General features: G+C 38.3%; 2 protein-coding genes across 3 annotated transcripts; both read left to right on the forward strand.

The window, feature by feature from the left end:
* Positions 1-319: 319 nt before the first annotated feature.
* On the forward strand, positions 320-34,240 carry LOC145787362 (inhibitor of growth protein 5-like). Of its 2 annotated transcripts, none has more exons than XM_082599091.1 (7): positions 320-465; positions 13,228-13,307; positions 19,099-19,257; positions 19,843-19,938; positions 21,183-21,282; positions 30,269-30,420; positions 31,903-34,240. In XM_082599091.1, exons 1-7 carry the CDS (start codon positions 411-413, stop codon positions 32,008-32,010), a joined length of 750 nt encoding a protein of 249 aa, XP_082455217.1. In that variant the 5' UTR covers positions 320-410; the 3' UTR covers positions 32,011-34,240. The 2 variants fall into 2 exon arrangements, with proteins under 2 accessions (XP_082455217.1, XP_082455218.1); XM_082599092.1 differs by lacking the exon at positions 320-465 and adding an exon at positions 10,532-10,669.
* Positions 34,241-57,883: 23,643 nt separating this feature from the next.
* LOC145787277 (uncharacterized) lies at positions 57,884-62,093 on the forward strand. Its single transcript, XM_082598988.1, has 3 exons — positions 57,884-58,184; positions 59,513-61,455; positions 61,860-62,093. Exons 1-3 carry the CDS (start codon positions 57,884-57,886, stop codon positions 62,091-62,093), a joined length of 2,478 nt encoding a protein of 825 aa, XP_082455114.1.
* Positions 62,094-64,347: the final 2,254 nt, after the last annotated feature.

The following is a 64,347-nucleotide window of genomic DNA, read 5'->3' on the forward strand; positions in this document are numbered from 1 at the left end:
ATTCAAGCAGTCAGGCAAACACTGCCGGAGCAGCAAAATCAAAGATTGAGCAAAACCCTACACATGTTGTGGGACATCACAAGCTCTGCTACTTTGCTGATATCTTCTTAGCACTCATCTAGGAACACTGGCACTAAATTTGTCACGAGAATATTTCATATGAGTTTTCCATTGGTCATTGAGTTTTATAACTTTCTCTAAATTGAGTTTTATAACTTTCTTTAAATTGTGTAAACGTAGCCTAGTGACAAAAACGACTTTACACAATTATTTCAGGTTCAATGAATGAAAGACATTTACTTACCAGGTTTTCATAAACATTGTCGTAAGTATAGCTTTGGTAGAGAGGTACTTTTTAAAAACCATAGGCCGCTCACTATCTCGTCTCATGACCACACTCCCGCATAATTATGACAGATTGCTACCACCTTTTGTGTTTGTTCGTCAGTTGTTGCTTGTACGCAGGTCAGTGCAGTTTTATTGAATTTCAGTCATTTATAATATTATTAACATTTCACGAATAATTGTTTTGTTTAGATGAATTAAGATATTTTCCTGAAGAGGGCAGAAAGTTTTGCCAAAAACGTTCGAAATTATGTATCTATTTCATTTCTGTATTAATTTTGAATTATGCAACTCAATGTTATTAAGTTGTTATCGATTGTCTGTCTATTGTCGTAAGTCATTCCTATAGTTTCATTTTGATCATTTCTAAAACTTTTTCTGCCGTAATATCTCAATTGAATTCGATTTTATATATTTTCGATGCAAGAGCGAAAATTCCTTTTAGCGCTGTTCGTTGTTCACATAAGCATTGTGCTTTCGGCTCTCCACGTAATTGTGTATTGCGCACAACCGCCATGTTTGAACAGTCGAAGTGAATCGAGTGACGTCATAATCCCTTTAGCAAAGGATTAAGTCATGGCCTTTGTCTTCCTTCATAAAAAAAAACAAGTTCTTCTGTTAAATTGCATCTCCTCGTGTTGATATAACACATCGCCGCATTCTAAAGCTTTGTTGCCTCTTTCACTTCAACGCGTCATATTGCCCAACAAAGTTTAAGTAGTGACATCATAATGGAGTTTTCACTACAATTATTGTGCCTGCAGTATTGTTCTATGCACCGCGAGAGGAGAAAAAACGATTCGCCGGATCGTTGAAAGTAAAAGTAGCGATCGTTTTGTGAAATCTCGCTTCAAGAAATTGAGGAGAGGTTTCGACGCAACATGACTGCTCCTGAAGCTGGCCTATTGTGCAAGCTTTTCTACATTTAAAGTAAAGACGCCTTTTTGTTGGCGACACGAGAATCTCATCCACGTGGTCAAAATCAGACAGTGAGCGAGACTGCTCTCACAACACAATCAATAAGTGATAGCGCATCAATCGATTTTTTTACATTGATTCAGCGTCTGCAGACAGGTCAGCAGCGCGGCGGCAGTGCAGCCGCAACTCAATGATCACCACAATCATGCTGCTGTGTCGAGCGCTACCAAACATCAACAAGTGAATTCGATTAAACTTACAAGTTGTTTTAAATTTTCTTGAACTGCACGCAAATTTTGAGGTTAGTCCTGAAAAAAATGTTTTCAAAAATATTACAACACATTTTAGTATAGTTAAACTTGAAAATTAAAAAAGCTTTTGTTGAACACAAGAGAAAAATGAAGACCTGGCAACTTGAATTAGCAACCACGTTTTTAAGTTTATCGCTTGTTAGTTACCTTACCAACGTCTGCAGGCGTTGAATCAATGTTAAAAGAACGGATTATGCTAGTTGGGAATTGGAGGCGCCAAAGCCTAAACTTTCTGTAAGTGTCCTCTGAATCACAAGACATTTATTTGGTATGGTTTAACATGTAAAACATACGGTAGCCTAACCCAAATTTATCATATTACTACTACATCCCAGCTGGCGATGCCTGTCGTTTTTGCATTGATTCAACGTTTGCTAACGTTGGATCAGTGTGGAGGTGACGAGTTTAGCTGACTGGGGTCTAAAATTATCGCTTTATCAACGCAACTTTTATCAAAGCACGCTTGATATCTTCAAGATATAACTTCCCTGGGTATAATTGAATTTCCGCAAGATGATGAAGCTGTTTTTGCTAGTTTGTTTTATTTGTTTTTGTCATTGCTTTCCTGTCGTCAAGTTATAACCTATCTATTTTGTGAGTCGTGCAAGGCCTATGGTGCGTTGCGCTTGAAATGGCTTTGCCCGTGGTAGAGTTTCTTTGTGGGGTTTTCTTTGCCTGCTTGCTCTTCTTTGCTATGAGCAAAACGCATCAAGACGTGTTCCCCTTACGACCATCAGCACTCTTGATAACGCACCATGGCCGATCTTCATAGCAACTGTCCATACAAATCTTAAATATATCAGCTAAAGCTATGTGGGCGAATAAAGCTATAGCCTAAATATTAGGGTGGCTCTTAAAATTGAGTTTTTGAATTTTGCTTGGGACACCCTTTCAAATGGTGAGGTTGTCAGAAAAAATAACTCTTGCAAATTTTTTTTTAATTTGAAGTTGATTTAGAGGTGGCCCTCCCCCCCTAAAGTTCTGTGCCCTCCCTCGAAATACCAAATCTGCGTAACTCGAAAACCACTTGAGCTAGAGATACAGTTATTGTGTTAAAAGATGCAGAAAACATGGTTTTCTATCTGCTTTCTGAACATTGAATGTATCTATCTTGAGTAGAAAAGCAGTTATTTAGAAAAAACGCATTTGACCAAATCTTGATTTTACAACCTTTTTTGTGACCACGCAACCGTCTACAAAATTTGTTTTTTTTTTGTCTTAATTTTTGCACCTTAGAGGGAACACTGGTAACGATATTCATTTCAAAATGTAATTCTGGTCAGTATCATACTGGAAGAAGCGATATTATTGACAATATTTTACATATTGCCTTGCGTATCGTGACAGGATGTCTGCGACCTACACCATCGGACAATTTCCCTGTCCTTGCAGGCAACCAACCAGCTGAGTTTCGTCGCGAAGAAGCCATCCTGTCTCTTTCTCGCCGCACTACGAACCCCAACCACTTGCTCCACTCAAATCTCTACGAATCTGTGAGCGAGCAATCGAGCATCCTCGGCAACTGAAATCGAGACACCCATTTGTATGTGACGCACAACTCCTGATGAAAACCGCTGAAGACCAATCCATCAGCGCGGCTACCTGGGAGGACAGCAAATGGAGCTCAGAGTGAAAGAAGAACTCCTCAAGACTCTAAAGTTGTATCTCCGACACCAGCCCCCATCCAACCGGAATGGATAATTTACCAAGGAAGGCCTGGGTGCGGCTCAACCGCCTGCGTACTGGGCTAGCCTACTGGAGTCAGACTATTCCGCTTCAACATGCACAAATGGGGGATGGCTCCATCCGCAATCTGTGAGTGTGGCAAAGAGGAACAAACCACAGACCACACCATCTGTAACTGCACCAAATGGTGTGCGTGGTCTGCTTGAACTGGATGACAAATCAATGGATCAATGGACGAATCAAAGGATTGCTGCTCAACACCTGCTCAAGCATCTAAACAGCATCGCCACTGCCCAAGAGTGGTAAAAGACAGAGCCCTTGACCCCTGGAGTAACAAAGAAGGTTTAAAGTTTAAACGAAGAAGAATAGACAATATTGTTCTTGTTGGAATTTGGAAACAGTTTCCTGTGTTCAGTAACAACTTGCAAAAGAAACTGAAGTTGGTACTCATCTTCAGTTAAGATTTTGTTAAAATCCTGGATTAGACTTAGAGCAACTCCTCTCTCTGCTCTGTCATTGACTACTGAAAGTCCCTTCGCCATGTGTAAAGCTTGAATAAATGCACCATCTTCAGTCCAATGAGCAGGATCCTTTGAAAGTATAATTATTGCTTCATTTTCACCCAACACCAACAGCTGAAGAAGCCATTTTGAATTAGAGGTGCAATACTGATCTAGACCCTTATTGCTAAGAAACGCATCTACTTTGATGCTTGGTCTCCTTGGTGGACGTTCTCCTGTTTCATCTAACATGGTTGCCACCATTAGCTTTTTACTTTCCACAGACAATCGAGAGTCAAACAAGGCTAGACCAACCATTTCTTCGGACAGATACCATAAATGCAGACCAAGCTTTTTGCATAAATCGCCTTCGCCATCCAACAAGTGCGATGCATAGCACCTGAAGCTTGAAAGCGGATTCCACGCTCAGGAGTTTCTCCAAGGAATATGATAAAAAACGGGCATTTTAGCTATGCATGAATGCATAAAAGTTTAGGAATACTTATTTCGTTTATTGCTTTACCAGTTTTACAGGTTAGTTTATGAACTTTGTTTATTGAATAGCTTGGGCCACAATACTTGTTTAGCACTGTTTTGTGCTAGAATACCGAAAACAGGTTTTTTCTAAATAACTGCTTTTCTACTCAAGATAGACGCAATCACTGTTCAGAAAGCAGATAGGAAATCATGCTTTCTGCATCTTTTGACACAAAAACCGTATCTCTAGCTCAAGCAGTTTTTGAGATATGCAGATTTGGTATTTTGGAGGAGGGCGCAAAACTTTAGGGGGGGAGGGCCACCTCTAAATCAATTTCAAATTCAAAAATTTTTTGCAGGAGTTATTTTTTCTGACAACCTCACCTTTTAAAAGGGTGTCCCACACAAAATTCATATTTTTTTCATTTTTTACTAAATATATGTTGTTTAATTGTTTTTTGTTTTTTTTGTAACATTTTCCTTTTTTATTTTCTCTTTATATCTTAAATTTTTCTGAAGGTGTTGCGACCGTGCCAAATTTCTTTCAAATCAATAACTTACTTCGGTCTCATGCGTGAAAACGCGAACGTTAAAACGTGCACGTTTTAACGTTCGCGTTTTTTCGCTTCTACCCTTTTCTCGACCTTTGCTATGTTGACGTGTATTGTTTTGATATGATGGTCAGAAATAAAAACAACTGAACTGAACAGCTCATTGATAGCCTATTATAAAAATGTAAAATTGTAGCAAAATCATGGTATACATTTGCATAATTTTAAAGAAAACACCGAAATTGTTATGAATTGGCACAACGCGGGCAATGCTTCTGACCGATGTTAGCCAACCACACAACTGTGTTTTGAAGCAATACCACATGAAAAGAGGTTTGTGTTAGTAATTTTAAAGATTAAAACAAATAAACCTGAAATAAAATCTTTGAGACCTTTTTGAATGCATAATAAGAAATAAGTTATTGAAACTGATGGCGTATTGTTGGCAACATGTTGGACATAATTGCCAATCTTGTGCCCTCACATCCAGCATATAGCCGACGTTGCAATTGTTTATTTGTGGAAACGTGTAGGGCTAATGGAAAGTTTAAACTGTTTGAGTATCAAGCACGTTATCGCGTTCGCGTTTTGTTGCTCCTGCTTTTTCTAGACCTCTGCTCAGTTTGGCATAAACAAACTGAAATGAAACTACTTTGTTGGCAAACTGTTGGCTACCCTTCTGACCAACGCTGGTCTTAAGTATTCATAGTATACTTGTACGGTATCAGAAAATAATAACAGCATTGATAGCCTATTATTAAAATGTAAAATTGTAGCAAAATGATGGTATACATTTGCATAATTTTGAAGAAAACACTGAAATTGTTATGAATTGGCACAACGCTGGCAATGCTTCTGACCGATGTTAGCCAATCACACAACTGTGTTTTGAAGCAATACCACATGAAAAGAGGTTTGTGTTAGTATTTTTAATGTTTAAAACAAATAAACCTGAAATAAAATCTTTAAGACCTTTTTGAACGCATAATAAGAAGTATTGAAATTGTTGGCAAAATGTTGGACAAAATTGCCAGCCTTGTGCCAACATACCCAGCATATAGCCAACGCTGGCCCAGCAATCAATGTTTGCTGGGTAGGATGAAACGTGTGTAGCGAAATCAGGTATATATAAAGAAGGGGATGCGAAGGCTCACAGCGGTTGCCTAATTCTTGTGACACTACCAATGCGGTAGTTTGTAGTGCGTGAAACATGCGGTTCTTTTCAAAATTGCAGAAAGTTTTGTAGTATAGCTGGTAGTGGTACAGTCTCCTTTTAGGTCTCCTGCAGACAGCTTGGCCAGCAGTTCAGTGTCCTCCAATTTAGTGGCACATCTTCGAACGTTCTTGTCAATTCCCATTTTAGCTTCTTAATGCAAGTCTGCTGTGCCAGCTGGCTTATTGCAGAAGGAAACAGACAGGCTCGGTTGACTGTGGAAGCCTATGGGCAGCTGCTGATCGTGTGCAGGGTTGGAGACTTGGAGTACCGGTACCAAATTGTTGTCCTGAAGCAGATTCTGCTCTGTTCTGCTGGTCAAATATTATTTGTTGAACTTTAAATGACATTTCTTGTGCCACTGAGCACTGTGTCTCCTCAAGTTAGCTTCTATGTCATCGCCATCATCCAGTCTGTTGACGTCGAGTTCCTTTGGCATAAGACGAAGTCCCTTGAACTGGACGAGGTCTTCTTTCAGTGATGCATAGCCAACACCTCTCGGTTTCATGGTAGATCTTAGTGGGCACTGCAAACTAACTAACAACCATCGCTACAACAGCAAGAGTGCAGCACTTTCATCCTTGCTGCCTGCACACTCTGCACATGCACATTAAAAAAATAACAATCACCACTATTGAAAGAATAAAAGACAAGTGTTGCCATTGTTGTTTCAATCTTACAAAAAACAGTAAGCTAAATGCAAAAAGCCAAACAGAAAATTTGGAGCCAAACCAATATGAAAAAAAGCCAAAATAAGGCCAAACCCAAATTTTTTGGCCAAACGTCTTCAAAAGGGCCAAATTTGTGAAGTTCATCTGTAAAAGGGCCAACCTGGCAATCTGATAATAATGACCAACACACTAACACAGTCAACACTCTGTGGAATGTGTAGAACACACTTAGAACACACAAGCGCGGCGGCTGCACGATTAGAAATGTAGACCTCTGCAGTCCTCGAAATTAGCGGCGGCACATGGCAATTGTCGTGGTAAATGCCGCCACAAACGTCATAATGGCCATTCTGCTACGGCAATAGCCTAAAAATTGCCGTCACAAAATGAGCACTTAATTCCGACAAAAATTGTTCAAAATTTCTTCCTGTTTGATTTACTCCCAGTGGAGTTTAATCAGCAGAAACATCGCACCAAGACGTCACCTCGGACTATTTTACTTCCTGTGAATACTCACACAGTCTTCAAAATTAGCATAATTTTACTTCGCAAAAACGTTGACGAGGCCAAACGGCAAAAGTTGAAATTGCTGTGAACGTTTATTAGGAAAAAATTGTACCAAAACATGTAAAACGAGAAGAGAAAAAAATAATCAAATAGTCAATCACGATCGCACTGTTTGATTTGTTGTGATGTAATAATACCAAAAGTAACAATAAAGCGATCAACGCGATACGCACGCTGTTACGGTAATACACGTTATAACTCATTGGGGATAGGGCAAAAGTAAGTTAATTTTGAGTTGATTCAACGAGTCAGCACAAATCGATTTGATTTTCCTGGCGAGTTTTATCGCGTAACAACCATGCCCAATAAGAAATTTACGTTTGTTTTACATTAATTCGACATCCAGCGACGTTAACATGAAATAACGTTAATTGCTCAATCAGGTAGCCTACCGATAACAAATCAATAGCTCCCTGCGAAAAGATTGCCTCGATTTACGTATACAGTACACTAACATAATTTCGGCACAGTTAGGATACTGCGAGCAACACAAAGTCTGTTGGATAAAGAACTAGTCAGAATCGGAATCATCGGAGGATGAGGTTGTCGCGTCGTCACTGGAATACTTGAAGATGCAAAACTGCCCGTTCATGAACGCGCGATGCCATATGATCGGAAGAAACACTTTTCTTTACTGCCGAAGAACCATTTATCCAATTTTGTACCACTTTTTATATTCGCAACGATACCGGTCAAAAATAAGCATTCGATGAAAAAATAACTTTTGCGTAACAATTAGGCCAGCATTTATAAGGTTGCAAACTCTTTACTGTTCACAAGAGCATTGTCAGCGCTTAAAATAGCTTGCGTGATGCTCTGGGCTACCGCCGTGTGACACACGATGAAGAAGAAGCGTATAAAATTTTGTTTGATTAAAGCATACGGCAATTGCCGCCGCAATCCAAGGTTTGTTGATTTGGCGACGGCAATGTTTTTGCCGTCTTAGATGGAAGCTAATTTCGAGATCAGAGGCTCTGAGCCCAATAGGACACAACATCCTGCCATCCCAAGTCCTTCCGAAAGTCTTCAACAAACTCCCACCCTTGAGAGAAGAGAGTGGTGCTGCCTAAATAGAGCCCGCTGCGGGGTCGGGAGAAGTAAAAGCAACCTTTTCCGATGAGAGATGACTCCTTGACCCAACATGTGATTGCGGCCTAGACAATCAGACGATGAAATACATCCTCACCAACTGCCCCCTTAGCCCTTCATGTGATGACAACGACCTCAAAAACATCTCAAACAATGCTCTTACAAGCTATGAATGAATTGAGCTCTCAAGGTCATCAGAAGTCAAATCTGACTTACCTCCCAGTCTTAAAATGATCCTTATAGTATGTGCTAACACTGGTGAAAATTTCATGCTTTAGTCATAATTTGCACAATTGATTTGATTAGGAGAGTTTATCAGCTGTACTAAATAGCCCATTGTAAGTCACTTTAACGGATTAGCCCTCATTATAGAGTCACCCATCATAAGCTCATTATATTGTCCTTGGTAATGATGTTCAAAATCCAATAGGTCCTGGTGGAAACGTTTGACATGCTTCTCTCAAATTTTCCCTCAACTCAACCAGCTGAGCATCAAGCATGTGAAGTTTGAGGGAAGTTCTGCAGCCCATTTCGCCGTAAATTTTCACTAATTTGACAACCAGCTCCACATAATTTTCAACTTTGTGACCAGCTCAGTGCCGAGTGGTTTCGCCTTCGGCTCTGGTGCTGGTAGATCTGAGATCGATTCCAGGTCGGGTCAAACCGAAGACTTTAAAAACGGTACCGATTGTGTTCTATCCTGCATAGCGCAGTGAGAATGAGTCGGGTAATAATGTGATAACATCGTAAACCTGATACAAATTAAAAATGAGCCCTGTCGCTAAAAGACCTTAGCTGTTGTAGAGCGACAATAAATAAAACCATAACATTATTATTAACTTTGTGATTGGTCAAACCAGGGGATGCAAATTGCAAAGGCTCACAGCGATTGCCTTATTCTTATTACACTACCAGGGCGGTAGTTTGTAGCACGTGGAACATGCGGTTCTTTTCAAAATTGCAGAAAGTTTTGTACAGTTTTGTAGTATAGCTAGTACAGTCAGCTACAGAAGCCAGACTTTAGGCTACTAAATGTTATATAGGCATATTTAAACAATACTTGTTTGGAAAGACAGTTGAAAAATTACCAGTAAGCTGTTTTTCTCAACAAAACCTTTGCAGTAGGCTAGATGTAAAGCAAGTATACGGGTAGTTGAATTCTAGGTTATTTTTTGCTGAGACTTTTCGGTCGTTTGTCCAAAATGACTTTAAAAAATTTGGTAATTTTTTAAATCAAATATAGTAATAACTATATTTGATTTAATTCGCTCTGCTTTGCCTTTTTGCTTGGCATTGAGCACTTTTTGTAGTATTAATAGTTTTCATTGTTTTGGTAATTTTTTATATATTTTGGTCATTTTTCTGATGAAAATATTTCCTTTCAATTAGCTGGTACAAACCAAAATTTGCACTTTCTCACCAGCTACAATGTTAAGTTTCACCGAGAAATGTTGTCGTGTTTCTCAGCGAAACTTTGAAACAGTGTTGTCGTGTCATTTTGACCGAATTGACTATATTTATTTCGGACATTTTACTAAAAAATCGGTCAATGACCGATAAATGACCGAAAAAAAAACCCAGGTTGAATTAACAAGTAATCATGAGCATAAAGTGAGTATCCAGGCCTGATGCTAATAGTGCAATGCAGGTTATCATAACAAGATTTATTAAACTACGGTACTATCGGTGCCAATTGTTATTTTACGGTGAACAGAGATTATTTACGATAAACAGAAGCCCTTCTATTTTCAGACGTATTAAAAACCTTCGTATCCTATCCCTGGGCGAAATGTTCTGATAGTAAGTTCCTCGACCTGACTTGATGTTCTCCCAAGACTTGACGTTCTCCCACAGTTTTTTTCCGTAAGGCACAACGCTTGTCAAATAGTGCAAACACTCTGTGGAATGCACAAAATATTAGTAATTTTTGTGGCGGCATAGCGTATCGTGAGGCATTGCCGCCGAAAAAGGCAAAAATTGCAGGTCCCTGACGGGTTCCGTTTTTTATTCCGTAAGGCACAGTAGTTAGCATAAAAAGATAAAGTTGTGATAACATTATTGATGAATAAACTGTTAAAGTTTTTGCCGTCAAATTATTTTCAATTGCAAAATATTTGTGAAGTAGACGCAGTTATGTCCATGGTCACAAATTTGTATGTGGACTTATTGTTGCTTAAATAACTGACCTGTATTTCATACTTTTAATTGCTATTTTAAATTTTCTCAATCTTGCGTCTTCTCAGATTGGCTGAACTGTGCATTACCTTTTATGTCATATAGCCTAATTGATCAAAACTAACCAGAATGGCTACTGCAATGTATTTGGAGCAATACCTTGACAGTAAGTGTCTCTTGGTCACTTTACTTTTAGTTTGTAACATGAATCACACACAGTAATCATCATCATCATCAATATTATTTGAAACAAGTATAATATGGGTCAAATCTTTATATTTCAACAAGAAAATTGCAATTTGTAACCCAATGTCTCAAAAACTCATGAATTTGTGATATTAGGTGCACTTGATTGAGCTAAATCTGATAAAAGAAATTTCAGTGAAATCCATCGAGAAAAGTCGGAGCTGCACTGATTTGATTATACCACTAGAGGCGCTGTGTGTGATAAGGTAAAAATACAAATATTGATAAAATTCGCAGTTCTAATGCTAGGAATGTGGCGAAAACTGGTAATGTACCATTTTTGAGAGTGTAGAATTTAAAAATGAGGTCAAATTAAGCAAAAAAGACTTGCAAATGGGTCAAAACTGGGATTTTATTTTCAAAAGTGACCCATTTCAAGCGCGTGCCTTCCGAAAAGGGGACGATGTTTCAAAAAATAAAAATAGAAAAATGACCTTCGGGAATCAAGGAATTATGTCCAATCTTCAAAATAGGTGCCCCAATGCGTTTTATAGACAAATTTTAAAATTGCAATAAAAAAAACTTTGAAATAGCACAAAATACTGTAATTTAGTGATCAAATTCAAACATGAAAAGTTTTTACAATTTTTCATACAGTTTTTGCAAGTTTTTTACACCACATTGGGGCATCTATTTTGAATATTGAACATAATTCCTTGATTCCCGAAGGTTATTTTCCTATTTTTATTTTTTCGAAACATTATCCCCTTTTCGGAGGGCACGCGCTTGAAATGGGTCATTTTTGAAAATAAAATCCCAGTTTTGACCCATTTGCAAGTCTTTTTGCTTAATTTGACCTCATTTTTGAATTCTACACCCCCAAAAATGGTACATTACCAGTTTTTGCCACATTCCTAGCATTAGAACTGTGAATTTTATCAATATTTGTATTTTTACCCTATCACGCACAGCGCCTTTAGCCCTCTAGTGGTAAAATCAAATCAGTGTAGCTCTGCCATTTCTCGATGGATTTCACTGAAATTTCTTTTATCAGATGTAGCTCATTCAAGTGCACCTTATATCAAAAATTCATGAGTTTTTGAGACATTGGGTTACACCCCTTGTTGAATTACAATAATTTGACCCGTATATATTTTTCAATTGCATTGCCTTAACCACTAACCAGGCATCGATGGCCTCAAATGAATAATTGAGATCCAGTATTCCTATTCTAATTTGTTGTATGAATGATTATGCCTTGTTATTAAATTGTTTCGCATGAGTTTGTCTTTGTTTGCCAGGTGCCTACTTTCCAAAAATTGTACCAGTTAACACTGTGCTCTAACCAAGGTTGCCAGTTTTGCGATTTTACTATGTGATTGAGATAATTTGTTTTTGAGTCACAGGAAAATTTTAGCAGTTGTATTTTTTTTCGTTTGGTTTCGTTCCATTTTCACAAAAACTTTTTCAATCTTGATTATATTTTGTGCAACTTTGTCAATCTGATGGGCTACCTTTAGCTTTGTTTTATCACTTGAATTTTGTGGCTGGAAATTTTAAAAACATCTGGCAACCTTTGATGCTAAGGTGTTATGCTGACTTACAAACCACACACTCATAGCATTTAGCTTAATAAGCTGTTAAAAGAATGTAACCCAAATAATGTTGTCCAGACAACCAAACAAAAACAAACTTGAGAACAAACCTACCGCATATTTGATTATAGGTTGAGATTTTCGCAAGTGATTTTCACCTCAAAAAGACAGGTTTGACTTTGTCACGGGACAGCTCGGCAGCCTTCAGATTTAACATACTTTTGCTGCGGTAAAATCATTTGCCGACGTAGATTACGGATTGTGAAATGGCGTCGGCCGAAGTAAAAGTTTTGAATGCATTTATTCGCAGTGATTCAAACTTAATTTTTAAATTCAATGATTTCTTGTCACTTCTAAACTTTATACATTTGTTGAGCAATATGCAAAGCTCACGAAACAAAACAGCAAAAAGAGCTGTTTTAAGCGATCAATTTTTTATTTTTGCGTGTAGAATATAATCGTTCTTATTACGTAACATTCCATGATCATTGAAGTCAATGTCAAACCATAGCGGCCGCATAAAATAATGATGTCAGGTTAACTAGGTGATAATGGCGGTAAGAGATGTCGTTTATGTAGGTAATGTCTGTGACCAAGACCATTAAATACTTACAGGAAGGCCAAGTGCTAATTTTCATGCGTTAATGAGTGGATTTCGATTCTCATGCGTCTGATAACAAAACAATGCGTTCTGTTAAATCACACTGATTGATCTCACAGCGTGAAGACCTCGTTCAAAATAGCGCGTCTAATTTGGCTGGTTTACCGTAATTATTATGGGTCCACGTCTTTAACTCTTTAGGCGCAGACGGTTAGTAGGTGCTGGTCAAATAGGCGCACACACTGTGGCGTCAGGATATTTTGGTGCGGAGCACTGTGACACCCGTTCATTTAAGTGCTATTCCCAGTGAATATTTTGTTTGCATAATTTGTTTACTTTCAGGTCTAGAGACACTTCCATCTGAACTTCAGCGCAATTTTCAACTGATGCGACAACTTGACCAGCGATCAGAGGACCTAAAAGTGAGCAGTGACATGTTGCATTGTAGATCAAATTGTATTATAACCTTTATCATTATTATTTTCCTTTGTGAAAGCAGCAGTACTTTAAATAGGAGGAGTGTTGTAAGTTTGAATTTCAACTTTAACCTTGATTTGCGGATACAGCACCAAATTCAAACACACTAAGTACCAGAAGGCTACACAACAATCAAAGTCTTGAAGTAGCTTGCTCTTAACAACTGGGCTCTTGTCATCCTCCTCCAAGAAACCCACTGCACCTCTGCAGATAGGCTCACTTTTCTTAACTACATGCTAGCCGTTTCTATGTCAAGCAGGAAATACGGCATTGGCACATTTGTGCTCGAGAACCTAAAGTTCAGAGAATTCAATTCGGAGAAAGCCCTTTTTGGAAATTTTTTTTTAAAAATCCAACGACGCCTTCTGTTTATTTAGAGAATTCTGTATTTTATTCCACAATGTCGTTTCTTTTGCATTCTGACAAAGAAAAATAAATGGAATTGAAATTTAGCGAAAAATGAAAAGCAAACTAAATTTATTTTTGAACTATTAAATTAAAATGTTTGCTCACGTAAAATAACAGTTGATGCGTCCATATGGAAATTATGGTTGATTATTATTATCAGGTAGGCTATAAAAACATCTTAATCTTAATGTTAATTAAGCAACAGAAAGCAAGCAATAAAACTAACTTTTAAATTGGTTGATCAACTGATCGTTAGGGCAAGTTTTTGCATCTTTTTTTACAGCTTCCTAAATACTCAGAATTTATGTTGTATGATGTTTTAAGCTGTTTGTAGGAATTTTATATTGCAACTTTTTGCAACTTATTTCTATTTTTCATGCAACTTTTTACTGCAACTTCTATTAAGTATTGCGCAAAATATAAAGGTGTGATTTAAAAAACATGCTATAAAACTGTTTCTAGTACGGTTCTATTCTTTTTGATTTGCATAAAAAGAGCTAGTTGGCTTGCAAGCTAGAAGTTGAGCACCACCAGCCCAGGGTCGCCAATTTGGCCTTTTTAAAGCCAGATTTTGAAAGTCTGGCTGTTTATGAGTTAAAATCAGGCTTTTTCTGGCTTTTTTCATGTTTCTTCAATTTTTTTGCAAAACAATAAAAAAGCCAACATAAATAAATGCAACTTTTTACCGTAACTTTTGTTAAAATTAAGTGCTAATTTCTCACGATTTTAATGCAATAGAAAATTGCCCTGCTGATCATTCATTTCTCTATGGTAAGCTAATTCCTTTTAATATACATATGCCGCTGTGATTTTACAATTTTTCGAAAAAGGCTGTCTCCGAATTCATCATCATCATCATCATAATCCATCGTCGGTTTGTTCCCCACTAGTGGGGGTGGCCGATTGTTTCCGCGCAGCAATTGTTTTAATCCCTTTTCTCCATTTCACCCTGTCCCTTGCATCTTCCTCCTTCAGTCCGACTTTTTTAAATTCATCCTTCACTTGTTGTTTCCACGTTCTTCTTGGACGACCGCGTTTCCTCTTCCCATCCACCTTTAGATCTAGTGCCTTTCTAAGAAAACTTCCTTCCTCCCTCCTTATCACATGTCCATACCATCTTACTCCATTTGCCCTTGCCAGTTGGTCTATGGTCTCTCTCATCTCTAGCATATCTAACAATTCTTCAGTCCTTTTTTCCCTTCTCGTTTTCACCCCACACATTGCTCTCACCATTGACCTTTCCGTTCTTCTCAGGATTGCCAGTTCACTCTCTCTCAATATCCATGTCTCGCTACCATATAGCATTGCAGGCCGCACACAGCTCCGATATACTTTCCCTTTCATCCTTAGTGAGAATTTTCTGCCATACAACATTTCCCCACATTCCCTGAACTTTGCCCAGCCCAATCTTGCCCTTGTTGTCACCGCTGCTTCACATCCACCACTTCCATTTATCCGATCACCCAGATAACAGAAGTCTGTCACTGTTTCGATGCCATGGCAGAACTCATCATCATGGCCTTCCACTTCATTCCTTCCTTTACTGCATTTCCCACAAACAAAACACTTCGCCAATCTTGTTGCGGCTCTCTTGACATTAGCACATCTTGCATGTACCCACTTTCCACATTCCTTGCATTGCATTGAATTTCTCATCACTCTCTTGCCACATATTCCACAGGGATCTACTTTGCTCTCAACAACTGTTCCTTCTGCTCCACTCACCATCACTTTTGTTTTTTCAAGATTCACCTTCATACCCTTGGTTTCAAATGCTTCTTTCCATTTCTCAAACTTTCTCTCCAGTCCCTCCATACTATTACTTGTCAAGACCAGGTCGTCTGCATACATTGGATTCTCCTAATCGGATTCTCTGAAACAGATTCTCCCAATATTAGCCCTGACAAGCCCAGCCTCATGAGCAAAACATCAATTCATTCTTGCATTCATTCAATTCTTGCCACAATCGTCTGCCGAAAAACATAACTTCAGTTGAAGATAAAATTAAAGGGAAAATGAGTGGTTGCGCCACAAAAAAGATACAAAAAGGATTCATTCAAGAAAACTGAAGTTACTGAAAGGAAAGTTTGATTGATTGAATCTTTATCCTCGGACTGGGAAAGCTTCTTGCAGAGCTTAATCCTGGCAGTTTCGCATACTTGTAGAGGCTTTAAATCACTGACGCAGGCCCGGTCACCGAGATTGACAGAGTCAAGTTTCCGATTGTTGAAGTCTTGTTGCTGGGGAACTATTCCATCCATTAGATGCCGCTGAATGGAGAGCAGTCCTTAACGTGCGTTGCTCAAGCGCACACCCCGAGAGTTGAACCAGCGCCGCTTGATCTTGAAGCTTCTTCGTTCCAGATGTGACGCGCTAACCAATTGAGCTATCGGGGCGGATATCGGGCGGAAAAGTATCCGTCATAGAAGAGTTTGTTGACAGCATGGTTAGATATATCAGAAACTGAACAATACGTAAAAGAAAAGCAGTGTTTTAGCAGTCGTGAAACAGTGTTCCAGTAGTGAAGATTTTGAGAAGACATCATTTCCTACAAAAAGAAAAGCTGAGTTTCAATGAATTTAGTGAGAACAGCCAAGTTAAGTACAAGGAAAGCCCACAAAGTCTGCAAAACCTTGTCAGAAAGTGATATTTTTATACTCACCCCAACTCAAAGTGGTAGAGTAGTATTTACAAAGCTGTAATGAAAAAGGAGAAAATAATAGTAGAAATAGCCTGTAGTAGAAAACTTAAATAAACGTACGGTAGGTTTCTGCACTTGATAGAAAATCTATACAAAAGAAAGAATAATAGCAGTTTTGAAGAATAAACACAGAGAAGTTAGACTTACTGTTGTCGAACTAATAAATAGAAAAGGTGGGACAATACTCAATGGAATGAAGACTTTGCTGAATGAATATGAACTCTGGCCATCAGTAAAAACTAAAAACTGTGTATCGGACATGACCAGCAAACATTGGAAGCTGTCTTTGTGCAGATACAAGGCCGCATAGACACTTTGAAGATGTTTTTATTGGATGCCAACACCATATTTTAGATACATTGTTGAAACATGTCATAGATGATCACTTTGTGGAACACCAGTGTTACCGAATCTCAACTATTCTTTCATTTCAAGGCTAACAGAAGAATATCAACACCTTAAGACACCATTCAACAACATTGTAAAATTACTAGAGAAAACAGAACTTGCTCGGTGGCGAGATAACATGACCTTTCTTGATCATGTAATATCACGCTACAAAACTTTCGAAGGCTCAGGAAGCTTTCCAAAGGTGAATTTTCACTCACTTCCTGCTCTCAGTAATGCAAGATAAAACTCCAGAGCAATCTATACTTTGCTTGCTTTCATTTTTATTCCAGAGTATCCGGGGACAGCTGAAGAGCCATGTGATTTTATCAGTGGTTCTTGTGCTGACATGTGGTTCTCTGCTCAGTACTTCCTGCTGACTTTGGCAATCTATGAGAAGCTTGCAAAGAGTATCAAAGGCTTTGTAGTCACTCAGAAAGTTTTGGTCTACAGAGCCAATAAATATCATCATCATCAGTCGTTATCTCCACCTGCGGCAGATTGCGCATCAACATGGCTTATTTGCTTTCAAGAGTGGCGATTTTGAGCCAACTCGCCCAGTGTCATCAAGTGGAGTCCGGTCCATGATTGAATGTTGTCTTGCCATCGTTTTGGTTGTCTGCCACGTTTTCTTTTTCCTTCTACTTTGCCTTCTGTGCAAACTTTGCTGATTCCGAATTGTGATCTTTTAGTGTGAAAATATCTATACTAATGCACTATTCAAATCAAGCAAGTAAAGAGATACAAGACTTGCTTTTGCTCTATAAATCCAATGAAAAGCTAAATATTAAGTTTCTAATAAAAGTAATTTGCGTTCTTCTGGTGACTATTTACTAGGTTACCTCCTGATGTTAAAGATGATAACTAGCTTTTGTATTTCCGACGTTTCGTCAGTCAGCACGACTGACTTTATCAAGGTGGCTAAAACAGGTTAACACAACCTGTTCAGCAACGATGGCACAACACAAAAACGTACTGATAAAATGAATAAAGTAAGCAGCAAGAATCAGAATTAAAACACGCAACAAGATACCTAGAGGTTAAACTGAATGCGTGTTTTAATTCTGATTCTTGCTGCTTACTTTATTCATTTTATCAGTACGTTTTTGTGTTGTGCCATCGTTGCTGAACAGGTTGTGTTAACCTGTTTTAGCCACCTTGATAAAGTCAGTCGTGCTGACTGACGAAACGTCGGAAATACAAAAGCTAGTTATCATCTTTAACATCAGGAGGTAACCTAGTAAATAGTCACCAGAAGAACGCAAATTACTTTTATTATAAAATGCCTGGTGAACAGTCTCTCTCTGTTTTATTAAGTTTCTGTTAACAAATGTGCATTATTGAAATATCAATTTCACCCATTTGCATGTAATGTAATTGGTATGAAATAGTAATTAGTGTACAATTGTATTAGTAATAAAATTTAGCTTAGTAATTAGATTGTGATCAGTAATGTAGTATGTAGGCTAATTGTATAACTTTTACATGTATGATTCCGTGTTATGTAGTCAGATAATAGTTTTTGTGATTTGAGGGTGAAGTTTTTTAAAGTAAAATGAAAATCTTGTACACTTTCTTGAGATGTGCAATAAAACTCTTCAAAAAATGGTAAGGAGACGTAAAGTTACAAAATTTTCATACCCCTAGTAATAGTATGCATATGTATCAGACCACAACATCATTAATAAATATTAAGATCCCAATTGAACAAAAAGGGAAGATGCCATACTTGAGTTTCACCCTTGTTTGGATCAGTGGTGCATATCCATTATCCATGTGCCTTGAGTGGGAATCAAATTTCCAACTGGATGAAAATTTTGGATGTCCTCGACTTGAATGGGAATTGACCCTCCGTAGAGATAATACGGTGTCCAGTATGTCGTTCATAACCACTTGGTCACGTCTCAAGACAATGAAGCTGAACTTGTTAATTGTGGTCTTATTTCGATCAATGCGAGAGAGGGTGTCTAGAGTTTTCTGAGTACGCAGAGCCCCATGAATCCACACTGCGGATAACCTCCATGCAAGCAACCTCACTTTCAGGATTTTGTTTTGCCAGTCATAAGCATTGTACTTACTAATATTTCTTGCAGGCGAATATAGAAGAATAATTAAGGATATATGGAGATTTGTAAAGGCTTTAAATCGAAAACTGAAATGCAACCAGTGTCTCATTGTAGCGATTTGATCAAACAAAAAAGTTTTTGTCTGTGAAATGTTTTATATTCTTTTCCAACAAGGTTGAAATTGACACAATGACCAGTGATTACGTTAACGAAGCCAAACAACTTCCTCCAACAGAGAGAGTTAAGAAAATTAAAAAAATTCAAGAATCTTATGCAAAATGTCGTGAATTTTCTGATGACAAAGTCCAACTGGCAATGCAAACCTATGAAATGGTGAGTTTGCTGTGAAGCCAATTTCATTTCTTCAGCTTGTGTTAAAAAGTAATTAGCAACAAACGTTGTCTTATTGTTTCATGTGATCTATGCCTGTGTCCATGGCTTAATTGCAATTGTGTCATACATGTCAGAGACTCATGAATATCTCACAATAACCAATTGAAATAGTATTGTACAAGTATTTAGAACTGAAAATTTTACAAGTATTTACAAGGGAAATCGTTTAGACCAGGATGCCCAAAATATAGCTTGTGAAAAAAATATCTTGTGGTTTTCCAGAACCCACTTATAATGAAAACAACTTTGCAGTTGTGGACAGATATACCAGATTTTTTGAAGATTTGTAGCTTCATTAATCCAAAGAAAAAACTTTTTTTAGCCTACAAGTCAAAAGTTACGACTTCTAACAGTTTCAATGCAACGTGTTAAAATGGTGTGACTAAATATTTAAAGTATGATTTATTGATGCAGTTGACCAAGACTCACAAATATCAACATACAGCCCAGGCCGAGGAAAATTTTAGCAGCCCTGGTTTAGACAGCCAATGTTGCACAGATATAGTCACAGCAATTGTTTTTCAGGTGGATAAGCATATCAGAAGGCTTGACTCAGATCTTGCAAGATTTGAAGCTGATCTCAAAGAAAAGTCAATTCAAGACGCCACCGGAACTCCAAAGGTAAACCTCTCAGGATGTTGTGTTCACGATTTGATCATGGCCTTGTTTTACTGAATTTTTTGGAAGGGGTAAGTTTTCCAACTGATGCAATTGTAGGCTTTTTGATATTGAGCTGTCTTTAGTGTAGACTTTTGCTCATTTGGCTGACTCTGACACTGCAAAACATCATAGATATTGTGTTCGATATTTGACTCGCTTTTTGATGTTGCTTGTTACGTTGTGCTTAACTGAAATTCACATTTTTATACTTATACCGAATCTTTCATGTGAAATGAAAAAGAGGAATTAATTTGATGACTACCAGGAGCCATTCAGTAAAATCAGAAACATTAAACATGACGTAGCCATAACGAGGTGATTGTGTAACATGTACGGTACCATGTTTTTAACTTTGAACCACACGTTGGCTGAAATCCAGTTTTGCGTTCTCTTAGCTCCATGTGAAGGGGCAGAATCATGTTGGAATGCCCAATTACATTTTTTGAAGTGTTTCTTTGCTCAAAGCAACAATGAACCCTCAAGAATATCATTTCGGTAGTTTTCTTGGTTCAATTTCACTCCTTGGTCCACAAAAATTAATGGACTCCTTCCTGATTCGTTGGCTGCGGCCCACACCATCATTGATGCCGCCCCTTGTCTCCGAGTGACTAGCCGGGGTTCCACATCACCATCTCTTGACCAAACACGATCATTCTGACTGTTAAAATAATGCTGGACATCAAATTTCTTCTCATCGCTGAACACAAGGTTTGGCAGCGTGCCTCCTCCTTCAATGCGTGAGAGCAGAATTCTGACTCTGAAGAGACGTTTCTCAATGGTATTCATTGGCATTTAGCAACTGTTTCTTCATGTGTTTGAATGGGCTCATCTTTAAATCCCTCTTGAGAACTGTGAACATGGTACCATAGGACACGTTCGCCTCCTTTGCCAGTTTTGGAATTGGATCTCTTGTAACGTTAATTTTATTGATGACCCTGTATATCAAATGGGCTCTAAAAACTTTTTTTTAAATGATTGAGCAAAAACATTATAGAGAGCCACTGGCCATGTTTTATCTTTCCTCTATCTTTCATCAGTGGTTTCCAACCTGGGGGGTTACGTTGGATGAAGCGTCACCTGCCGAGGTGGATGTGTTGATTGTTACAGCACGAACAGGTCACATATTTTCCATGTAATCACACCAGAGAGCTGACAGTGCTTTCACTAATTTTGATTCCAACTGCATCACGTTGGGTTGCTTGCAGGTGGAGATCGAGCCATCTAATGACAAAAAGAACAGAGGAAGAAAAAAAGGAAGAGTGACGTCAGATGACGAGACCAAAGCAAGCAGGAAAAAGCTGAAAAGTAAGTTAACCTGACCATGCAGTGATTCCTTTCATGTACGGGATTTTGTCGCTGCAAGCTGCTATTCCTAACATGGTGAATAACTATCATGGTATATTGTAAAGTTCCATGACCTCATTCACAAAAACCCAACAAAGTTAGTTACCACATGACAAAGCAGTGATTGCTCTACGCTGTTAATTTCGGAATGGCCCGTTTCGGCTAGTCCGATTGGGCTGATCCGATTCGGCTAGTCTGATTCGGCTATTACCCTTTTCGGCTACAGCCCGATTCGGCTAGTCCGATTTGGCTGATCCGATTCGGCTAGTTCCCTATTGGGCTACAGTCTTTAGCGGTTAGTTCCCTATTCGGCATTTTTTTGAAAATCCAACGATAATCCTTCTGTAATCCAACACAATCCAACATTGTTTCTTTCGCATTCCGACAAATTTAGCGAAAAATGTTTGAATTATTTAACTTCTTTTATAGTTGAAATTATCGAAGCTTTAGATGAGTGGGGTTTTGACTTAACCATTGAGATCTTAAAACTAAAAAGCGAATTAGATTTATTTTTGAACTATTACTGTTTGCTCAGATGAAATTGACATGTATCATGCGTCGCCGTCTGCATGCAAACTTAGAATATATTAGAATCCTCAACTATTACAAAATTCGAAATCCAACGACGCCTTCTGTTTATTTACAGTAGAGAATTTTGTATTTTGATCTCGAAGCTTTAGATGAGTGGGGTTTAGACCTAACCACTGAGATCATAAATCATATTTATCACACCGGCATAGGCGCCGACTTTTAATTTTGCACGGGGTGGCGGATAGCACAATATGGCAACCTAAAAACTTTCAAACTGCATGTTTTTGTTTTTTACTAAGCGTGTTTCGTAGATGCAATTGTCTTTTCACACCTGATTTGTAGCTCGATTATTTACAAAGCAACTTTACAACAAACCACAGGAAGTATGTCGTGAATTTTATTGTTACGTTGTCGCTCCGACATTTAACATTTGGCAAAAGTATTTTTGCGAACGGCAGCTCTGTCAATCCAACTGTTAATCAATGGTCAAGTTGTAACCGTTAAGTTTCAGCTTGATAAACATTTAAAATTAGGATGTGGTTCTATCGCTGTTGCGTCATGGTAGATCACAAGTAGGTTTTTATGCGCCTGAGTGCACTACTAAACGATCGCTCCACCTCGCAGGTGGTGGAAGGCAACGATAAGTATATTTTCACAATGCAGACCACGTTTGGAAGCATTAATGATCTTGTTTCATTGCTTGCAAATAGATCAAACAGTTGCGACAGTTGAACGCTTTTTCGGTGGCATCTTTAAGCTGAATAAAACTGGAATGTCGGGGAAAACTTTTACTGGACGACTTTTTGTAATTTTTTCTATGATGTAACAAGCAACTCCTAACTTATGTGAGACCAATAAATTCTCTCCTCAAACTTTTACAGGACAACTTTTCGTAATTTTTTCTATGATGTAACAAGCAACTCCTATGTAAGACCAATAAATTCCCGCCTCACAATTTGTCACGCATTGACACGCAATATTACATTATTACTGCATGAAGTAGATAACAAAGTAGAAATTAAAGCAAGAAGTAGATGACAGTACACTCCAATTGAAATCGGAAAATAATTCAAAATGCAAAATCTTGACTAATTGAAAAAGGTTGCTTTCATTATTGGGAATTGGCAGGGGGTGTAGCTTTCCTCGAATAGAATCATGTAAACGTGTAAATTTGCAGAACGTTAAAACTGCTACTTTACTAGGTGCACTTTTTAAATAAAACTCAAAAAGTTTCGAAAATTGCATTTTTTTTAATAAAATTTAAAAATAGATATTCATTTAGGAGGTGGAGCTATAAATTATCGAGATAATTTTATTTCCAAGTATTTTATAGCTGGCATAATTTATAGCGATATTATGAGCAGTTTAAAATTTTTCAAAAAAGATTTTTGAGGGAGGCAATGGAAAGATCGTATTTTATTGATTAATAAATCCCATTGTAAACCTAACAATTGTAACAATGACTTATGAAAAGTAACAAATAAAACGATCGCAACAACAAGGAAAAAACTCGTAGCCACGTGTTGCGTAATCTTCACGTAGCTTGCTTGATGTTACGCGAGTATCATGCTTGTGACAAAAACAATCATTTTCTTCGCAATACTGTATTGGTTCACCTCTTGCTTTACGTTGACTTGAAGCGAAAACCAATGGTCAAAAAAAGATTTAAACGTCCGTTCAAATTACATTTATTTGCAGTAAGTAATGTAACCTAAACGGGGTGGCTGCCATCATGCCATAGAGGTTATGGGGTGGCGTGGCTGGCCACCCCGTAAGTCGGCGCCAGTGGATGCATTAGACATTTGCATTTTTGTAATGATTTTCAAGCGAAACAGAAGTGTGCCAGAAGATTGCCAAAAAGTAATAAGTAATAGCACAACGTCACTATCAAAGCAGTTGTAATTATTAGGGTAGGCCAGTCCGTGGTGCATTCCCAGGTCCAACGTCAATGCAGGTGAACAATGGTTGCGATTATTACAATTCAAGTACTTGACATTTCTTGGCACATTTTCTCAAATGATCAAAATATAGTCATCATAACACACATTATTACCTGATTTGTTGCCACACAAGTGTGGATGCGAGCCTTGCATTTCTCATCACGTCGGGAACAACGCCAGTATTTCTTAAGCCCGTCTGGACTATATTGAGCTAGTTGAAACATGTAGCCATCATGTAGAAAAACCTCACCTTTGCGCTGCGTACTAATCGATTCCTCTGCCATGATCAAGTAACATCAACTGAGAGTCTAACGAAGGAACTAACCAAAGGAATTTCAGGTCATGTAACGCCGAAACCCAGGTTTACTCTAAACTGCCACTTAGGTTTTAACTTCATCTTTTATGGCAAACGCTATTTGGCAACTGTCTTTTTTTCATTGACACGTTTTGGCTGAGACTTCATCTCATTAACCCCTATTGGTAATCATGAAAACTGTTATTTTCATGTAAAACACATATTTTGAACGAACCCAGACATCAAAACTCGTCATTTTTACATTGATTCAATGTCTGCAGACGTTGAATGAATGTAAAAATGACGGATTTTGCCGTCTGGGAAGGCACTCAAAGGTAAACACTGGATAAAATGCAAGAATGCAAAAGATACCATATTGTCGAATTAAAATACAAAATCCTCTAAATAAACAGAAGAACCGGACATACATTTCTCTGTTATCATTTTTAATGTAAAAATTCCTTTTGTGGTCCCTTTGTCTGGAACAAATAAAAACTGTGCTGTTGAAATTTCCGATTGTAGTTTTGGTCTCAATCTCATCAACATGATTCGGAGTAAGCTGTTTGTTACGTAATTCACAAGGCTAATTGTTCTGTGGAGTGACCATTCTGTTGCTCCGGTTTTTTTTGGTAAAGTTATGAATATGGAACGTACCATGTAAAAACAATAAAAAAGTGTTTTTCTCAAATACCTTTTTTTCTGAAGCAGATACGACTTTAAACACTCTTAACTAGAGATAGGAAATCGTATATTCTGCATCATTTGATACAAATGCCAAAACTCCACCGTTTTTTCAATATCTTGAAAACTACTTGGGCTAGACGTATGGAATTTGTATCAAATGATGCAGAATATACGATTTCCTATCTCTACTTTTTAAAAGAGTGTTTAAAGTCGTATCTGCTTCAGAAAAAAATTTATTTGAGAAAAACACTTTTTATTGTTTTTACATCCATTCCATATCTATAATCTTCGAGCTATATGACAATACATTGTGACGTCAATTCGGTTATTGGTAATGACAATGGTAATTGTTTGTAAATCAACAATGATAATTGATTGCTGACAATACGGGTCTTAAGGGATAAAAACAATTTCCAATTTGAATTTAGTTGGTCAGTTTTAAATGCAGTATAAGCAGGGATATGGCATGGTTGAGATCTGTTGAGGTTAAGTCTCTGATAGTCTTGAAAAAGTTACTTGGAAATACATTACCAACGTGTAGAGAAGTTATAGAGCACTATCATTATATTCAGCAGCTTTTAATGGATACAGACACTAAATTTTTGAAGAAAACTCCAGGATTCAATGATATCAAAGATGTAGTTATGAATGACATCATAGTTCAACTGTGGAGAAGAGCCAGCTTGTCTGCTATCGAGTTGAGAAGTATCCATACAAAACTGAAGCAACTTATTCACAAGTTTTCTGTGGCAAGAAAACGTGCCAAGAAATTGAAACATATTTCAATCAACGATGGCTGGCTCGACCAGCTCTTCGATATAACCAAGTGCCGGTGTGAAATACCAGATATATTTCAAACGTATAAAGGTAAGCTGATTTGTAGTTGCAGTTTTGACCACAGAGTTCCAGAAAAAGAAATTATGTTTCTGAAAGATCAAAGGTCCGATAGAAGAATGATTTTATCTTCATCCAAAGATGCACTGTTTAATATACACAAGCTGCAGAGTGTAATCAAGATCAAGCGACGCAACACGGCGGAAGATGATATTGAGAACCTCACATCCAGTAAATTAAGAGCTACAATAAACGGAGGCCTATCCAATTCTAAAGTTTTATTCAATTCGTTGAGACCGCACCAGTTCGATTTAAATATAAATTCTAATGAGAGCAACGATGATGTTTTGGAAGCAGAGACGAGTGATAATGTTAGGGACACGTCAACCTATTTCGACCTGGATTACCAACCTGCTCCCAAGCATCTTGCAGGAGGAAAAGCTTACCTTAAAAAACGTTCATTTTCGATCAGTACCAGTGACTGTGTTAAAGCAGACCGTCGTTTAGTGTCGATTCGCCAACAATCCGATCTGCAGCGATCAACTGTTGGAGAAAAAAATATTTCTGCTTCGCCAACAACTGTACCTCGAAAGCGCGAGCAGTGTCGACTTGAAGCTTTAAATCAATGTGAGGAAGAGCTGAAACATGCTAAGGCAATTCAATTATGCTATGATGGAAAAATCTTAAACAAAATGGACAGGTACATCTTTTTGGGACAATTTGTGGATACAGGAGTCAAGTGTGAAAAAGTTATAGCTGTGAAAACTTTTTGGAAGGAATTTCGGTAACTTCTCAGACCATTTTTAACTGTGTTACCGAGCAAATTTGTGAGGATACTTTGAGTAAAATATATTCAGTTATGTCAGATACTACTGCATTAAACACAGGGAAAAAATCTGGTATAAATAAGCGCCTGGCCGATTTCTTCATGGAACGGCATGGTCGAGGCATCCACACATTGGATTATTTCATGTTAATGAAATATATTTCACTCATGTCATCTCAAAAATCGAAGGGCAAAAGAAGGGACCTGGAGCAATGCAAGATGGAGCACTGATGAATCACTTTAGTGAAATCAAAAAGCCTGATTTGAGTCACATTGTTGACAGTTAAACTTAGCGTTCCTATCACAGGATTAGCTGCTCTGCATTTGAGAAAGAAAGCAGAATGATACTTTAGTCAGATAGAAAATGGCAGTAACGACCATTCGTTTAGGAACGATCACGTGTGTTTACTTGCTTTGGCTTACCTTGTAATGGATGCAATTTGGGTAGAGAGGTAACTCTTTTAAACCATAAACAGACATAACTAACTAGCCGAAAACGTTCGCTTGTTGTTTTTTGTTTTTATAATGTTAAATGTAGTGTTGTTGCTTAGTTATGTCTGTTTATTGTAATGGATGTTCCAGAAAACATGAGAAATCTTTTGGTTTACAAGCAAGAGCCGACATGCCATGCCCGATGGATTACAACAGCAAGCGGATATCTTCGTCTGTTCATTTTCAACGTCTGTAAACTGGATGGTAACCAAAAAGAAAAACTTACTAGATTGGTATCTTACATAGTTTCAGTCTATCTACCTTCGTTTTTGCTTATTCACCTGATGCCTTCCGCTCCTGAATGCCTTTACCTGATGCTTTCCCCCGGGTATCATGATTGTGCAACGAAATTTTTTACTTGCATACAGAGACCTCGATTCAGAACTTGCAGATGTCGCTTTGAAGTACTTTTACGACCATGCTCTGCAATGGCTGACACCAATAAACATCTCATTAAGCGTTTTCTCTGAAGTACCACCTTATTCCGTTGAAGCTGTAAAAACAGTAGCGTTTCCGCAGTCAGTAGATGCCAGAAGTTTACTGCGAGATCGCACCGGACTTCGAAACTTTTTTACTGCAAAGAGCAAAACTGCTCCTTGTATGATGTGTTGCGATGTTCCGGAGACATTTTGGAAAAAAATTGAGAACAACAACAGAGCGACGGAAAGGATGATTGGGAAATTAAAAGGTGTCGTTAACAACAGGATTATCGATAACCCATCACAAGCAGGAAAGACAGATGCTCGCTTCCGTGCGTTTCTTTGTAATTGGCAGACGACCATCATGAACGTTGAAAATAATTTTAGTGTTATGTTAGTTTATAGTTTGTTGTTTTGGGTTAAGATACAGCTGAGTGGGATACAATTTCCTATCTATACTTACGAGAGTTTAAAGTCGTATCTGCTTCAGAAAAAAAGTAATTTGAGAAAAACACTTTTTTATTGTTTTTATATCCATATCTATAATCTTCGAGCTATATGATAATTACAATATTGTGACGTCATTTGCAGGATGGGTTCAAATTTAAAAAGCGTTTCTACTTTTAAATTTGATTTTATAACCTGTAGTCGTTCTAAGTCAATATTATACAATACCATATTAAGTAATGACATAAAACTCTAAAGTTTTTGCTCGAAGTCAATCTTTATACCATCGACGACTAGCTATCTCCCACACAGCATTACAATTTCATTTTACAATTTATTTGTTGCAGAACCGGTTTTCGTTCATAGAGAACTCATCAGTACAACTATTAATAAATTATAATAAACATTTAATCAAAGTAGAGATGAAATTATCAGTTTGATTGAAATTATCATTTATTGATTCGTTGAAGTTTAGATTTGTGATCGCCCATAGAGGAAGTGCCTTAGTGCCTGATCCTTTCTATGACTTTAGCATCTATTCACCATATTAAGTAAAATACACCGCAATATTATAAAAAAATATTAGCAACTAAAGAGCCTAGATAGATTGGCCAGGAAAAATCACACGCTAAGAAAATTCCACTGACATAAACAATCACGAGTAGTATAATCAGGAATAAAAGAGCATACAGTATATCCCACTCAGCTGTATCTTAACCAAAACAACAAACTATAAACTAACATAACACTAAAATTATTTTCAACGTTCATGATGGTTGAAAATATATCAATATATGTTAATAATGTTTCTATATGTTTATATTAATAATATATTAATATAAAATATTATATATATTATAATATAAATTGATGACATTGAATCAGCGTAACAAAGGTGAATCCTTCGCTAAGAATCGATAAGAGTACAGGTACTTCTCTACACTAATCACGCGCAATTTAGTTCAAGTTTACGTCACAATGTCTGGCTTTGATCTCCGAGTAATAATGATACGGCAAGGTTGGTTACTAAATTAGATTAAATACGAGTAGGCTATTACAGCAAGATGCAACAAAATTTGTTAAGTTTTGGTATTACAGTAAGAAAGAAAAGACCCAAGGAAAACTCACTTTCGCTCACATGACACGCAAAAATACACAGAAAAAAGCCTGTGAAACTTTGCACAGCAGAAAATAGTAGCGTTGGTGTAGAAATTTTCCAACTCCTGTTCAGAGCATTGTGACGCAATAAGCCACACGACCTCGTTCGGTGGAAGTTAATCAGTGTTGTGACGTATTGACCAGCTATACACGGCGCTTTGACTCTTCAAGCGCAAGTCATTGGTCTGATGAAAGCCTTTCAGAGTGACTTTACTGAATTTTTAAAAAGCCTTCTAAACCGTAGTTATAGTTCTGAAATGGCGAAGAATTGTCATCAAGATAAAGTGATTAAGCATGACGATCGACGGCTAAAACTGGTGTGTCAGCCGTGAGACTTAATTTGTCCGCCGAGATAGCTGCTCAGACCGGACACGTTTGTCCGCCGTCAAAAAAACGAATTTCGCCAGCCAGCCATCGTTGATTGAAATATGTTTCAATTTCTTGGCACGTTTTCTTGCCACAGCAAACTTGTGAATAAGTTGCTTCAGTTTTGTATGGATACTTCTCAACTCGATAGCAGGCAAGCTGGCTCTTCTCCACAGTTGAACTATGATGTCATTCATAACTACATCTTTGATATCATTGAATCCTGGAGTTTTCTTCAAAAATTTAGTGTCTGTATCCATTAAAAGCTGCTGAATATAATGATAGTGCTCTATAACTTCTCTACACGTTGGTAATGTATTTCCAAGTAACTTTTTCAAGACTATCAGAGACTTAACCTCAACAGATCTCAACCATGCCATATCCCTGCTTATACTGCATTTAAAACTGACCAACTAAATTCAAATTGGAAATTGTTTTTATCCCTTAAGACCCGTATTGTCAGCAATCAATTATCATTATTGATTTACAAACAATTACCATTGTTATTACCAATAACCGAATTGACGTCACAATGTATTGTCATATAGCTCGAAGATTATAGATATGGAATGGATGTAAAAACAATAAAAAAGTGTTTTTCTCAAATTACTTTTTTTCTGAAGCAGATACGACTTTAAACACTCTTTTAAAAGTAGAGATAGGAAATCGTATATTCTGCATCATTTGATACAAATTCCATACGTCTAGCCCAAGTAGTTTTCGAGATATTGAAAAAACGCGAAAAATCGCGTGGGGCACCCTCAAGATGACGTCATAATGAAAAAATAATGCCAGATTCGTAATCAGCGGCCAAAACTCCACCAGAAAAAAAGGTATATACTCGTTTTGAAATTTAAAAGTAGTGAAATTTTGAAACACCCTACTTTTCAGCCTTGATTTTCGGTATGATTATCTAGTTGGTTTGTATTATGCACTTACCCATACTTCTCTTCAGCCGCACCTGAGCCTCTGATGACTCTCCCACTCACATCGTCCTACCAGTCATGCACCGATGTACTGGACATGCCGGTCGATCCCAACGAGCCAACATACTGTCTCTGCCACCAGGTGTCCTACGGGGAGATGATCGGTTGCGACAACCAAGACGTCAGTTCTACTATTTCAATACAGGGTTTACTTTGTTATACTATAAAGAGCAAAACTAAGCCGCAACACGGAAGTTATCATAATAAAAAATAATGAACGCTTTTGCTGTGCATCCAACTGAAATGTTCATTATTTTATGACAAATGCGTGATACTGGATTTTCTTTTCTATTTTAAGTTAAGTTGTCATATTGGTCACCTACTTCTTAAATAGCCTACTGTAGAGCAGCTGAAACATTGCAGGCAAGGTATGCAGATGGAACCACCAACCTAGGTCACCGACAACCATTATTCGGTCACATTCAGGCTCTTTCTAGCATGGTTGATCTCTAAGTGGTCAAAACTAGGTTTAAACCGGTCAAAACCCAGAAAAATATTTGTATGTAGTGAATGGTCGTGGTCGGCTATCTGGGCTATGGGCTATTTAGGAAATATTAAGCAGTTGTGACCATTTTGATATGCAGGCCTCGAAATAGCTGGCGGCCATGGCCGCCTGAACTTTCATTAATGGCCACTAACTGTCAGGCAAAATTTAATGGCAAATGTTTTTCATAAAAAAAAAAAAATTGTTAGAATAAATTCTTGTACTTCAGTTGGCTGTGCAAATTGTTCATCGTTCTACCAAGCATTTTTTGGTTCATCAGAAACTTATTTTTAGAATTTGAATTTTCTCAATAATTAAAATGCCCATATTTTACGGACCATAAGGCGCAATTTAAATCCTTTTTTTTCTCTCATAAATTGATCGTGCGCGTTATAAGCCGGTGCGCCTAATGTATGGATCAAGTAGTGCTTTATTGCCTACACTCAATACCAGTACCGATACTATTATTATATAAATAAACCACCGTCTTACACAATAAACTACGGTTAAAGCAACTAGCAACTGTGATATTCACTAGGCCCATTTTTTCTTTTGTACTATTGTGACTTGCTTACATTTATTACACATTTTTGTTTAATGAGCTTTATACGGTAACCCATACTCATTAAAATACGTTGCGTTCTATAGCCCGGTGCGTCTTATGTCTGAACAAAAATTTAATCAAAGCAATTTATTGACAGTGCGCCTTATAATCGGATGCGCTTTATGGTCCGTAAAATACGGTAACCAATTGATTGAAATATCAAAAATAAACAGAGAAATTGAATATTTTTTGTTCCAAATCCAGCATTTAGGTTATTGTTGATCAAAACAAAATATAGTTGAACATCATTACTAAACATGGAGGGTAATATTTGTAATTCAATTGAAAAGCAATTTGATTCATACACTAAAGGGGTTTTGACCAGTAATAGGGGGTCAAAACTGCCCGGTTTAAACCAGGTTTTAACCGGCCAGTTTAAACTGCCCCGGTTTAAACCGATCAACTCTGCTTTCTAGCTCACCATTGAGTCGTCTTGACGTGGAAATAAGTTTGTATTACTTTTGATGTACTGTATTTTTAACCACAGCAGTGACATTTTCGTTGTTGTTTACTAGTGTCCCATTGAATGGTTTCACTTCGGATGTGTTGGCTTGACTACTAAACCAAAGGGGAAGTGGTTCTGCCCAAAGTGCCGCGAAGATAGAGACAAGAAAAAGAAATAAACTTGACCGATTGCGCTTTTTTGACGTCCATCGCTGTCACGCGATCGCCACTGGATGGCGCCGCACAAACAGTGGCTGTCAATCACAAACTATCCAATGTTTTAACACAAGTTGGCATTTCTTTTTTTATGAACTTGATTATAGCAATTTTTTCCTTGGATTGAGAGCTCAGGAAGCTCAACCCTGGCAGTTCCACAGATTTGTTGCTGCTGAGGACACTGAGCTTGTCCGTCAGCAATATACTTTGTAACTTATTTTCAGTTTTAGGAAAAGATTTCGGTAGAACCTGGGAGTAAACTTTCTTAGACCGAGGATAAAGATTCAATCAATCAATCAAATGTTCTTGCCATGATGCATCTGTTCCCAAGATGTCAACTTCTCTGGAAGACTTGTGTCGAAATGTTTTTATTCCCATTTGTGCGACTGCATGAACTGAAAGATCGTCAAATTTTTAACAATCTCGTCATAAAATGTTTTTAAGTAAATTTGTTGATTGTTTTTGGGGTATTTATTGTGCTGGAAATCCCAAAAGCGTCTGGCAGCACTAGTAATGGGGAAAGATTTGTCATTTTTAACTTAATATTAGTAGTTGGCCAGTTCCTTGTGTATAAATCGCTGTGATTGAACACTGCGGTTCCAGACAAACCAGCAACGCTACGTTTTGAAACCACATGTTTGGTCCTTACAGCTCATGCTTCTCTTAATTACCAACTTGAAACGCGGAGTTTCGCAGTGATTTGAGATCAAGTGATCACACTTTCCCAATCTGGATTCTCAATACTATCATTTCTAAGGGATGTAAAGTAAATTTATAGCTTCAGAGTTCACAATCGAGATTGCATCGGCCGCCAGTTTGCACGTTGACATGGCCTTGTAGAGGTGAGACAGACTGTTAAGGTTTTTAGTGAACTGCGTTTGATGTAATTCGCTTGGCTTTGCATTGAGCACTTTTTGTGGTATTAATAACATTTATTGTTTATATAAGATAGATCGCTATGTTTTCAACCTGTCAAGGTTTTGCCACCTTTTTCCGTTCATTGACATTTTTTATGGTCATTTTCTTGACATTTGTTAGCTACATTGTAGTAACCAAAGGTGGGCATCCGCTACTTTAAAAGTAGCGCACTACCCGCTACTCGGGCTAAAGTAACGCGCTACCGCTACTTTTCTCTTAAACGGACACAGCACTTTCCACTTTGTGACGTCAATATGACCATGAAACGAATGATATTTGTTTACACTGCCAACGTTGTTATAAAAAACACGTTTTAGGTGAAATGTGTTGTAGTGCAGGCCCTTAGGGGCAAAAATGAGCATCTTTAGGCTAAACGTGTTACACGTTGTTTTTTTGCATTTTTTTGTAGTTGATGAATCTAACTTCAATTTTAGTGGGTGCCGCAACTTTTTGGGTCACGTGATCACCCCCAAATCGGGGATTCCCCCCAAGTCAATTTTGAGCCCTTTTCACGGCATTTTTATGCAATTAGATACGTTATTTTTTTACATTTGGACTGACTGCCACTACAAAATACACGAGATAAAAATGACACAAAATTATGTTATTAATGACGTCATGTATTAATTTTTTGCTTGTTTTTTTCTTATTGTAGTCGCTTGTTTGTTGTTGGTGTTACTTTTTTGGTTACAATAAGTTACCAATGGTTTTTCAACTGATTTGATTAGTATTGAGTGTCAGTACTAACATATTCAAAATCTTAAGGAATCCAACTTCCGGAAAGTGGTTATTTTCAAGATAGCTTCCAAGATGGCCGCCAAACCATTGAACAAAACAGTAAATTGACCATAACTCGGTCATCATATGACCAAAACATGTAGTTTTGGTGTCTATATCTAGGTTTTTATACCTTGTGAAGTCAATGAGACTATTCTCAGAATTGTTGAATTATCTGATAGCCTATAAATTCAATATGGCCATTAGGGTGTTTCAAAATTTCACCACTTTTAAATTTCAAAACGAGTACTTTTTTTTCTGATAGAGTTTTGGCCGCTGATTACGAATCTGGCATTATTTTTTCATTATGACGTCATCTTGAGGGTGCCCCACGCGATTTTTCACGATTTTTCGCGTTTTTTCAATATCTCGAAAACTACTTAGGCTAGACGTATGGAATTTGTATCAAATGATGCAGAATATACGATTTCCTATCTCTAGTTAAGAGTGTTTAAAGTCGTATCTGCTTCAGAAAAAAAGGTATTTGAGAAAAACACTTTTTTATTGTTTTTACATCCATTCCATATCTATAATCTTCGAGCTATATGACAATAGGCTACATTGTGACGTCAATTCGGTAATTGGTAATAACAATGGTAATTGTTTGTAAATCAACAATGATAATTGTTTGCTGACAATACGGGTCTTAAGGGATAGAAACAATTTCCAATTTGAATTTAGTTGGTCAGTTTTAAATGCAGTATATAAGCAGGGATATGGCATGGTTGAGATCTGTTGAGGTGAAGTCTCTGATACGTGTAGAGAAGTTATAGAGCACTATCATTATATTCAGCAGCTTTTAATGGATACAGACACTAAATTGTTGAAGAAAACTCCAGGATTCAATGATATCAAAGATGTAGTTTAAGTTATGAATGACATAGTTCAACTGTGGGGAAGAGCCAGCTTGCCTGCTATCGAGTTGAGAAGTATCCATACAAAACTGAAGCAACTTATTCACAAGTTTGCTGTGGCAAGAAAACGTGCCAAGAAATTGAAACTTATTTCAATCAGCGATGGCTGGCTTGACCAGCTCTTTGATATAACCAAGTGCCGGTGTGAAATACCAGATATATTTCAAACATATAAAGGCAAGCTGATTTGTAGTTGCAGTTTTGACCACAGAGTTCCAGAAAAAGAAATTATGTTTCTGAAAGATCAAAGGTCCGATAGAAGAATGATTTTATCTTCATCCAAAGATGCACTGTTTAATATACACAAGCTGCAGAGTGTAATCAAGATCAAGCGACGCAACACGGCGGAAGATGATATTGAGAACCCCACATCCAGTAAATTAAGAGCTACAATAAACGGAGGCCTATTCAATTCGTTGAGACCGCGCCAGTTCGATTTAAATATAAATTCTAATGAGAGCAACGATGATGTTTTGGAAGCAGAGACGAGTGATAATGTTAGGGACACGTCAACCTATTTCGACCTGGATTACCAACCTGCTCCCAAGCATCTTGCAGGAGGAAAAGCTTACCTTAAAAAACGTTCATTTTCGATCAGTACCAGTGACTGTGTTAAAGCAGACCGTCGTTTAGTCTCGATTCGCCAACAATCCGATCTGCAGCGATCAACTGTTGGAGAAAAAAATATTTCTGCTTCGCCAACAACTGTACTTCGAAAGCGCGAGCAGTGTCGACTTGAAGCTTTAAATCAATGTGAGGAAGAGCTGAAACATGCTAAAGCAATTCAATGATGCTATAATGGAAAAATCATAAACAAAATGGACATGTACATCTTTTTGGGACAATTTGTGGATACAGGAGTCAAGTGTGAAAAAGTTATAGCTGTGAAAACTTTTTGGAAGGAATTTCGGTAACTTCTCAGACCATTTTTAACTGTGTTACCGAGCAAATTTGTGAGGATACTTTGAGTAAAATATATTCAGTTATGTCAGATATTACTGCATTAAACACAGGGAAAAAAATCTGGTATAAATAAGCGCCTGGCCGATTTCTTCATGGAACGGCATGGTCGAGGCATCCACACATTGGAATGCTTATTTCATGTTAATGAAATATATTTCACTCATGTCATCTCAAAAATCGAAGAGCAAAAGAAGGGACCTGGAGCAATGCAAGATGGAGCACTGATGAATCACTTTAGTGAAATCAAGAAGCCTGATTTGAGTCACATTGTTGACAGAGTTAAACTTAGCGTTCCTATCACAGGATTAGCTGCTCTGCATTTGAGAAAGAAAGCAGAATGGTTCTCTAGTCAGATAGAAAATGGCAGTAACGACCATTCGTTTAGGAACGATCACGTGTGTTTACTTGCTTTGGCTTGTTACCTTGTAATGGATGTTCCAGAAAACATGAGAAATCTTTCGGTTTACAAGCAAGAGCCGACATGCCATGCCCGATGGATTACAACAGCAAGCGGATATCTTCGTCTGTTGATTTTCAACGTCTGTAAACTGGATGGTAACCAAAAAGAAAAACTTACTAGATTGGTATCTTACATAGTTTCAGTCTATCTACCTTCGTTTTTGCTTATTCACCTGATGCCTTCCGCTGCTGAAGGCCCGGGTATCATGATTGTGCAACGAAATTTTTTACTTGCGTACAGAGACCTCGATTCAGAACTTGCAGATGTCGCTTTGAAGTACTTTTACGACCATGCTCTGCAATGGTTGACACCAATAAACATCTCATTAAGCGGTTTTCTCTAAAGTACCACCTTATTCCGTTGAAGCTGTAAAAACAGTAGCGTTTCCGCAGTCAGTAGATGCCAGAAGTTTACTGCGAGATCGCAAAGCCGGACTTCGAAACTTTTCTACTGCAAAGAGCAAAACTGCTCCTTGTATGATGTGTTGCGATGTTCCGGAGACATTTTGGAAAAAAATTGAGAACAACAACAGAGCGACGGAAAGGATGATTGGGAAATTAAAAGGTGTCGTTAACAACAGGATTATCGATAACCCATCACAAGCAGGAAAGACAGATGCTCGCTTCCGTGCGTTTCTTTGTAATTAGCAGACGACCATCATGAACGTTGAAAATAATTTTAGTGTTATGTTAGTTTATAGTTTGTTGTTTTGGTTAAGATACAGCTGAGTGGCATATACTGTATGCTCTTTTATTCCTGATTTTACTTAATATGGTATTGTATAATATTGACTTACAGTAGAACGACTACAGGTTATAAAATCAAATTTAAAAGTAGAAACGCTTTTTAAACTTGAACCCATCCTGCAAATGACGTCACAATTGTAATTGTCATATAGCTCGAAGATTATAGATATGGATATAAAAACAATAAAAAAGTGTTTTTCTCAAATTACTTTTTTTCTGAAGCAGATACGACTTTAAACTCTCGTAAGTATAGATAGGAAATCGTATATTCTGCATCATTTGATACAAATTCCATACGTCTATAGCCCAAGTAGTTTTCGAAATATTGAAAAAACGCGAAAAATTGCGTGGGGCACCCTCAAGATGACGTCATAATGAAAAAATAATGCCAGATTCGTAATCAGCGGCCAAAACTCCATCAGAAAAAAAGGTAGCCTACTCGTTTTGAAATTTAAAAGTGGTGAAATTTTAAAACACCCTAATGGCCATCCAAGTAAAATCGAATGACGAATGGTAAAATCTGCATACGACTGTGCAATAGACCCATAACTGTCTCCAGTTTCAATGGCACTCACACTGCTGGCATGTTCTGTGATGGCAGTAGCTATTTGAGGCTTACCCTCTGCAAGAAACAGGGTCTGGATGTTACGTGGCTGTCACAAGTAATACTCGTCTCAACTGGTCTGAGTTTTTGGGAAATGGCAGCAACAAAACTGCGTTATATCAACTGGTTCAACAAGCTGTGATAACTTCAGTCGATCCAAACTTGTTTACGATTGTTGTAACATCGTTAGATACAGCTCTTAACAATCAAACATTGGACATGTCTGAGGTTTCCCCGTGTGATCACGAAGAGGCAGACACCCGTATGTTTCTCCATGTGAAACATGGAAAATCTGATGCCATAGTCAAAACAGTAGATACTAATGTGGTAATTATTGCAATTTCGTGTTTTGACAAGTTAGAAATCTGTAAACTATGGGTTGAATTTGGAGTTGGAGAAAAAACTCGCTTCATTCCAATCCATGATATTGTTTCATCTTTACCTCAATCTCCGATGATTTGCGCTTCTTTACCTTTGTTTTATGCTATCACAATCTGTGATACTGTTTCGTCTTTGGAAAAAAAGGCTCGGGATTGTTGGATGCTTAATCTTACCGCAATGTGTGGCTTATTTAACTCTCTGAATTTCTCAAGCTCACCTAGTTCTATAAATGACATACAAAAGTATGTCATAGCTCTTTATGGCAATGGTCCTACTATCATGGATGTAGACGAATGCCGTTATATGATGTTTACCAATGGTTGCACTATTGAAGAGCTGCCACCAACGTCAGCTGCTCTGATGCAACATACACGCAGAGCGATCCATCAAGCTGAAATACGGAAATCAAGCCTCGTAAATGTTCAGCAACTACCTTCTCCTTTAGCTTGGGGTTGGAAACATAATGATGCAAATCGGCTTGTTCCGTTTTGTCAGTCTACTTGTGGCTCTCGATGTCCCTGTAAGAAAAAATCCATAAAATGCACAAATCTTTGTTCATGCGAGTACGAAACATGCAATTCGACCACAAAATATCCAATCCTCTCTGATGTTTCATCTTCAATCCACATTGACGTTTCATCTCCAATCCACACTGATCATTCAGGAAATGCTTTTGACTTTCTAAACTCTATCTTGTAACTTGAAAAAACTTGTCGTACACGAATTTTTTTAACATCAAATTACGTATGGTAGGAGTTTAACATCCAAAACCGCTAGTTTTTTCATCTTGAATTAACAGGGTTAAGACTCTGACATTGCATCATCTGGGGTCGTGTATTAATTTGATTTGTAGATCATAATTAGGCCTACATATTATTTTAAATTTTAAAGTGGCATGACCAAAAGGGAAATTCACCCCTGGTAGCTGCTCTTCTGGTTATTCCCTTGATGACGTCGTTATTGCGTCATACTGTACTGGAATTATTGTTATTGCTTGCAATTGTAAAATTTTAAGCATTTGCAAAACTTATAATGAGAGTATTTGATCGCTTTTTTCGGAATAAACTTACCTTTGGTTCCTGAATTTGAACTTGTCTAGTTTTAATAATGTAATGATGACGTCATAAAAGATGCAATCATGACGAAACTACTTTTAGGAATTGTGAAATAGTTTTAGTAACCGGTACTCCAACTAAAACCAACAGCAAACGACCAAAATAGGTTAAAAAAGCAAAAAAATATATGTGATGACGTCATCCATCAAATTATTTTGTGTTTATTTTGTCTCACTTATTTGTATGTGCTTTTTAAGTTAAAATATACAAAAATCAAATATGTAATTGCACAAAAATGACGTAAAAAGAGCTGAAACGTGATTTCTGGGGAAATCCCCGATTTGGGGGTGATCACGTGACCCAAAAAGTTGCGGCACCCACTAAAATCAAAGTTGGGTTGATCAACTGCAAAAATATGCAAAAAACAACGTGTAACACGTTTAGCCTAAAGATTCCCCTAAGGGCCTGAACTATTGATCGGATCTCAAAAACATGAACATTTCAAATTGTGAGTCGCTAAGTCTTGAAAAGGTACCATAAAAAAATCCCCTCTGAGCAACAAAGGAAATCGTATATTCTAGCTCAGTTTAGTCATTCGCTCCCCATCGGCTGGCTTGGCGCATTGGGTTAGGGCGGTGGTAGTAATTAATAGTTACATTGACGTGGGTTTGATTCCCACCACAGCTGTTGCTCTTTTTTCTTCTGTAATTACCAAACCAAGTTGAAAGGGGATTTTATAATGGTACCTTTTCAAAAGTTGCTGCCCGCTCTGGCTTCAGCCCGTCTATTCCAACAGAGAAAAGTCTCCCAAACGCAGCACCGGAAGGAATGGCGAATAGGGGTGTTGTATGTATTTAATGAGCAGACGGCAGCCCACATTATCAAGGATTGCCGGCTATGCAGACCACCTCATGGTATGGAAGGCATAGTTTCTATCGATGACAACACCAGGCAGTGGCTAACCAACGGATGCGCTGACATATAGCGACAACACGAGAGAAGAAGAATGAGCAGACGCTGCAAATCGGCACTGAAAAAGCTCAAGGACTTGCTTCTGTCTGAAAAATGGCATATTCTCCATGGTAGGCTTTTTACCCTAATGGCTTATGCTTTAAATTTTCGAAGTTTTACCCCATTCCGTTTTCCCTTAATCTCATGGCCCTAACAGCAAAATCAGACGTTTTAACATTAATTTAACATCGCCAGACACTAACTTAACGTTAAAATGATTATTTTGTTTTATCATGGAGGTTATGTAATTGATAAAACTGCGTAGGCCTATACAGCTTCGGTAGAGAGTTTGTCTTGTTGAACCATAGGCATACGAAGCCGAGCAACGTTATCAAGTTTAACATATTAAACATTATTATATTTACAAAAAACACAAAACTACGCAACAATTAAATATCAAACGTTTTCGACATCACAAGATGAATTCTGTACAGAACTTCTGGAATAATATACATACAAATACAACTTAACTACATCTGAATAAAATGGTTCACTAAATTTATAAACAGGAAAATACAAAAACTGCACAGTACTTTTGACTAGCTCAAACTCAACGATAGGCTCCACGAGAATCAAAGGTAACTGCATCAAAAGGTGTTAAACAGGTCACATGATATGGTAGAAAGGCAAGGTGCGTAAAAACTAATTTTAAAATACAGAGAGCAAGAAAGACGAGCCGCAAGCATACAATTGTCTGTTCAAAAGTGGATTGTGACGTTTTATGTACAAGGCTTCCAAGATCTTAGTTTGATCGTCACCTCCGAGATAAATCCACTTTTGAACAGACAATTGTATGCTTGCGGCTCGTCTTTCTTGCTCTCTGTAGGTGACGGTTTGATACTCAGACCTGCCTCTGGACATGATCTCAAATTGCTTGATAGAAACGTTGTTTTGACATTCTGTACATGCGAAAATGTGATCTTTAATTTGCGCTTTTCTGTGCAGAATTCAAATTGAGGTGTTCCCCAACTCTAGTCTATAAATGTCTTGTTGACATACTGATGTATGTCAGGCTTGCATCACGCAAACAACTGAATTTATAAACGACATTAGAACATAGAGCAAAGGGCGTAGGCGACTTCAGTTGGAAATATCTGCCTACTTTGAACGTTCTATAATATTAGGCCTACCATATTTTCATCATCCAAAAAGAGGACATGTTAAGTAGGCAAGTAAAATGCCAGTGGACTTCTACGTTTGAACAATTTTTACATCTTCTTAGATGATTATAGGCCTATGTAGCAAAAGTCACAAATAAAAAATATAACATATTTATTTGTCAGATTCAGTCAATCAACATTTTGCTGTTCATTTGATTTTCTCCACAGAAAACAGGCGTTTTACATTTGTATTTTGAGTCATAGCTTATTGTAGATGAAGAATTGCTCGATTTTTAACAATATATTCATTAAAAATATGTATAGTTCTGCACAGTAGCGTAGCCAGGAATTACGAAAAGGGAGGTTTGACAACCTAGCGGTGGGGGGTCTGGGGGGCACCCCCAGAAAATTTTGAAAAATTAGTTTGAATTTGGTGCATTCTGAGAGCATTTTCAACAAAAATGTGGGTATGAATATTCCTGTAAAATGGTGCTGTCCGGTGGCATAGCAAAAGGATAAGATCATGTTTTCTTCAGCATTTTTCGGAAATAAAGTCAAGTCTCTATGTTTTCTTGTTGCTAATTCCTGGCTGAAAATTAGGCAATTTTTTTTTAGACTGAAAGCATCATTCTCAATATCGTAACGTCACTCGCGTGCCAAAGGGGGGGGGGGGTTGTAGGGGAAAGCTGTTGTTACGGAAAATTTTCACCAAATCAAACGTCATATAAAAACCGTTATGGTCTACTTAACCTAGCTGGCATCTTACGTCATGGAAATTGCTAGAAAATGTCCAAATATTGCACCATCGTTCGTAAGACCTGATGAAACATTGCATCACCACCTTTCACATCTGTTGAGAATTGCTTCACAATGTTTCACTATGACGCCACAGTTACTGTGTACGTGAGTTTGAGATATCGCAAATTATTCTAGTCATTCGTAAAATGGTTGCTTGAAAGTTGGAGGCATATTTAACTGTTTGCTTAGTGCTTGCCAGCTGGACGAAAGTTCCGTCTTTTATCTAAGTAGTTTGTATTGTAGTGACAAGTTTTTAGTGGTGTATCGCGTTGCACTCCATTTTCGACAGCCAGGTGGCTAATTTTACAGAAATACAATTTTGAATAGACGTTTCAAAGGAGTGTTTCTTTTTCGGTCATTACATACAGACGAACGGATCCGAGAATCTTATGTTACAATTTTCCCACGAAGAGATTATGGTTTACCGCTGTGACCATAAATAATAAAAGACGTGACTTGTTAGTTGGTAGGCCAAGAAGCACTTCAGTTCAGTTCAGTTGTTTTTTTATTTCTGACCATCATATCAAAACAATACACGTCAACATAGCAAAGGTCAAGAAAAAGGTAGAAGCGACAAAACGCGAACGTTAAAACGTGCTTGTGATCGAAGTAAGTTATTGAGTTGAAAAAAATTTGGCACGGTCGCAACAACTTCAGAAAAATTTAAGATATAGGCTAAAGGGAAAATAAAAAATGTTACAAAACAAATAAACATATATAGGCTATAACTTTATTAGCCTACATAACTTTAGCTGATATATTGAAGATTTGTATGGACAGTTGCTATGAAGATCGGCCATGGTGCGTTATCAAGAGTGCTGATGGTCGTAAGGGGAACACGTCTTGATGCGTTTAGCTCATAGCAAAGAGCAAGGCAGGCAAAGAAAACCCCACAAAGAAATCCTACCACGGGCAAAGCCATTTCAAGCGCAACGCACCATAGGCCTTGCACGACTCACAAAATAGGTAGGCTATAACTTGACGACATGAAACAATGACAAAAAACAAATAAATCAAACTAGCAAAAAACAACATCATCATCTTGCAGAAATTCAATTATACCCAGGGAAGTTATGTCTTAAAGATATCAAGCGTGCTTTGATAAAAGTTGCGTTGATAAAGCGATAATTTTAGACCCCTGTCAGCTAAACTCGTCACTTCCACACCGATCCAACGTTGGCTAACGTTGAATTAATGCAAAAATGACAGGCATCGCCAGCTGGGATGTAGTAGTGGTATGTCCCAGTAATATGATAAATTTGGGTTACCGTATGTTTTACACGTTAAACCATTAAAGTGACAAAAAATATCCAATTTGGCATATTACGTTAAAAAAATAGATAAACAATCAGACAATAGCATGACGATCCAGTCCAAGATATTGAAATAAAACAACTGGTTGGAGCACATGGCCACCGCTTCACCGAAAGATGGAGATTGGTCAAAAAGGATGGAAAAACTTCTGCAGACTCTGTAGAACTTCTGTGGACAAAAAACACAAGAACCAGAAGGCCAGTAGGAGTACTTACAATCTTACTATTTTGCTAATAAATCTACACACATTGGCTAATCATTGCTGGGCAATAAAAAAATAATAATAAAAAAAAAATATATATATTAGTATGTTTGGTGCATGATGTAATACTTAGATGGGATTATTTCAAGGAAGATTTAGCTTGTTTATTTTTGATTTAAAGCCTTTTACAGTTTTACATTCATTTCTTATAGTAGTTGGAAGCTTGTTCCAAACTGTTGGCCCCATGTACCGTATTGATCGTTTGCAAGTGTTAATTCTGCTATATATCGGAATATAAGGAGAATTACTTCTTGTTGTTAGGCTACTTGATTGTTTACACATAAGTATATCATTGAATGTTGTGGGAAGCAGCTTTTTTGAATATTTAAACACGAAAGTTGCAATCTCTGTAGTTTTCATGTGGTTAATTGATTTTAAATTATTGAGTTCCATTACACCTTTTGGCTTAATTTTTTTTGTCACGCAGAGTGTTGATCTTATTTTTTGAAGCAAGATTTCCATATGAGATTTCCATGACAAATGCTCGTTTACAATTATTCCCAGAAACTTTATTGAGGCAACTTGTTCTATGTTGCTTTTTCGAATATTCAAGGGTGGGTGGTATGATAGTGTCTTGCTTCCTTGACTTGAAAATAATATATGTTTGGTTTTGGTGACATTTAGAGACAATCGATTTGTTGATAGCCATTGATCTATGCATACAAGCTCTTGATTTGCCGTATCATATACCGTAGAAACGGTTTTATTTTTATATATGATGGTGGTGTCATCTGCAAACATAATTGCAGTTCCGTGTTGAAGGCAGTTAGGAAAGTCATTTACATAAATCAGGAATAGAAGAGGGCCTAAGATAGACCCTTGTGGGACACCCAAAGATATGTTGTTAAAATTAGAAGATAGTGTGCCATTGAAAACCACTCTTTGTTTTCTATTACTCAGGTAACTCATGAACCAATCATAGGCCACGCCTCTTATTCCGAAATGATATAATTTAGCTAGCAATATTTTATGGTCAATGGTGTCAAATGTTTTAGATAAATCAAGAAAGATTCCTAATGCAAGGTGGTTGTCATTGAGTATACTAGTGATACTATCTATTAGCATTGAAGCAGCATGGCTTGTGGAATGATTTTTTCTGAAACCAAATTGATTGTTATAGAAAAATTTATGTCTAATTAAAAACGAGTATAATTTGTTGTACATGAGTCTTTCTAATATCTTTGAAAAAACAGGTAGTAGGCTGACTGGTCTGTAGTTGTTTGAATCTTTGCAGTTACCCCTTTTAAAGATAGGTATCACCTTCCCCAACTTAAATGAATTTATGAATTTTCCACTCGTTAAAGATAAGTTAAATATATGAGTTAAAGCATGCAGTATGTTGTTTGGGGTTGACTTTACAACTATGGATGGTATTTCATCGATGCCACTGCTAGTTTTTGCTGGCATAGCATGAATAATATTGTTTATTTCATTTAAAGTAGTTTGATAAATATAAATTGTCTCAGAGCATGGAGAATCAAGATATGTTGAAAATATTGTATTTGATTTGGGAATTTTTTTTGTAAGGGAATGGGCAACACAGGAAAAGTGATCATTGAAGTGATTTGCAATAGTTAATCTGTCAGTGACTGTACTATCATTTATTTTGATGCCATGGTTAGTCTTAGACTGGGATTTACCTAATAGATTGTTGATTGTTTGCCAAGTAGCTTTCATATTAAACTTTTGCTTTTCAAATTCAGATTTATAAAATTCCTTCTTTTTTGCTGAACTGTATGGAAGTATAAGTTTCTTGCAGAGGTGTAGTTCTGTTTGGAGTGAATAGTTTTATTTGATATGTACTTTTTAAACAAACGCTCTTTTCTTCGTAATAGATGTAGTAGTTCTTTATCAAACCAAGAATTATTTTTTTAAAGGTGTTTTTTGCAAAGGAAAATGCTTATTAAATTGACTGGTATATTCTCCTATGAATGACTCATAAGCTTCATCAGCATCAGTTTGATTTAAGCAACAAGTGATGTCCATATTTTCCAGAGCATTTGAGAAATTCTGTATGTTTGAGAGATTAAATGATCTGGTGTATTGATGACATGTAACTGAGGGTTTTCCAATGTTAGTACAATACATAACTGGGAAGTGGTCTGAGATTTCATTAATTAGAATTCCACAGCGAGTTTCATTACCTGTTTGCACATTGGACCATATTTGATCTAAGACTGTTGCACTGGTGTCAGTTATTCTGGTAGGTTTATTAATTAGTGGGTAAAAAGAATTTGAAAACATCAAGTCTGTAAAATTGCCTACATTGATGTTTTCATAATCCAATAGATTATAATTAAAATCTCCCATTATATAGCATTGTTTTGATGTACCTATGTTATTAATGCACTCACTAAGCAGGTCAAGAAATTCCAAATTTGACTTAGCTTCCAATACAGGTGCTCGATAAATGCTACCACAGGTCACTTGTTTACCACCAACTTAAAGTAGGCTACAAAATAATAAAAGACGATTCTCTGGCTAGTGTTTGTACGGAAGCACAGGCAAGACAGAAATAATAAAAGACGTTACTCTGTCTAGTGTTTGGTACTGAAGCAAAATAATAAAAGACGAAGTTGTTGGTTGGTAGGCTACAGAAGCAAAGAAATAATAAAAGAAGATCTTGTTGGTTGGTAGTCTACAGTAGCAAAAGAAAATTAAAGACATTTCTTCTCAGTTGGTGCTGAAGAACTTCAAGTTAAAAATTAAAGGCATTTCTTTGTTGGTTCTGAAGAAAAACAATATTGACATTCATTTGAAGAAAAAAGATTAAAGACAATCGATCTGTGCTTGAAGATTCAAGTCGAAGAATCCAAGCAAGTTTTATGGAACTTTAGGACTTTATATACCCCTATACAACTACGGTATTGTGCATTTAATTTTTTTTGTATTTTTACGGTCTTTACAGTTAAGTTTTTTATAACTTAATAATTTGTGTGTTTGTGTAACGTAATTTTTTTATTATTGTTAAATTCAGCCCCAACATTTAATATGTCTACACTCGGTGGCGACAGGGACTCGACCGCCGTTGACTGGACTGAGTTTAAGCCTGATGATTTTCTTTGCGGTCAGGCAGGCCATTCTGGGGAGGGACCCAGTAACGATCAGGCCAAGTCAGTTCGAGAGGCCCGGCATCTTAGAAGGGACATTTTGACTCAAATTGGGGGACTTTCTATAGCCCTAGGTTCTTTGAGCAATAAGCAGGAACTGTTAGTTTTTCGATCTAACTTATTTACTTTAGAAGAGGAATTAAGGCATTTCCATGCTCTTTTGAGTAAAATTTTTACCTCTGCAATTTTGGCAGAACTTCGTGATAGGGTAGATCCCGAATTTAACTCGTTGAAAAATAACTTCGAACAAAAAGTAAGTGAGTTCTCAGATAGGTTGGATGCTGACATACATCCTGAGGATAGCGCCTCAAATGTAAGCACTAGGATGTCTAGGAGCTCGTCACGAATAATTGCACAAATTAACCTACAGCTAAGACGAGAGGAGCTCCAGATACAAGCCGAGGCCGAAGCGAGAGCTGCTGAGGCCGCCGCCAGAGCTGAGGCCATACGAGCTGAGACTGCCGCGAGAGCTGAGGCCGAAGCAAAAGCTGCTGAGTTCGCACTCAAAGACGCACAGTTGAGGGCTGAACAACGTAAGGAGGTAGCTTTAGCTGAATATCGATCAGAGGTGGGCTCCCGGCGTAGCTCTAAGAAGGGATCTTCTAGGCATTCCAGAAGTGAACATCAATCACAGTTTAATTTACATAACCTTTTCCAGACGCCTGTTCAATCTGTAAGTGGACCAGTGCAATCCACACGTTTTCAAGCTGTTTCAGGAGGTCTCGGGGCCGCGGCTAAGGGTCTTCCGAAGGCTGTAGTGTAGAGCCAAGGCCTGCGAATTATAGCCTAACTCCTCCCCCAGAGCCTGCAGGTCACGGGGCCGCCATCAGAAGTAATGTTTTGCCCCCTTCATAGTTTTCTGCGCCGCTAGTTTTTGATCGCCCAGCTACACGTAATTTGAGTGGTTGTGAGAGGCATCGCGTCTCCTGATATTAACGTTTGTGAGGATCGTGATCGGGCTGTGCATGTGACTGAGCCCACTCAGCCCCTTAAGGGATACAGCTTGTCTTCTCCCGCTAAATCGAGTTCTCAACAACAGGATTGCTTTTTTTAATACCAAAATAGTAGGACGTTTTTTGATAAGGCGGCCTTGATTGGTTACGATGGTAATAATATGCCATTTATCTTCTTTAAAAATTGTGTTACGGCCTTAATGGCAGCTTCGCCCTTTAAAGGAACTCGTTTAACTTTGTTACAAGCAGCTTGTGTCAGAACAGCTGCGCAAACGATTGCTAATTTGGTTTCCGACACTCCTGGCTTGTCAGAGGAAGACAGGATAGAAATGTCGTTAGCTCGCTTGTCCCAGCGTTTTGGGGTTCGTGGAGGTCTTTTCGCCGAACTGGAAATTAGAAAGTATCGCTATGGTAGCAAATTGACTTTCGATCTCTTCCAGTGATTTGAAAGAGTTTAAAGATGAATTGTCGCAGTGTCTGCTTTACGCGCAAGCTTATGGTCAGCGTGACAAATTGGAAGGACGTTTTGTTTTGGATTTAGCTAAGCGACTCCCGTTTGACGCTAAGCAGCGTTATCTTGACTTTTTAGGTGATCAGTATGGTGGCACTGATGAGCCTACTTTTCAGAGTTTGTTTGAATTTGTAGTACGGGAGGAAACGCGCAAGTCGACTGCTTTTAGCATTATGCTAATGGGCGATTCTGGTGAGTCGCAGCATTTTAAAAAATTTGGCAAAGGAAAATTGCCTTCATGTCCGGTTAGGCAGACGTCTGCAAAACCCCATGATGATGTGATTTCAGGGAGTTCGCAGTACTCGACTGCTGTTGACGCACCGTGCGGCGGTGTGGCCAGACGTAGAGACATACCGGCATGTATTTATTGTTCGTCACGTGGTCAAGTTGAATATCATTTTTTGTCTAATTGTAAAGAATTTTTGCGCTTGACACCTAAAGATCGGAGAGGTGTCATTGTGAAAGCTGGCAAATGCTTGAATTGTTTGCGCCAGCATATGGTTAGGGATTGCGTTCATGCAAACAATTGTCGTAAGTGTGGCCCTAACAACGAGAGGAAACACTATTTTCTTCTGCATGATTTTTATGTGACGTCACGTGATTCTCTGGATTCGATTGGCAAAGATGATGCTGGTGCCAGAGTTCCTGTGCGTAATGTTAAGATTGAAAATGTTAAAGCAGCCTTTAACCGCGTTACTGCTGCTCGTGTTTTGAATCCAATGACTGGCAAATCGAAGTTGGTGTATTGTCAACATGATCCTGGTTCGCAGTTGACTTTTGTTTCGAGTGATTTGGTGTGCGAACTTGGCCTTAAACCGTATGATAAAGCGTCGTTTAAAATGGACACTCTGGCTGGTCAGAAAGCTACTTGTGCTAACCTTGTTAAACTCAACATCCAGTCGTTAGAGACGAATGAACTGTTTTGTGGTATAACTTCGGTGGTTAACCCAGCTTGGGCTGACGATGTTAAAACTTTACCGCATAAGCAGGACTTAAGTGGATTCCGTCATTTTCATGACGTGAATATGTTTCATTTGAATGATTGTAGTACTGTAGATGTAGGCTACTGATTGGCAACGACAACGCTTATTTGATGTGGGCTAAAGAAGAGCGTGTTGGTGAGAATCGTAATGAACCACATGCTTTGCTCACTCCTCTCGGTTGGTTGGCTTGTGGTGGTAAGTCACCCTTAGACGAAAGCGTTGCTAAAGTGTGCAGAGTACAGACGTCTTTAGAGTCGGATGTCATCTCTGGCTTTCAGCGTAAAATTGAGTCTCGTGATATGGAAATAGCAGACCTGAATAAAGTCATTCAGGATTTGACCTTGCAAAATGAAACCTGTGAATTGTCTCGCAATGACATTTTGGCTAGAGAACTTGTTGAACCGAATATTGAGTTAAAAGATGGTCGAATTGAGATACCTGTACCGTTGAAGGAAGATATATTGATTTACCTAACAATTTTGTGTTGGCGTCAGATAGAGCTGCTGCTTTAAGGAAGAAGGCTTTAAAACAACCTGAACTTTGTGATTTCCTTACTGACACCATGAAGGATCTTAAATCTAATGGCTATATTGAGCGTGCTGGTGAAGCAGAAAATGTAAAGGGATATGATTGGTATTTACCATACTTTGTGACGTCACAATTAAAAAGCGTACCGTATTGTTTACGATGGCAAGTCTGAATTTCGAGGAACTTGTGTTAATGATGTAATGTTTTCGTGTCCTGATTTGTTAAACCCTCTGGCAGATCTCTTGGCTAGATTTCAGCTGAGTAAATTTGGTTTCGTGGCCGATATGACTAAGTACTTTTTTCACATTTTGGACTGTTCGCTACGTAAGCCCCATTTCATTGAACTGCTTACGTACACAGGTAGTGCCATTTGGATCGTGAACGAACGCCCTTTGGTACCCTTGATTGACGACCCTAGGGATTTTACTGTCATCACCCCTGCTTCACTTTTGATCCCATACTTAGACCCATAGGCTACTGTGCTGTTGGGCAACCACATGATCGTGACCAATTAAGAAGGGATTATCGGTTCAATTTGTCACTTTCTCAGCAGTTTTGGAGTAAATGGATAGATTTTTACTTGCCAGGTCTTCAGGGGCGGAAAAAATGGCTAAAAATGGCCGAGAATTTGGAGCCTGGTCAACTTGTAGTGGCGGGTTCTCTCCAAGACGTTGGTAAACGTGGGAAGTATCAACTTGGGAGGGTGCATGAGGTAGTTCCACAAATTAGGAAAGGGAAGCCTGTGGTTCGTAGAGCTAAAGTTGCCATCTGCAACTATGATGAAAGTACGGGGAAAGTGAAAGTAGACTACGTGTTGAGGGATATTTCGTGCCTCGCCCCCGTAAAGAACACTTAAGTGTTAGGGTTTGAGCCTGGTTTTGTCTGCGGTGGCCGACACTTGTCTGATCCCAGAACAGTCGGTTATTATCGCAACCATTGTATATAGCGTCATTTTTGCGTGTACCTATGGTACCATTTTCATGTATCGTCGCGTATTATTCTTATTGTTGTTCATTCTTTGCATGCCTTTTGTATTTGCGTATTAACTTAAACGTGAGTGATTCAAACAATTTGTTTATCGTATGTTTTTATTCATTGGCTCAAAATTGTCCTTCAATTCTTTTTTAGTTATGCCATGTCAGACTGTCATAACTAGGGGCCGCTATGTTACGGACAATTTTCAAATCAAACGTCATATAAAAACCGTTACGGTCTACTTAACCTAGCTGGCATCTTACGTCATGGAAATTGCTATAAAACGTCCAAATATTGCACCATCGTTCGTAAGACCTGATGAAACATTGCATCACCACCTTTCACACTTGTTGAGAATTGCTTCACAATGTTTCATTATGACGTCACAGTTACTGTGTACGTGAGTTTGAGATATCGCAAATTATTCTAGTCATTCGTTAAATGGTTGCTTGAAAGTTGGAGGCATATTTAACTGTTTGCTTAGTGCTTGCCAGCTGGACGAAAATTCCGTCTTTTATCTAAGTAGTTTGTATTGTAGTGACAAGTTTTTAGTGGTGTATCGCGTTGCACTCCATTTTCGACAGCCAGGTGGCTAATTTTACAGAAATACAATTTTGAATAGACGTTTCAAAGGAGTGTTTCTTTTTCGGTCATTACATACAGACGAACGGATTCGGGAATCTTATGTTACAATTTTCCCACGAAGAGATTATGGTTTACCGCTGTGACCAGCCGTGTATTATGAACCCCCTAACAATAAACGTCCCTAAAAAAAAAAAAAAAAATTCACAATTTCAATGAAAATTCAAGAGACATTCAAGAGACCACCACCTATAAAGCAACGGCTTTTGTTGCCTTTTTATATTGACACTATTGCCTTTTTAGATGTTGAAGTAAAAATGAATTATGACTCGTTTGACAAAAATCAAATCAATTATGACACAAATCTGGAGAAAACCTACCAACACTGGCTTACTTTTAAATTACAACGCTTTTTACCCAAATAAGTGGAAATCTGGATTAATCTTATGTCTTTTATCTCGTGCCCGTTTGGTTTGCTCGACGGACTTATTGTTCCACAATAAAACTAACAAGTTGAAAAATATGCTACATTTAAATGGATACCCGTCATACTTTTTTGATAAAATATTAAAAGCTTTTTTGGATACGAAGCCGAAAGATAAACACGAAGACGATTTTAGCAACTTTTTTGATGTATCATTCTTGGGAAAAGATTCGGTAAGATTTTCAAAACATCTTGCTAAAATTGTCAAAAAGAAATTTGATTGTGACATTTACCCTGTAGGCTATATCATAGAACGTTCAAAGTAGGCAGATATTTCCAGCTGAAGTCGCCTACGCCCTTTGCTCTATGTTCTAATGTCGTTTATAAATTCAGTTGTTTGCGTGATGCAAGCCTGACATACATCGGTATGTCAACAAGACATTTATCGACTAGAGTTGGGGAACACCTCAATTTGAATTCTGTACAGAAAAGCGCAATTAAAGATCACATTTTCGCATGTACAGAATGTCAAAACAACGTTTCTATCAAGCAATTTGAGATCATGTCCAGAGGCAGGTCTGAGTATCAAACTGAGATCTTGGAAGCCTTGTAGCCTACATAAAACGTCACAATCCACTTTTGAACAGACAATTGTATGCTTGCGGCTCGTCTTTCTTACTCTCTGTATTTTAAAATTATTTTTTTCGCACCTTGCCTTTCTACCATATCATGTGATCTGTTTAACACCTTTTGATGCAGTTACCTTTATTCTCGTGGAGCCTATTGTTGAGTTTGAGCTAGTCAGAAGTAGGCTACTGTGCAGTGTTTGAATTTTCCTGTTTATAGGTTTAGTTAACCATTGTATTTTATTCAGATGTAGTTAAGTTGTATGTATATTATTCCTGAAGAGGACATCTTGTGATGTCGAAAACGTTTGATATTTAATTGTTGCGTAGTTTTGTGTTTTTTGTAAATGTAATAATCTTTAATATGTTAAACTTGATAACGTTGCTCGGCTTCGTATGCCTATGGTTCAAAACTGTGTAGGTGTTGAGCGACTCGTAGAATATAAGACCAGATTTATCTAGCCCATGCTGCAGATTTGTTTTTCACAAAAACGTTATAAATCATTGTATGTTAGGCTTTTGTATTATATTACGAACTTGGATTCATAATAATTGCACGCACCTACAAACGGAAGACAACCCGAGCATCTTATTGCCTACAGAAGAAAATCTAAAAAAAGCAATTGCTGAGGTAAAAGCTGGTGCTCCTTTAAAAACCACTGCAACCAGGGATGGAGGAACCATTTTAAAAGTAGGTGGGCCCAGAGGCGCAGTAGTCAAAGTCAATCCAACTTCTGGGGGCGAAGCCCCCCAGACCCCCTTAGCATTGCTGCATTCCAAACACTTCATGAAATGCAATGATATGCATTTGGAAATGGAATGCAATGATATGCATATCATTCATACATTGAGTTTTCATGATTGCCTTTCGTACCAACAAGCGAAAAGTTTCCATGTTTGAGCCCAAGTTGGCCAAAACATTTACAAAATTGTTAAATTGCTTTATAATGATAAAGCTTTGGTAGCAAGTTTGCTTGGTTGAACTATAGAGAAATAAAACATAGTAGCGTAACCTTAGCGGGTTTAACATAGCCTACTTTGTTACACACAAAAAATATAACATAGGCTAATTAAAATAAACTCAAACTTTTTCGACACGTACGTGTGTCCTCATCAGGAAACAACATATAGATTGGTATGTCAACCAGACATTTGCTGAGAAGGGCCGGAGAGCACTTAAACCCAAACCTAACAACTAAAAGTGCAATTAAAGAGCACATCGCCTCTTGTGAAACGTGTACTGACAATGTCTCGATCGGCCAATTTAAAATCATCTCTCGAGGCAGATCTGATTTTCAGACTAAGATCATGGAAGCCTTAAGAATCAAACGTAACAATCCATCTCTCAACCGGCAGTTATTCGCCTGTGGCTCATCGTTCCTTTTGTGTGTGTTTTAATTGTTTGTCCAATACCTATAGTCCACACCTCATGTGATCTGTTTCCCACCGCATAATTTACTCGTAATCATTCTCGTATCATTTGTTCAGTTTGTGCTTTTCAGTCCACAGTGTCGTTACAGTTACAGTGCAAAGTCAAATTTATCTTCCGATTTTTCATTTTATGTATATTGCAGATTTAATTCCTGATGAGGACACACGTACGTGTCGAAAACGTTTGAGTTTATTTTAATTATGTTATATTTTTTGTGTGTAATAAAGTATATTAAACCCGCTAAGGTTAGTATGTTTCATTTCTCTATTATGCTTTATAGCGCTGTACAAAATTGGCGATGAACACACAAATAAAAGAAACAATAGGCCTACACACACAGTTATAATACCACCTGGGATAAATAATCTGCAGCATTATACAGTAGGCTGTGCGCATATGTAACAGCCGCAGCATCAATATGCAAATATAATACTGGCATCAACAATGCGCAGCTAATTACCACAAAGTTTCAATACCAGGAGTACCGGTAGGCCTACTGGTATATACAGATATTTAACAGTTAGCAAAGTTATCCGGGAGTAACGCCTGCAGTATTATGTGCATACACATCAGCTGCACCACCAATATACAAATATAATAGGCCTAGGCTACTGGTATCAAACAACAACAAGGTTCCTTCAACTGTCACTATATAGGTGACTGCTGCTGTATTACAATTGAAATGTTTTCCTAAAAAAGTTAATAATACGATCATTGAAAGCAATAAATTCTTGGCAAATTGAGGTGAGATCAACCTGACCGATCAAGATTTTGTGAATGTGTTCAACTGTTCATTCTATGGTTCAAGTGCTCTTGGGTTAATCTGCTTTTTAAGTAATTTTTCACCAGTCTGTGGCACGAAAAAGACCTTTTTGCAGCAGCATTTTCAGGTAAAACTTTATCAGTTTTGATAGATTTATGTAAACGTATTATCTACAGTATTTCAACAGCTTGAGTTCGTTTTCGAGAGAATTAATATCAATATCCCCATCTAGCCTGGTTTAAGTGCCTTCGTTTAGAGACAAAGTTGCTGCATACTCTACCCTTGCTGCAGCTGAAATTACTTTCTCTATATCACAAAAAACTGCAGGTTATCTTGGTCAAATCTTTCGCTACCTTTTCAAAAATATTTGGCTTTCAAAAGTGGGTGGGCCAGGCCCACCAAGAAAATAAAGTAGGTGGGCCCAGGCCCACGAGGCCCACGTGGTTCCTCCATCCCTGACTGCAACGGCTTATGGAATTTCAGCACGAACATTGCAAACACATAGAGATGGAAAAGTTGCATGTTAAACTTGGTAGATTCAGACCTAAATGCAGAATATGAATCAGAACTTGTAATTAAAATCCAGTCTATGGAAAGGACAATGTTTGGTCTCACCACAAAAGAAGAACGCCGTCTTGCATTTGGCTTTGCTACACAGATGAAAGTGAAGCATCGTTTCAACACAGAACCGAAAATGGCTGGCCCTGATTGGCTTAACTGGTATCCCTCACGCCATCCTGAGTTGTCTATCCGCAAGACAGAAGGTACGAATATTGCAAAAATTACTGGATTTAATAAGCCTCAGGTAGAAACTGTCTTTGAGATCTATCAGAACGTCTTGACTAGCCACGAGTATAATCCCATAAGGGTGTGGAACATGGGTGAAACTGGCATATCGAATGTTCATAAGCCAACCAAAATAATCGCAACGAAAGGATCAAGAGAAGTGGGGAAAATAACGAGTGGAGAAAGAGGAAGAACTGTTACAGTCATTTGTGCAACTAATGCAGCTGGCTCGTAGGCTACATACCACCCATGTTCATATTTCTGCGAAAGCGCATGACAGATTCGCTTATGAATAACAAACCTCCTGGAGCAATTGGGCATTGCACTAAGAGTTGATGGACTGACGAAGATAGCTTCATGATATGGTTGAATCACTTTTGCGCTATTGCTAAACCATCAAAAGAAGAAAGACACATTATTTTTATGGATGGACATCACAGCAACAAAACGCTTCAAGCTGTGAAGTTTTCATAAGCAAATGGCATTGATATCGTTACCCTACCACCACTCCGCACACACAAAATGCAGCCATTAGACAGGAAAATTTTGCTTACAATGCTGCTGCTGACACCTGGATGGCTGCTCATCGAGAACAAAGAATCAATTTTTATGACAGATGGAATTTTTGGAGTAGCTTATAACAAATCGGCAACCATTGAAAAATCTGCCGATGAATTTAGAGTGTGTGGGCTCTGGCCTTTCAGTGACTGTATTTTTATGGATGAAGATTTTGTAGAAGTCGGTGAGAATGAAGTTTCTCACTAATCTGATCGATTGGTGAGAAAGCAACAAATTGACAAGTCTCAAGAAAAACAGCCAAGTGATGGGTTCTTGACAAAGCAATCAAATGATGGGTTTTTGACAAAGCAACCAAATGATGGGTTCTTGACAAAGCAGCCAAGTGATGGGTTCTTGACAAAGCAACCAAGTGATGGGTCCTTGACAAAGCAGCCAAGTGATGGGTCCTTGACAAAGCAACCAAGTGATGGGTCCTTGACAAAACAGCCATGTGATGGGTTCTTGACAAAACAGCCATGTGATGGGTTCTTGACAAAGCAACCAAATGATGGGTTCCAGGAAAGGCAGCAAAGTGATAGGTCCTTGGGAAGGAAGCAAAATGAAGGGTTCTTGGAAAGCCAACATTGGAGGCCTACTGACTCAACCTTTCATCATAATATGCCGTCAACTTCATCAACTGATTCTATGAGAGAAGACATTGTAAGAGCAAAACGATTTCTGTTTGAGCTGTGCACACCTACGCTTGCCACATCGAGTGCTAAGCCCAAACGAAAACGTTCGTCAGAGCAAGCACAATTAATCACATCTTCTCCTTACAAAAAGATGTTACAGGAAAAGAAACTTGCTACTAGCAAACTTTCAAGAAATCAAAAGAAGACTGCGTCCATGCATAGGGCAGATAAAAGAAAGCAAAAGAGAATTAAGAAGAACGTTGTTGCTGATGATTTAGATCATGAGAGATGGCCTTGCTTAGTATGTGGGGAGCCGTTTTCTAACAGTAGGCCAGGAGAAATGTGGATGCAATGCAGCATGTGTAAGCATTGGGCACATGAAGAATGCAGCCCTGGTGAATGTCTATGTCAGCCTAAACTGCACCTCAGATGATGAACTCTAGCTGGACAATATTTTTTAAATCTATTGTAATCTTATTTTTTAAATCATAGCATATTATGTGGACATACAGTGCTGATGTTTGTTAGATTAAGTAGGGGAGAGAGGGGCTAAAAGTCACATGGGTAGGCTAAGTTGTCACAAGCCTGAGTTTAGCGCACCCAATGTAGGAAACTACTATCTGACGTCATAAAAAGCGAGTACTACTTTCTTGGTTACACGTTGAGATCGACCATGTTGTTTTAAGCAACAGAAGTGAACAGAATGTAGACAATAATCTGTAGTGATTTTCTGCTTCTTACGAAGACGAATTGCCCAAGGTAGGTATTTTGATATAACTTAAACGTTTCTGAATATATACGGAATCTTTTTGTTTCTGTTAGTAGTGACTAATGTCAGTAATATATGGATAAACTTTTGTTTAAAATGCTGAAGCATGTTGACCAGAATTTGGAATTTTGAAACTAAAGATGCGATGATCAATATTAGTAATAGTTCATGAATTCTCTTGTTTCAATCAGAGTGTATTTCTGTAAATTCTGTTGTATTTAGGGTAAACCTACTGTATTACCAATAATTTCTTTAACATATAAAGCCGGCAGCTTTGCGGATGCGTAACTACCAAAGGAAAACTTAACGTAGACGGTATTCGAAAAACGCGACGGAGGCTGCTGCAGAAGAGGTTGTGAATGGTGGCCTGAGCTTCAGAAAAAATCTGCTAGCAACAATGATGTTAACTACAAAACCTTAGGTCGTTACATTCCAAGCTATAAGGCTAACAACAACAGCGTGAAGGACGCCCAGCTTGGTTATACTTGTTTGTTTGTTTGTTTGTTTATCTTTATCCTGCATTGCGGGAAAGCGGACTTGAGCGCTATGCATCGGTGTACGCCTTCCGACGTACACCTGACCCACGCTGCAGCCGACGGCAATGTCTATTTCCGGTTGTCTACTCTATTTATGACTTAAATTTGGTACTACCCATTACTCGAAATCGATCACTGGGTAGAGGCAATTATCGTAAAGTTTCTTGCCCAGAGAAACAACAGCAACTTCTTCTCAACAGCAACAACAACAACTTCTCACCACCAAGTGCTGACCACAACTATGGAGGATAGTTCGGGGACTTGGAGAGCGTTCTCTAAAGTCCCCGAGGATTACTTTAGCAGAGTCCAGAAAAAGGAAGAAGGGAAAGTCTGAGATATACACAGACTCACCTGTTATGAAAAGGATGGCAGAAGAAAAGAACAGCAAAAGAAAAGGGAAGAAAACAGCCGCTAAAAGAGTGATAAAGTTTCAAAAGAAGACAAAGATTCCAGCACCAGAATCATCAAGTGATGACAATGAAAGCTCAGACGAAACAGCCTTGTGCGATGATGCCACCGATGAAGACTCAGATGATGAAAGTTGTGTCCAGACACCATTTGGTCTTGAGAACATAGATATTGACGACCACATTCTTCTGAAATTCGAAAGTGATCGAGCCGCACAATGTTACGTTGGGACAGTTTTAGAAGTCACCGAAGATCAGAGTAGATCAAACTTCATGTGGAAAAAAAATGCCTTGATAAATTTGGAAACATGCAGTTTCATTTTCCTTAAAATCCTGATAGGCTACTTACCTTCACCACTAGAGGATGTTGTCTTCAAGCTTCCAACTCCAGTTTGTGGACCAGGGATATCTAAAGAAGGGGATACGAAGGCTTTTATTATGCCTGACAGTAGAAGGGCTTTTGTTTATCGTAAATAATTTGTGTTTATCGTAAAATGACACTTGGCACCGATAGTAGTTTAATAAATCTTGTTATGATAATTTGCATTGCGCTATTAGAATCAGCCTTGGATATTCACAGCATGCTCATGGTTGCTTGTTAATTCAACTACTCATATACTTGCGTTACATCTAGCCTGCTGCAAAAGCTTTGTTAAAAAAAAAACAGCTTACTGGTAACTTTTCAACTGTCTGTGTAAACAAGTATTCTTTGAATATGCTCTACGTAACATTTGCTAACTGTCTTCTGTAGCTTATTGTACCAGCTGCACTACAAAACTTTCTACGATTTTAAAAAGAACTACATGTTTAAAGCACTACAAACTACCGCCCTGGTAGTGTCATGAGAATAAGGTAATCGCTGCGAGCCTTCATATCCCCTTCTCTAGATATCCCTGTTGTGGATACTATGTATAATTGGCATTTTAATGTAGCCTATCTGTATTATCTTATTCATTCCATTGTACTCTATCTTAAATAAACTTTATGCGTTACAAACTGCATGTGACAATTTACCCCAAGGTTTGTGACAACTAACCCTGAGGCGGGGGTAAAAGTCTCACCTCAATGCTCATTTAAAATGTTGAAAAATTTGGATAAAGGATAGAGTTATGTGGAATATTATATGGACTTCAAATACTCGAAGTATGACAGTAAACTTAAGTTCGTCAATGTTATACCCGTAGAACCAGAATCACGTAAAATTTTTACCTTTTTGTTTCCAACTGTTCCATTCACTACTGGCAGGTAATCTTCAGGTATTATTTCTTTGCAGGCATCTTTTTTCGTCTTCTTTCCCGTTATCTTCTCTAACTGTGTCGTGTGTTTCTGAGCACGGCGCTCTGTCCCTCAAGCTTATTACTCAGTTAATTATTGCCTTGTTTTCTACACGCCTTGGTTCTACGTTTTCTTCATTCGTTCATTCATTCAGTTCTGTTGTTGTAGCATTATGTACGTTCAGAAGCAGTTATTTATGTATCCTTTTATTTGCAGATGTAGTTGCTTTCTATTTTATTAAAGCCTTTGCAAGGTTGTTGTACAAGTGAATTAAGTTTACTTCAATTTAATAAAATAGTAGCTATGCATAAGTTTATGCAACCCCAAGTGTTTGGGGTCGACACAAACTCCCCGAAGCCTCAAGAAAGTGGCAACATTGGAAGCGGACGTTTCGAAACTACATCGCAAGAATTGAGGATGCTGATGCGCAAGCGAAGCTCGGCATCCTAGTAAATTTACTAGAGTCACATGTGTATGCGCACATCAGTGAAAGTGACACTTACGATAACGCCATTGCTCCGTTGGACATCCTCTACAATAAACCGATCAATGAAATTTTTGCGCGACACCGACTTAACACATGCAAGCAAAAAGTGGACGAACCCCTGGAAAGTTTTCTTCAAAGACTAAAACAGCTCAGTGCTGACTGCAACTTTAGTGCAGTTTCTGCAGCTCAAAACAAAGAAGCAGCCATTCGGGACGCCTTTATTGCGGGAATTACTTCAAGTTACATCCGACAAAGACTTCTTGAAGACAATGTCTTGGAACTACAAAGAGTCTTTGAAAAAGCTCGATCGGTTTATGATGCCCAACGTAATGCCGAAGCGTACGTTATGCCCCCTGGCGGCGAAGCTTTGAATGATCCTCTAGCTGTGTGCGAGTCACGTTCTTGGGATTCCCAATCCAGCAACAAAACGCCACCTCGCAAAAGCGACTGCCTTGCAATAGAGCAGAAAAAATGCTTCTTTTGTGGCAGAAGACTTCATCCCAGAGACAAATGTCCTGCCAAAGAACAGATTTGCTACAAATGTAACAAAAAAGGCCACTTCGCTATTGTGTGCCGTTCGACGAGCAGTAACGCAACCGCTGCATGTCAATCAACAAGCTTGGCAGCTCTCACATCGATGTCTAAATCAGATCAAAACGTAAACGTATCCATTGAGATCAATGGAAAACTAGCTGAATGCCTTATTGACACGGGCGCCCAAAACAACCACATAAGCCATGAATTCAGTAATCGCGCTAACTTGAAAGTAAGCTATAGTGACGAGCAGCATGTGAATTTAGCTGTAAAAGGCTCATCAGTGAAAACTCGAGGCTCCTGCTTTGCAACTCTACAACTCCTGGATCGCGATTATGCTGATGTGAAATTCAGTGTCATGGACGGACTACTCTGGGACGTAATTCTTGGACGTGAGTTTTTACAACAGCATAAATGCGTAAATTTTAACTTTGGAGGATCTGAACAACCTTTGAACCTTGGGGCCTTAAAACCTTTGAGGAGCCCAATGCCAGTACGTTTATTTGAGCATATGACAGGAGACTGTTGCCCACTTGCTTCCAAATCACGTCGATATTCTAAAGCTGATCAAAGTTTTATTAAGAATCAAGTCGCTCAACTCTTACGTGATGATGTTATTGAACCAAGCACGTCACCATGGCGTGCTCAATTGGTAATTGTAAAAAATGAAAACCATAAAAAACGCATGTGCGTGGACTACAGTCAAACAGTAAACAAATTTACTTTGCTCGATGCCTACCCGATTCCGAACATGCAAAGCATTATAGATAATGTTTCTCAGTACAAATGGTTTTCTACTCTGGATCTACGCAGCGCTTATCACCAAGTTCCCTTGCTGCCTGAAGAACAAGAGTACACCGCCTTTGAAGCCAACGGACAGCTGTATCATTTTAAAAGGATTCCATTTGGCCTTAAAAATGCAGTGCCTTGGTTTCAACGAGTTATCAATGGAATCATTTCGAAATATGCTTGCAAAGGAACATTTGCCTATCTTGATGACGTTACGGTGTGTGGTGAGACGCGCGAGGAGCACGATAAAAATCTTCAAGTTTTCCTGGGTGCTGCAAAAGACTGTAATCTAACGTTTAATGAAGACAAATGTAGTTTTTGCGTAGAAACAATAACATTGTTAGGATATCGCATCTCGAAAGGTGTGGTTGAACCAGATCCTGAAAGAGTAAAACCAGTTATTGAAATGCCTGTTCCTAACACTGTTAAAGAACTTCAGCGCGTGGTAGGCATGTTTGCCTACTATGCGCAGTGGATCCCTCAGTACTCGGAAAAAATTAAACCTCTGGTTTTGTCAAAAACTTTTCCACTTGACAAGCAAGCAATACAAGCTCTCTCCACGCGAACTGTTATTTCTTGTTTAAACCAATTGTTTGCGTTCTTTGGTATGCCTGCGTATTTACACTCCGATAGGGGCTCGGCTTTCATGTCCAAAGAGCTATCATCGTATCTTAATAGTCATGGTATTGCATGCAGTAGTAGGACGTCTGTCTATAATGCTCCTGGAAACGGACAATGTGAAAGGTATAATGGAATAATTTGGTCTGCAGTGAAATCAGCATTTTGCAGTTTCTATGGTTATCAACACCAAATAAAGTGTTTCTACGGCGTCATGTTCGTTTATCAAAGTATGATCCTGTTGTTGACGAAGTAGAGCTCATGCATGCCACCCCTAACTATGCTCGTGTTCGTTTTCCTTCTGGAAGAGAAACAACGGTCTCTCTCAAAGATATTGCACCATTGGGACAATCAGATGAACCTGTTTTACCGGTTGACCAGGATGTGCCAGTCGAAGCAAACTTAATACGTTTGCCTCCTCCAGTGGCGACTGGTGAGGCTATTGCTCTACCAATGGATTTGTAAATAATGACGTGACTTTAACATCACCGGATGTAAATTTAAGTGTGCGTAGTGACGATGGCGACATTGTACAACGTGAAACTACTGATCACTCTATGTCATCGTCTTCGCCCACCACTGATACAACACACTTACGCAGATCTACTCGTATTCGTCGTTCGGTTGATCGCTATGGTGCAGTGCCATATTTTTAGCAGTCTGCTTTGATTTCATGTAAAATCACACCTGCTGTCCAAGTTACGCTTATGAACTATATTTTGCGTGGTTGTGCTATATATAACTTAATGCAATTTTGAGAGGGGGAGAATGTCTTGTGTTTCTGAGCACGGCGCTCTGTCCCTCAAGCTTATTAGCCTACTCAGTTAATTATTGCCTTGTTTTCTACACGCCTTGGTTCTACGTTTTCTTCATTCGTTCATTCATTCAGTTCTGTTGTTGTAGCATTATGTACGTTCAGAAGCAGTTATTTATGTATCCTTTTATTTGCAGATGTAGTTGCTTTCTATTTTATTAAAGCCTTTGCAAGGTTGTTGTACAAGTGAATTAAGTTTACTTCAAACTGATCATCTTCATCTGGTCTCTCCCCCTCAGGCGTGGGTTCAGGAATCATTAACGCACAACCGCATCGATAAACGTCCGTGCCTTTATCTTTTCCAGACTGATTGGATAAGGAAAACGACTTGTCCTTGCATTCCTTCGCTTCGTGTCCTTGCCTATTGCAACGATTGCACCACTTTCTCGATTCCTGCTGATTTTTGTTAGTCTTCTTCCGGCAGTTAACAACCTTATGACCTAAGCCATTACAATTAAAACAACGTACTTCTCTTGGAACAGCAGCTCCTTTAAAATTATTTGTTTGCTTCTCGTCATCATCGAATGACATCATCTCTTCGGTCGACAACTTCTCATCATGGGCAACTAAATACTGTTCCGCCACACTGGCTATGTCTTCTAGAGTCTTTGGACTTCTCTCCATTAAATAAACAGACAGATCTTTTGAACATGAATCTGTGAATTGTTCCTTAACTATAAGGTTTGCCAATCCGTCCAAGGATTGATCGGCCCCCGAAAGTTCAAACCATTTTAACAAAAGGTTTCTTAAACGTTCAATAAATTGACCTGGGCTTTCGTGTCGTTCAGGCTTTGCCTCACGGAATCTTTGACGGTATCCATGCTCGGTAAAATTGTATCGCTTTAACAGAGCTAACTTCAATCTGTCGTAGTCCATGGCCTCTTCTTGCGAAAGTCTTGAATATACATCAAGAGCCTGTCCCGATAATAACATGCTTAGCTGGGTAGCCCACGTCGACTTCTCCAATTTGGCTATTGCAGCATATCTTTCAAATCTTAGCAAGTAACTATCTAACTCATCTTTTTCTTCAACAAATGATGGCAAATCTGGACGTCTAACTTGCGCCACAATAACATCTCGAGCATTATCATTAGTAGAATTAGATCGCTCACCAATGTCCAGTTTTTGTTTTTCTAAATCAAGTCTTATGTTTTCCAATTCATATTGCGCTCTTCTTTCTTCTGCTTCGCGTTGCGCCCGATTTTCTTCGGCTTCTGCTTTGCGCTGCGCCCGCTTCTCCTCAGCTTCTGCTTCGCGCTGCGCTCGTTTTTCTTCTGCTTCGCGTTGTGCTCGCATCTCTTCAGCTTCAAGTTGTGCTCGCTTCTCTTCAGCTTCAAGTTGTGCTCGCTTCTCTTCAGCTTCAAGTTGTGCTTGTTTTTCTTCAGCTTCAAGTTCTGCTTTCCTTATTTCACGAGCAGCTCTTCTATCTTCTCTTTCGTCAGCTTCTCGCTGAGCTTTTTGGGCCATTATCTTGTGATACTCTTCCATCACAAACTGAGACTTCTCATTGTCACTCAACCCCATTCGTTCAGCCATGCTCCGTAAGTCTTCAATCATCTCATGTTTGACTGTATCCGCCATTTTGACAGCTTGTTCTTAATTTATTATTCTTTCAGTAAACCTTTCGGTATTCTTCGGTTTTTTTTTTATTTTATTCCGTTTTTCGGTTTTTCGGTAATCCCGGACGAGCCCCCAGAATGTCACGTTTTCTTTCTATCTTTTACCAGGAAAAAGACTTGGAAAGGTTCAATGACGTAGTTTAATGGGTTATAACCGAAAAGCAGTCAATTAAATTCACGGATAGTTCTACTGGTGAAATGATATATAAAAACGCTTGAAGGACTCCAACGAATGGTTCACCACTTCCAAAAATTAATCAAAGTAACAGTAAACAGTGGGGTGGGA

The sequence above is a fragment of the Aplidium turbinatum genome, chromosome 18, assembly GCF_918807975.1.
Source record: "Aplidium turbinatum chromosome 18, kaAplTurb1.1, whole genome shotgun sequence".
Classification (NCBI taxonomy): domain Eukaryota; kingdom Metazoa; phylum Chordata; class Ascidiacea; order Aplousobranchia; family Polyclinidae; genus Aplidium; species Aplidium turbinatum.

What these genes read in the sequence shown, in the direction of transcription:
- LOC145787362 (XM_082599091.1), top strand. Translation starts at nt 411, where the DNA reads ATGACAGATTGCTACCACCTTTTGTGTTTGTTCGTCAGTTGTTGCTTG. An exon ending in CAGTTGTTGCTTGTACGCAG is followed by an intron (nt 466 to 13,227) that starts GTCAGTGCAGTT and finishes GTTTACTTTCAG; the next exon opens with GTCTAGAGACACTTCCATCT. An exon ending in TCGGTTGCGACAACCAAGAC is followed by an intron (nt 30,421 to 31,902) that starts GTCAGTTCTACT and finishes GTTGTTTACTAG; the next exon opens with TGTCCCATTGAATGGTTTCA.
- LOC145787277 (XM_082598988.1), top strand. Translation starts at nt 57,884, where the DNA reads ATGGCAGAAGAAAAGAACAGCAAAAGAAAAGGGAAGAAAACAGCCGCT. An exon ending in AGAAGTCACCGAAGATCAGA is followed by an intron (nt 58,185 to 59,512) that starts GTAGATCAAACT and finishes GCTATGCATAAG; the next exon opens with TTTATGCAACCCCAAGTGTT. An exon ending in TTAAAGAACTTCAGCGCGTG is followed by an intron (nt 61,456 to 61,859) that starts GTAGGCATGTTT and finishes CGTTTATCAAAG; the next exon opens with TATGATCCTGTTGTTGACGA.